General features: G+C 45.3%; 3 long non-coding RNA genes across 4 annotated transcripts; all 3 read left to right on the top strand.

Annotated features, from left to right (window-relative positions):
- The first annotated feature begins 25,511 nt into the window (after positions 1–25,511).
- Positions 25,512–37,595, top strand: LOC142065267 (uncharacterized). 2 transcript variants are annotated; one of them, XR_012663326.1, is made up of 3 exons: positions 25,512–26,960; positions 36,414–36,522; positions 37,118–37,595. It is a non-coding gene; the product is annotated as an uncharacterized LOC142065267 (long non-coding RNA). The 2 variants fall into 2 exon arrangements; XR_012663325.1 differs by lacking the exon at positions 25,512–26,960 and adding an exon at positions 26,979–27,397.
- Positions 27,514–30,374, top strand: LOC142065266 (uncharacterized). Its single transcript, XR_012663324.1, has 2 exons — positions 27,514–27,648; positions 29,072–30,374. It is a non-coding gene; the product is annotated as an uncharacterized LOC142065266 (long non-coding RNA).
- Positions 37,596–57,608: 20,013 nt separating the features above from the next.
- On the top strand, positions 57,609–61,311 carry LOC142065175 (uncharacterized). The gene is made up of 3 exons (XR_012663308.1): positions 57,609–57,712; positions 59,220–59,458; positions 59,547–61,311. It is a non-coding gene; the product is annotated as an uncharacterized LOC142065175 (long non-coding RNA).
- Positions 61,312–64,242: the final 2,931 nt, after the last annotated feature.

The following is a 64,242-nucleotide window of genomic DNA, read 5'->3' as shown; positions in this document are numbered from 1 at the left end:
TTACTGGAGCAGATGGATAGTATGAAATTTGACGTGCAGTCTGGCAGGCCAGAAGTCTGTGGTGCAGTGAGATTCGCTTTCCCGGACCGTGGCTGGAAGAGATGCTTTCTGTGCAGTAGGCAGCTGTGTTGCAGGTTGAAAGGACGCTGCTCCTTCACATAACCCCACACCATAAAAGCAGTTGATTTAGTTAATAAAGGGGGCCAGAAAAAGCTCAGTTGAATCTCAGCTTTTATGAGTTTGCAGATGTGTGTAGACACAGCTAGGAGGTGGTGCCGCCGGTGGTCTGGACACAAAGGTTCATGTGCTGTATAAATGAAGAGGACGCTTAAAGAGAGTGTAATAAACTGCAAGGGTTGTTTTAATGGCATAGGGACAAAATGAGTCCTTTGATAGGCAGCTGGTGTCAAGCCACTCTGCCAAGGAAGTTCTGGAGTTGATGGGGAAGGCTGGAGCAGAAAGAGAGGGCAAAAGGAGCTCGATGGAGTGCATAGCCTGGTGAGAGCAGCCTGTCTCCCTTTTCTCATGCATGTACTCCTTCAGGCCCAGACCTGTAGGTAATGGGTTTGCTCACAAGTCCCAGATTGCCGCTCCATCCCCACTTCCAGCAAGAGAAACAAAATCCAAAACCCAGAAGAAACCCACAGAGAAAAACTGCAAGCGAGCTGATGCTTATTGCCTGCTGCGTGGCCTTGTGCAGTGCTGCTTCCCCTGCCAAGCTCGGCAGTGAGATTGAGAGGTCCGACTTAAACGATGGGGAAAGAGAAAGAAGAGGGTATACATTTTAAGGTGGTCTCTGACTAGCCTAATGGTACCAATATCTAATTTACAGGCCACAGGGATAAATGAATTCTTTGGGGGCCTACGCAGCCGGCAGTGCCATTCCACTGGGAACTATTTTGGCTGCATGATGCTTATTTCATGGCCTCCTTTAGTGCACTCCTGGGTTGCTGGAAAGCTCTTTGCCTCCATTGACACCTTGCGTCTCAGTCACCTGTACATTTTGTATTTTACTGTCTGGGGATTTTACTAGCAGCCTTTTTTCTGGGCAGTTAGTGAGAGTGAAGGCAAGGGAGAGGGGCCTCCAGCCAGCCCTCCGCAGAGTGCTTTGGGAGAGGAAGGAGCTGCCTGCCTGTTATCCAGTGCCTGCTTAGCGGGAAGCTGTGAGCCAAGGGCTAGCTACCCTGCAGGTATCCAGCCGAAGTGAGAGCTTCTCCTTTTGTGCTTTGCTGCCATTGCATTAAAAATCCCTTTCTGGAAGTGGAGTAGCACTGGAGTTGCAGCAGCCTGCTCCAAGGTGGCTTGCCCTTGCTGGCAGCCGGACTGCAGGATGGGCTGCATTTCCTTCCTCGAAAGGCTCTTGGTTTTCTCTAAATGATGGGGCAAAAGTCCAGTGGCTGTGAGGTACCGAGAGGATAAGCTGGGAAAAACTTGGAAGCATCCGAAACGCTCTGGAAATAGAGATGGAAATCTCAAAAGATCAGACGTCTTTCGGCAATTTCCAAAGCTATGTGGTTTTAGCCAGACCTGAAAACCCTTCCTAGAAGTTTATTTGAGGGTATTTTGATATGTTACTTTCACTTTTGGGCCTAGCTAAATCCAGGAAACTCAGAAGAGTGTAATTTTTAAATAAAGAGTAAACACACCCCAAGTATTACTGAACTGATCAGGAAAGTTTCTGTTTGGTTCTCTTACAGGAATAATTCAGGCCAGCTCATGGTTTATCCTAATTCAGTCTTGTTTTGCCCCAGATAGTTATTCTTTTTGAGAAAACAAGAGATCAGACCATGGTCGTTCCAAAACGCTGTGACCCATCACGCAAGGGTACGCACCAAATTGTGCCAGAAGGCAGATGGAGATAGTGCTGTGGTAAGAGGTGGCCAACGTCTGATGGCTGGAAAGAGCAGTCTTGCAGCAAGCCTGTCCATAGCCTCCAAAAACATAGGTAGATATGGTTTCCCCAGGGGTTGTGTGATGGAGGTATCAGGGTCTGCCACGTCTAGAGGCTTTTTTTCTCTCTAGTAAAGAACGTTCAGCCATCTCAGAGTGTCCTGGAACAATATCTGAAAACCTTCAGTATTTCTCAGCTCAGTTGTATGTTTTTTTCTAGGACGGATACTGTGAAAAGTCAGGAAGGGCCAGGTGTCCTTGATTTACGCAGCCAAAGTGAAGAGATGTAGATTAAGTGCCTCATAAGAGCCAAAAAGGTGTGTTTAAAGATAAATTACGGTCTCTGTCATAGCTGTTAAGTCAGGATCAAATTTTCACATATACAGGTGCAGCTGCAGAGCTCTCCGTCCGCATTTAGCCCAGATTTAGTCATGAGTCTTGCATAAGTATCTAATAGCACGGACTGTGCTGTTTGGTGGGCTTCTGGCAGATCAGGGCTCTACAGGCAGAAAAAAGCCTGGTTCAAAATACAGTATCACCAAGGATTTGGCTCCAAACATTTCCTGTGTAATCTATGTATGAAGTGAATTTCCAGAGCTCTGCCACCGTTTTGTTTCCTCCACAATTGTGAATCGAGCAGCTTGTGCTTGGTGACAGCTGTCACTGTGCCAGTGGGGCTGCTGGATATAGTCACAACATACAAAATAGTTGGAATTTTGCATTTATTTTTTAATAGCAATACATTGGGGGGAAGCTGCTAAATGTAGTTTCTTGCGAACTGGAAATGTGTTGGAGTAAAACTTGTCATTTCTCGTAGGAAAAAATAACCGTCTAAAAACGTCCAAAATCTTCAATTTAAGGAATTACAGTTTTATTGGCAAAGATCCATGTTTAGCATCAAAATACATGAAGTTTCTAGAGTTTCTGTCTTAAGGTGTGAAATCTGCTTTTTCTCGAGATGGTGGTAAATTGGCAACAAGGATATTTCTACATACTTTCCCCTAGAAAAAAATAAAACAGATATGAGCACAATGGAAAAGCAACCAGTTCCCAGTGGTCTGCTGGTATTGAAGAGGGCACAGGCAAAGCTCCTGTGTTTTGAACACGTTAGAAAAGAGAAGGCTTTCCAACCTGTTGTAGTGCAAGTCCTTATATTACTTTATTTTTAGGATTTTTTTTTTTACAATAACATAATTTGTTTTATAACTGTGAAAGTCTCTGCTTTTCCTTACGTTTGGAAGGCTGATTATTCTTTCTCATGTTCTTATTATTTATTATTTATCCATTTCTGGTACTATCTGAGATGTGCTGAAGGTGTCCCCCAGCCTGCCCTGGAGCCATATGGAATCACTGTAGTATCTCCTAACAACTGGGATGGCGCATGGCAGTAGATGGCCAATGATTATTTTAAATTATATTTATAGCAATTTAGATTTTTTTTTTAGTAACCTGGTTTGGCCTAGAATTAGGGATGGGGATAAGGAATCTTTTTTAAAAGATTGCATTTTTTCTTTAAATATCTTGGAGGGATCTGAATAAACCTACTCACTCTTTTGTTTCTAATAGGAAAAGCACCAGTTGGGTTGTAATTGTTCCTTCAAGGGAGGATTGGCTAGTGTAAGGGTTCAGTTTAACTGGTAAAAATGCTCTGTGTCACAACATCATTAACGAAAAGTGCACTGGAATTCTGAGAAAATGATAGTTTTCCACCTGAAAAATAAAACCAGGTTTGTGATGAACTTGGTTCGTCCAAGTCTCACACCAGGCTTTTCTGTATGAAATTTGCGTGGAGTTTTCCTTTAGCCCTTGAGCCAGTGAGGCTCGGGGTTGCCAGGATTGCTTCGAAGCAGGGCTGAGGGCCACTCAGGCACTCTGGCCAAAGATCTGCTCTGGGTGTGGAGGACACGAGTCCGCCAGAAATGATGGAGCGACTAATGAATGGCTGCTTCTGCTCTGAAAGAGACGCTGAGGTGAAATCCCGTAAGCGTGACCTGTGTGAGACAAGCACGACTGGGGGCTCAGAAACATCAGCTTTTTGTTCTTTTTATTCCCTTTCTTCTCTTCGCAAAGGTGCCTTGCTGCTCTACTGCTTCAAAAGCCTCCCCAGCCTTTCTGATAAAGAATGCTGTGGTGCATCTGTTTTCAAACAGCTTGCACTGGTTTTCTGGTTTGTTTTTTCTTCCCCCTATGTATAAGAAATGTTGGGTAGCAGAATGTGGAATTCATTAGAAGTTCATAAAGCAGGGACCTCAGAAGGATGTGGGTATAAATGCTTTTCAGGCATCTGAGGTGAACTTTAAATGGAGCTTTGGCCCTCATTTGCTTTCTGCTTTTCAAAAACCATTTATGAGAAAGTGGAACTGTCAAAGCCGTGCATGAACTTTGCCTTCTTGCAAATAACTTGTCTCAAAGTAAGTTGTCAAAATGCACAAGAAACTTGTCTCAAAGTAAATCCAGTAGCTCTACAAAGCTGGAAACGTATGTGCATTAGAGCGTGTGTACGTGTGTGAGTGCGTGTGTGTGTGCACGTGTTGTGCATGGGTGGGTGGAGTGAGTAAGTCTACCATTTTGGAGATTTAAAAAACACAATGCAAGTGTTTTCGAAAAAGGCAATGTAAAATATTTATTTCTTGGCAAAAGTACATCAGACCACATCTCCCATCCTTCTTTTAATTGCTTCATGTTTGTTTTTGTTGTCTAAGTCTTTGCTGGCCTGTTTCCTCTGCAGTGCTTGTTGCTACTTAGCAGCCGTAACCTCACACAACCCCTCTCGCAGCGAGGGAGCGCATGGCACAGGGGAGCTCACAGAAGCACAGGCTCTGCGGCTCATCAGGGAAAGCACTGGTGTTCACATCGATGGGAGGAAGGGAAAAAGTAGTATTAGATGAAAAGGCAGGACAATGCAATAGGAGCGATTTTCGATTTTTAGCCTTGTTTAGGAAACTCTGTCCTCATGAGAACCAAAAGTGCCCGCATCCTAAGGCAAGACCCTGATTCATAGCTTTGGGAGGGTGGCTTGGTCCAGAGATAGCAAGCTTTGAGAAAGACTCTCTCTGCCTTGGCCAGATCTTGTGAACGTGTGCTAGTGATATGTTTAAAAGAAATGAGGTGCAGGCAGCTTTGTGAGATGGCACCCAGGTTCTTGTCAGTGCTGGTTAAGGCCCCCTTGGGCTTTGCCCGGTGTTTGTAGCAGTGCAGAGCCGGTGGCCAGGAGGCGGTGCTGCCCCGTGCTGTGACGAGCCATCGCTCTGAGCTTTTATTCCTGTCTGCAGCCAGGCGAAATTTCATCAGTCGGATGTTCAAAGGTCACAGGGTCCTCCCTGTGCTCCAGAGTACTTCAGCAGTCGCCCGACTGCCCACCTGTACGGCTTCAAGTCCTCTCCATCTGAAACACTTCTCTTAACCTGTGTTGTCTTCATTCATCTCAAAGCCGTTCCTTGTACTATGGAGATGATAAATAGAAGGAGACTGACAGTAGGATCATGTGCATAACATTAGATAGGCTTTTATTTAATGTTGCTGTTATTTTAATGAGATGCTTTTAGGATCTGTGTTGTACTGGATTAAGGATATTGGTGGAACAACTGAACTGTTATTCTTTAACCCCAGCTGCCCCAGATCCTTTCCCTCCACCCTCTTCATTAAAAAAAAAAAAAAAATTTAGATTGGGAGAATATATTTAACTTGAAAAAAAAAAACCCCAAAGCTTGCTGATAGAGTAAGTTAATCTTCTTTACTACGCTTCGGTTTTATTTCTCAGGATATCCAAAGGTTTATCACTGCTGCTGAGAGAAGGGGACAGTACACCTTTTTGAAACTTCAACCACTGTAACCGTTTTCCAGATGTGTGTGTGTGCGTGTGCGTGTGTGTGCGTGTGTTAAACTCAGCACTGTGTGTGCGTGTGTTCTGCTGAATATTGTGTGCATCTATGAAATGCTTCAGACAACTGCCTGGAAGTCAAAACCAACCACCTCTTTCCAGTCATATGTTTGCCGTGACTTTCCATAACCACACTTGAACTAGTGGTCTTGGATTAAATATTCAAAGAGCAGGGCATCTTTATAGCAATGGTATGTCTGTCAAATTAAGAAAAATGTACACAAAAATAAATAAATGAAATTTAAAAGTAATGTGCTGTCAGTCTACCTGTATTTATCCAGTGGAAGTACTACCAGTTGTTGGGGACACGCTTTGTGCTGCTTTTGCTATTCATATGGAAGGTTTTTAAGGATCACCTGACTCGTAACAGCTTATCGAACATTACTGACAACTCAGGAATGCTCAAGCTGCTCTACAGAAACAATTGTCAGTCTTTCTGCCGCTGGTTTTTCTTTCTGTGCTTCGGCTAGCGTGGCTGGTGAGAGCAGACGCATCCGCATCCCGTCCAGCCCACATCAAAGGCACGAGCTCCAGCTCCCGCCACGGCTCTGGCAGGGCGCTGGTGGGACGAGAGGAGCCAGCTTCCTGCCTCCCCCCAAAAAAGCAGCTTTCCAGTGGGGATGGGGGGGTTCAAGGGGCTGCAAGTGGACACAGCCTCCGTGGCCAGCATTGCCTGGGGGTGTGGGTCTTGGGGCTGCGCTGACACCAGCATGCGCTGTTGGGGTTGGAAGCCCCTCGCTCAGCACCTTGCACCGATGTGGCCGAAGTGAGTGGTGAGTTTTGTGCAGTGGGAAAATGGACAGGGTGCTTTGCTCGGTCTTTCACCAGGTCCTGGATCCAAACCATGATTCCACTGCCAGCCCCATCACTATTATCTGCAATTAAGCCTTGCATTTCTTTAAAGGTTAACTATTAGGCTGTGCATTTGTCATGATGTAAAGCCAACTTTCACCCTTAATTTATTAGGCTAAGTCAAATAGCGTTTTGCTTGAGTAAAGTGTGCTGGTCTGGGTCATACTGAAACATGAATCCCTACTTCCCTCTTTCTCATGTAAATAAAATTGTGCTTCCATTTCTGTTAGGACTGCTGAAAATATATCAGCTCCCTCTGCTGATCCTGCAGTCCCAGTTAAGGCAAAAGCACTAGTTGCAGAGCTGATGCGCTAAGGGACGAACTAAACAAAAATAGCCCAGTCAATATCTAACTTTTAAGGGCACAGGAAAGGAATCAATGTTTATCACATAGAAGAAAGCGCAGTGGCCTGGGCTGAACGCTTTCAGATTGCAGGGGGAACGTTACCCGGCGTCGGTGATGGGAATGCCGGTGATACGGAGATTGCCATAAAAATGTCTGAAGAGTTGCAAGAGACGCATAACCATTTCTGGGAATCCTAAGCAAAACAGCTGCCCAAGTTTTATCTGCGCTGTGGGGTGTGTGTGTGTATGTGTGTTCTGTTTAAAAGGAACAAATTAAGAGCCATAGTTCTATTTTATCAAATCAAATTACCCTTGTACGTTCAGAATATTTATGCATCAGTACTTTTTTTTTTATTAGATCTTTATCTCACTGTAATCAATTCCAAATACAAAACTATTTTTATCGTTGAAATGCAGCAGTAATTTATAAGATGTAGACGGAACGCACACGAGATGCCAAAAGCAATTTTATGGAGCCTCTTTTGTTGTCATCTACAATGCATCAGTTCTTGCCTTCAGCCTCCCATCAATTTTAAAAGCCCCAAGATAAAAAAAAAAAAACCAAACCAAAAAAGGAGTACTGAAGCAGCTGCCAACCCCCAAAATAATCTGGAGATATGTGTGCACCTTTGGGATGGAGTTTGATTGAACACGGCACAATAATGTAAGCTATGCTGAGCTTTGTAATACAATTATTTTAATTGGCGAAATGGCAGATCTTGTTCCCTCCGCCTCCCTTGCCTTCTATGTAGTATCTCATGTATGTGCAGAAAATGAAATTGCAAAATTATGCCCTGCATTATCACAACTAACGTCACACTGAAATGAGGAAAAGAAGAGTGAAAGTTGAGGTCCTCACAGCCAAACAGGATCTGCAGCCCTGTGCAAGACAATATTTAAACATGTCCAGCCTGAAGCATATCTTTTATATGGTCCTTCTTGAGATTACTCTCGCAAAGCAGAGTCGCTCCCACTGGACGTGACTTGTAGGGCCAACGTTGGGTTGGCAATGGGTTATTAGAAGTTGCAGGCACCTGTCTTAACCCACTCTGAGCACCACCAAAGGTGAATCTTTCTCTAAGAGAAATGGAGATTTAGCTGGAATGAAGTCCCAAATAACTTTTATTGGCAGCAGTCTCAAGGAATTGAGTTAAAAAAAGAACAGCCATTTTACAGAAACTGAAGCAATTGTGAGGCAGGGGCTCCTGCCTTTTGGTTTTGCACCCATGCAAGACAAGGGAAGTGGCCTTAAGGTTTCTGTACTAATAATGGTGATAAATCTGCTACTAGAGGCTTTCTGAAATCCTCAAAGCTAGAAGGAGGTGGCTGCTGAAATGCCCTTGCCCGGTGGTTGTGCATGTGTGAATGTACACACTATTTTGTGGATTATTTTCTCTTCTCACGGCACAAGAGCGATCCTCCAGCATAGCAAGTAGCGCTCACAGAGAAATGTCCCTGCCCTCGTGGAAAGTACCTCAACCTCTGAACGTGTCCTTGTTTTCCATATATGTGGTGCTTGCTGAAACTGGAAAGAGATGATAAAGAGAAAGCAAATGCTGAGGCATAAACAATTTGCAGACATGAGAGATTATAAAATTGGAGAGATGTGTTTCACAACTCTTCTTGCTAAAGATAGCCTTGAATATCTCTAGAATCCAGCTTTGATTTGTGACTGTTACGGGGACACGCTTTGGCCTGACAAACGGCTTTTTCCTAATACTTCTCCATGGTGACAGATGTCCAGGACTATGGACCAAGGATTTGAAGAAACTGCAGGAATTATCTTTAAGCACACAGTACCGGTTCAAATATAGTTCTTGCTCTGCAGATTGGCTCCACTGCTGTTTGATTACCTTGTGGCCATGAAATTTAGCAATTAGGTTTTATAAAATAGGGCATGGAAATAAGAGTATTGGAGGTGACACACACTCTTCCTCGGCATGAGCTACTCTGCCATCTTCTCTGTAGCATGAAAAATGTCATTGCAGTTAGCACAAGCATGGCTCCCTTCCTCGGTCTTCTCTTTTCTCCTCTCATTTGGGTTCCCTTCTGGGTGTGCAGTAATATTTGCTTCCAAAACACAAATATGCCAAAGGAAGCACTCTGAAATCCCCCTCCCAGTTTTCATGCCAGGCAGCTGCTGGGGAGCGCTTGCTCCTTCCAGCAAGACCCCGGTGCCCCTCAGGAGCACCTGCAATGGCAGCATCCACGTATATGTTCGTGGTTATGGTTTTTCAAACTGTACCTTTGATCTTGCCAATGCGGACATCATTTCTGCTCTCTCAAATTACCCTGATATTTCCTGCTACAAAGCCGTGCGCTACCACTCCAGCACACTTTTGGTTACAATTCTGGCTCCCCGGTGCTGAAAGTGCACGGTATGATGCTGAAAGCAATATATCGCAAAGTTTCTTAAGAATACATTGCATCTAGAGGTGATTTTGTTTACTAATATTAATAGAGATCTTAAATTCGCTTTCATTTTCTTGCCAAATCCTGCTACTGTTATGAGAGGAATAGCCAAATAGGAAGTATTTTCAGTCTTAAAAAGCATCCCATTTTAGTACCCAGTGACTGGTTTTAACATATTCATGTTAATAGGTCTCTTTCAATATGCTTCTATTAACTATAGGCATTGAAAATAATTGTAAGGATATTACAGAATGTTATCAAATTATTTATGGCAAACTTTCCTAATACACCTTTCTGGTTTGCCTACCACTTTCACATTAGAGTGCTTTTGGGAAATAATAATAATCAAAAAAATCCCTCTTGAAGGGATCATTACTAAAGCATTCTGCATGCAGATTACTTCAGGCTTGAGCATTGCAACTCTCAGCTAGGTTAGGAGATCAAGGCCAAGATTTGTTGATTGAGATCAGATGGCTGGTGGCGAGAAGGGATCTAGATGTCTTAACTGGACGGATTAAATTCAAGTCTTTTGGCTTCTATTTGGCTGTTTTATAAAGTCCACTGCTGGGCCAGCTAGCGGGGCTGTGTTCCCCTCGTCACTTACGTGTGAAGTTAGCAGGGCGGTTAGCAGGTTCAGTATTAGCAGACCAGACATTCTGGGTGAGAAAGGAAAAGACAGCGTAACTGAAAGCTAAAATTAGTCCCCAAAGTGCCTGTCCACGCACCTCCAGCTGGGCTGCTGACCTGCTGCCCGGCCGCTGCTGGCTGGAGAAGAGGGGTGGGTGCTCTCTAGCCTGGCCAGCACCCGGTTTTTTTGGTGGCTGAGAGCGTGCAGATGCTGTTGGGCAGAACCGGCGTTCTCCAGAGCTCCAGCCCCATCTCCCTGCCCTGCCCAGGGAGAGGCAGGTCTCTGCGGCACCCAAAACACAGCTGGTGTCCCCTGGCTGCACCACGGCCGGCACTTTGCTGCAGGGTGATGTACCATCAGACACGCAAGGAGGAGGGTTTTGTTATCGGCAGTTCACGCTGGAAGCCTCACCCATTAGATGTACACCCACGGGAGGAGATGGAGCTCGCTTTCTTTCAGAGCCCCATCCTTTAATTTTACAACACTGATTGAAACCAAGAGTGGAAATAAAAAGTCAGCGCTACTCTCTGTTTTCCTTCCCCTCCCTTCCATTATCTTCTTTCTTTTCCATCCATCCTCATTTCACATGCCTCTCAGATTGCGTCCCCCTGGTTTTCCAGTTATTTATTGACCCAGACCTAATTCCTTATTTCCAGAAATGTGTCATGAATCCTGCCTTTGAGTCATTTGCTTTTTGCTTTCCAGGCTCACCTCTTTGACCACATTTTCCTATAAGAGATAAGGATATAGGGTTTGTGGAGTAATCGCAGCAGGATGCCTGGGTTTCATTCATAGATCTGTTGCCACTGGCTCATTATGGAAAATTAGGAGAGTTATTTCACCTTTCAGTGCCTCACCTCAGTGTCACCATCTGTAAAACAAGGCTAATAATTGTTATCTCTCCCTTGCAGGAGAACTGGAGAGCTTCACTAATGACCATCTGCTAAATGTTCTCAGAGCCTCACATGAACATTTCTACTGAAGTGCAAATTATTATTAGAAACCAGGGATTGTTACTGGATTGATATCAAATCATTGTCGACAGCTTCTCTGCAGGGAAAACTTAGGCGCAGCCAACAAGAACAAGCTGCATGTTTTGAAGTTGTGCAGTTGATTATATTGGCTTTCATCTTCTGGTAAGGGGATCCTCTGCCATCTGAACTCTCTGATCTCTGGGAACACAATTCATCCAATCAGTCTGGAGGAAAATAAACCTCCTCAGACAAAAAAATAAAGTATCCACCTGAGATCATATGAAGATGGAAGATGTCAATTAATTCCCAGCCCCCAGTCCTTAACTCTTGTAAACCCAGTGTTTTTCTGGCCCACCAGGCAATGCTTAAGAGAACGATATAATGCATCCATCACACAGTCTCAATATTGCAAAGAGCCTCACAAGCCTGCCTGGTCTAAATTATAATTGAAAACATGCAAATATTTTACAAGGAAATTAGTGCCACTGAAGGCTTCTATGCACTGTCTGAGGGATGCGTGTTGCTCTCGTGGTAGCATACGGAGACTTGAGCCAGGACAGATCCCAGCTGTGGCTCCTTCCCAGCATGAGCCAGCCCGAGGTGAAGGCCTTCTCCGTACCGCTCCTGAACCTGAGCTGGTGTGTTTGTTCCCTAGGTCAGCCTCAAGATGCCCACCCGGCTGATGGATTTGGTTGCAGACTGAGTCTTGAGCGCAGGTTGAGCACCATATAGATAGACAGAAACTGCCGCTGGGTCATCGTGGGTGTGTGTCCGACGTGCCCAAGACCCAAATGAGCTCCACTGATGACTTTACAGGGAACCACTGCTTTAGCGAGCATGGCCTCCCATCCTTTTAGTTTATGGGCTTATCTGCTGTCTTTTCCCTGAGCTGGAAACTGAGAGGGAGGATCGCTGGAAGCTACAACCCATTACTGGGTATTCAACAGCAACACTGTCAACAGGGACAAACAAGCAGAGATGGGGCTGGAGATGGGGATAATTACAAGGACCAAGTTGTGAGGACCACACAGCTCAGGTCTCCCTAACTAAAACTGATAACATATAACCGGTGAGGCTTCGCAACGGCCCCGGGTCTTCCCCTTCTGATACCATTACGTGCCATTATGGTCACTGTCTTAGTTTGCTGGGTTTAAGTAAAACAAATGTGTTTTAACGATGCTGTTACTATCCAACAACATCAGCGGGCCTGTTCTCACAAAACCCTTTCTGAAGCAATGCTGTGAGGGCTTCAGGGGAGAAAATGGGCGTCAGCTTTTGGGAGCTGCAAGGGGACTATAAATATCCCTGGTGCGATCATCTGCAGTGCACTGGGGACTCTGGAGACAGGACTCGGTTTCTAATGCAGTGCAGAGCATATTAAAAATGGAAAAAATTGCCCAGTAATTTTTTAATTAAAAAAGGATAATAACATCTTGTGTTAAAATTTTAAAAAGCAATCCTCTACATTTAAAAATATACCTGTAAAATAATATGTGCCTTTTGGCTATTTCCTATAATATGTAACTTTGGTCACATGGCTCTCATTAAGACACCAGAAAATGTCGTAAACTAGCATTTATAAGCTCAACATAGGAAATTTCTGTATTTTTATTTTGAATTTATAATCCCAGTCCAAGATTTGCTGAAAGATATGAAACTTTATTTGAGGTTTTGGAAATGGAATTATTTCTGAGCAAAACAGTCTTCTTTTGGTAAAAACTCCCATCTGTTCAAGTTTTGACATTTTCTTCAGGCAAATATGATTTTTTCGCCTACAAATATTAAAAAAAAAAAATCTGGCTAAGCGAACAGTCACTAATACTTAAAAAAATGCAATGTTATGAAATATTAACAGTTTAAGATAAAAGTATTAAAAGGCATGGCAGCATAAACGCGCGCTCTCAGCCCAGCTCTGCAGCGCTGAGGAGTGCTGCCGTGGATCCCTGCGTGTGTTGGGCACTGAAGGCAAGGAGGTTTTGCTCTGAAAATGGACAAGAACATTAAAAGCAGGGAAGATATTAACGACGTCTTCTTAACACCAAGGCTTGTATAAGACTACCCCAGGTAGTTAATAATTCATACTGCCTGAGCATGTGATCCAATGGAAACTTTCCTGTTTCCTCCACGCTCGCATCTCTGGACAAAGGTCAAGTTCTAAAATTTGAATTAAAGTGGACTTACGCAATGATGAGACGAGGGCTGACACCCTTCATTCCTGAATAATCTAAGGATTTGGAAGCATACAAGCAGGTTCGATACCAGCCTGCAAGTCTGGTTTCAGCAGCTCGGTCCCAAGCGCGGCTCTTTTACAAGCAGGCTGCAGGTGGCAATACATTTATGCTCGTGTCTCGGAGCATGAGAGCGCTCCCTGAAACGCTGTGCCGGGACCAGAGCGGAGGATGTTGCTCTCAAAGAAGAAATACATCAGGAGGGAAATATGATAAGCATAATTGCAGGGAAGGGGTTAGGAAGAGATCAAATAGGTTTCCTTTCAGTGGGAAAGGCTCATTTCTAACGGCAGCCGCTGTGATTTTTCTGCTTTGCCCTCTCAGCCCGTGCCCAGCCACTGGCCTTCATGCGGTGCTGGACGGGTTATGCAGGCAGCCAAAGTCGTCTGGAAGCACAGCAGCGTCCCTCGAGATGGGTGATGCTCTGGGACACATCAGGGAATATCTTAGAAGTAAAAAAGAATAAAATGAGGCATCTTTAATTCTCCTCCCCTGGGCTCATTGTCATGCTGTTCTCCTGGGAGCTAGAAAACAGACCTGCAGCTCTCCTTCCTTCCTTAAGGAAGATTAACCAGAGTAAAACTCAGATTTATTAGGTTATGATTTATAGCGTCCCTAAGTGCATTATAATGCCCTTACAGTGTCCATCTAGCAATCCCACTTCTCTCAGTGCTTAGCAGCGTTTTACTCATAGCTAAAGGTGTTTGTAAGAGTTTCTTTTTTTTGCACTGGGGCTTTGCTAATCAGCCCTGGTACCGCGCATTTAATCCTGAGAGATGGAGGGTCACTGGGGGAGGTGGCCTGGCAGGACAGCCTGGGCACACGGGAGGGCAGGGAAGGCTGCGGGAAAGGCTCCGATACTGCACAGAAACCCAGGTCACAGCAGGGACTCGCTTGTCTAAGCCATATGGGGTCTATCTCAAGAGGCAAAGCAACAGGTTGTGTAAGGCTCAGGCTCCCCTGGTTCTTCAGCATCAGTCCTGCTGCCGGAGAAGTGAGTGGTGCTCTCTGCCTTTGTGTAATGGCTCCGAATCTTTAATCTCTATTAAGTGCCTCCTCTGGAAAATGCTATGCTGTGGGAATAGAACTATTATTAAATGGTCACAGAGAATAATTGCTATAAAATAATATTGTGGAGTACTCACCGTGCTCTTGCTCACTTACTCCAATACAGGTTCATCAGCCCTGAATGATGCCACTACTAATTCACAGAATGGAGCACACGCAAGAGCCAACCCAAAAAAACACTTTCCAACAGGAAAGAATACCCTGTTTTACTGAAAAAGCAATGGTATTTTGATCAAACCATCCTTGATGAAACAGCCTGATGACACAACTTTATCTGAACCAAGTTGCTACGCCAGAGCTGTGCCTGTGGGGCGTCATTGCACGTATAAATATTCATGACTGCATCCCCTGCACGTGGCTGATGCAGAGAGCAGCTTCCTTGGGGCAGCCGGCACCTGGCCAAGGAGAGGCTACGGCCTCTCCCTGCTTTCCCCACCTCATCTTGCTCTTTTGTTTTGGCTTCCATCCCCCTGAATGATGCTCTCCCTCTGGTCCCCACCTCTGTCTAGCTCCCTCCTCTGTCATCGCCTCGTGAAGCCACCAAGCCATCGCTGGTATTTGTGGGTGCGTTGATGGGGACATGTCCAACTTAACCTTTTGCCCTCCTCCAGCTAAAAGCAAAGCTGCCCTGAGCCCTTCTGAGCACAGAAGCCTGTTTGTTAGCCCAGAGGTTTTAATCAGGGTCTGGGAGCCTGGGTGGTGCATGGGTGGGACACACCAACAGCCTCCGACCATCATTTGGGGGTTCCCAAACTGCAGAACAGGTCAATGGAGAGATGACTGGGGAAACCAGTTACAGACGGTCTGTAATTTTCTTGCAAGGTATTTCTGTTGCTCATCCTGGTACCAGGAGGATGGAGGGGGACAGACCAAGGGGTGAAGCTGGACCCACTCCCTGTGTGGGTGCTGCCTCTCAGCTCCCATCCCCATCCCAGCCAGCAGCTCTGCCTGCTCTAAGCCCAAAAGCAGGGCAAAAGGGCAAATTCAGCAATACCTTTGGCTTATCAGTGACAGAACAAATTGATACCAGACTTTTAAGAGGGTGGGGAAACGTCTCTCCATAAAAAGAATCTAAATTTACCATCGTGTTAACAATTCTGTAAGACTTTTTGGCAACTCCTAATGGAAATTTCAGGAGCAGATGGAAATATTTGGAAACGTATAGAACACATGAGCCTGCAACATCCATTTTTATTTTCTCATTGGGAGTGTGGAGTGGTTTCATGTTGCCTTTAAATTTTTTTTTTCCCTTTCTCTCTTCTGGATACTAAGAAAAGCAAGAGGGGAAGCGGGCGATGGATATAGGCAGGAGGGGTTTTTTTGGTGTTGCTCACTTGATTCCCCTGTGTGGTCTGTGATGGGATTCAAGAGAAAACGGCACTGGTGCAACGTTACTTGGTCCCAGGCTATTTGGGAGCTTGGCAGGAATGGGAGGGCACCTGCTAGCCTGGCTCTGTGAGGTCCAATGAGCCAATTAACCTTTTCCAATGGAAATTGAGGTAGATAACCTGTATCTACCTCCCAGGCAACATGTGAGTTTAATTAATGAGTGTAAAAAGGCCTCAGGTGTTCTTTGATCGAAGATAATGTCAAAATATGCAGGATGGTTTCTAATACCCCTGATGGGCAATGCCCAAGGTCACAGCCTCCCTGGGAGAGGAAAATCCATGGAGGACATTGAAAAGGTGGATCAGATGTTTCCAGTTCCCATTGCCCACAGAGCAAGAAAAGCTTTTGCTTTTTAGGTCCTATAACCCATCCCAGAGCATGAAATTCAGTGCAATAGGACAGGAATCAATAACAGTAATAGACACTCTTATATACAAAAGCTGGGAAAAAATAATAGATCTCAGTTACCAAGTTTCTGGACCACTGCTGATCCATAATGATCAGGAATGAAGGAATATGCCGTATTTTTCCATCTCCCCGGTGGCTTAGCAGAATGAGGGCCAATGCACTGGCTTCACTGCTGGTCTGCTCTGGTAGATCAGCCGCTATGGTTTTTTTATGTGGGGAATTCATTTGGAAACTGAGGCATTTTCCAAGGTGTTTACATTGTCCCACTTCCACCGGATCTCAGCAGCTCTTGGAATATCCATACCTAAAGCCTTTAATTACAGGAGAGACTTCTGGGGCTGGTGGTCGCAGCATTTATTGTGCTTGGAAGAGGAGTGATCTATTACAGCAACAGCAAATTAACCCAGCGCCAGCAGCAGTTCCGACAGTTATCACATCCATGGCTAGATGCACTTCACGATAGAGCAGACTTTGGAAAATGAGTGCACGTTCCCCTTGAAGCCCAGGGAAATGAACCTGGGTGATGACAGAGAGACTTCTCTCCCAGCCACCTCAGCAGCTAACGGAGAAAAATGAGTCGCGCATCCCTCACCACCTCCATACGTTGACAGTAGCATAGGCAGCTTCTTCCATTTCATGGTACTGATCAGAATACGGGATGGTTTAGAAATCGCTGCCTTTTCTGATGGGCACTGGTGTCGTCCCTGGAGGGCAAATAGTCTGCAGTGACAGGGAGCAGCTTTGTAGCATCGTGCAGGTAATTCAGCATCCTGCCGTGGTGGGGGGCAGCTGTCACCACTCCCTTTGCCCCTCTCCTCCCCCTCGAATGCGGATAAACGATCCAGGGACAGCACTCAGCCCTTTCCCTCTCTGCTTTCCCTGCACAAACTCTTTTTCCATAGTGGGATTAATGCAAGGGAATTGGGTTAAATTTTCTTCTGTGTTGGCCGTGATACAGGACCACATCTGCCCAGGCCTGCAGAAGTCATTCAGGTCCTAAATCCTCTTAGTTGTGTCTCTTCCCAGTGATTTCTGTGGCAAAGAGATGTTGGCTGGAGGGCTTTGCAGAGTCGTGCCCATGCCCGGTGCTGTGGAGCTGCCACCATCCTTGCTGCGGGAAGGTGTAGCTGGTTCGGTCCTGGCACCCTCGCCTTTGCCCAGAAGCAGCGAGTGCTGAGGCACAGCATCTTCAGGTTGTAACTTCTCCCTGGAAACGCTCCCCTTGGTACCTTGTAAAACACGAAGAAGGCATTTGGAGTGATTAACTGTGGGCTCTTCCTTCCTAAATGCAACGTGATCCCATGTATGACATGGAAGGTGTTATGATAATTCCTTTTTTATTGACTAGTAGTGAATAATCATATTATAATCCCTCTGTCCCTGACAAATATGCATAAGACATCTGCAACTGCTTCGAGGCAGGTTTAAGCCACATGCTCACACAACTTTACCAGATGCCATGTACCTCTATTCATCCCAAATCAGAAGAAAAACCAAACTAACAAACCAATTTCAAACTCTGTTTTATTCAAAGCAATCATCAGATATAAAACCCCATCAATTAAATAAAAAACCTTCTATGAGTTGAGAATATGTCCATGAAACCATTTGATTACAAACATATTTAAAAAATCTCTTTTTGTTGGGAACCACTTTTTATCTCTAAAATGCTTGAAGTGAAACCATCTGAAGATCAATCTGAAATCAACCCATATTTATTTTATTCACAAGTGCAAGCCTCTCAGGTAGAACATTAATAATAAAAAGCAGTCGGGTTTTTAAAAGTTAATGATTTTTAGTCAGCTAAGGAAGGAGTGTTATTCATAACGCAGACAATGTCTTTGCCTATCCTTGTGATTCATGCCCTGACAATGACTCCTCTCTTCCAGCTCTCCTTCCTCTGAGCTCCTTCACCTTTCCCTCTATACTCTCTTGTACAGTGTGTTATCAGCCAAGACTACGCACATTCACACACGTGAATATGAAGTGAGAGCTGTGTACGGCTAAAGCATGACTGGGTGATCTCCCCTTTCCTTGGTCATCACCATCGAGAAGAGGCTGGCGCAGAAAGACTTCTTTAAATTAAGAGGGATCCCCATGAGCTGAGCTGGAGGCGCCACAGGGGAGGGAGCGGTACCAAAACAGGGGCTCAAACCCTCTCAAGCACTAGAAGGAAATTTCAGACCCCTGTGGCCCATGCGAGCTGGACCAGCTCTCGATCACTCATGTTTTTGTGTTGACTTTTATTAAAATCCATTCTCAGACCTGCATCAAGTCTCCCCAATGCAACTGTAGTTCGGCCTTTTCCTATCCATTTTGGTCTTCTCTTACCAGCATAAATATTGCAGACCTACATTCCCTCTTTTGTGCCCTATTGAAGATATTCCAGTACAAAAGCCAAAATGGCAATTTTTAAGTCTCTCCATCTGTTGGGATTTTTTTCTTTGTCAAGAGGTGCTGCTGCTTCCCGCAGTGTGGGGCCAGCTCAGGAGCTGCTCCCCAGCCCGCCCCAAGGCGGAGGGGGCAAGTCGTGTCCGAAAAAATCAAATGAAAAAAACAAAACACAAATCCCCTCTTTCCATAGAAGTGTCTGGATTTCAGCTCCTGGGCAGAGGCTTGTGCTGGGAGAGGTCTGGAAAACTCCGACCTGCCAGGGGGACGGACGCAGCCCGTTAAACACCCTCCAGGTAGTACGGTAAGACGAGCCTCCCCAGGCTGGGGAAAATGATGCTGGGTGCTGAGTGTTTGACAAAAAACTGGCTAGAGTTACACCAAATTGTTTCCTTGTCATCAGTCAAAATTACCCTTTCCTTCCTCCTCCTTCTCTCCCTCCTGAAATACAAGAAGATGAAAGGAAGAAGGGAAGGGGACAGGAGGAGGAAATAAGGACAGCTTAAAAAGTGCAGCTGTTTCTCCTTGGAGAAGCTCTGATGACTTCGCTGTCTCCCCAAGAGCACAATGGCTACGAATGCCTGTTAATCCTGCGCGAGGTTATTCGGGAAGTGCTGGGAGCTAAAACGCTGCAGCGGACTTTGCGTCTGGCCTTTACAGCACTGAACTCTGGAAACACTGCGGGGAAGAAAAGACTGGTTGCCGTCATCACGGATGATGCACCTGCTGTCAGATGGGGCCAGCTGGGATCGGCTGGTGCCACGGTGGGTCCAGCTGTGGACAGCATGGGGTAGGGGAGGGACCGGTCCACACGGGATGATGCTCCTGTGGGAGCTCCTGGGATGCTGCACAGCATGACAGAGAGACAGACCCTTCCAGGAGACCTTTCTGCAGCGCTGCAGGAGATCCCAGAGCAATTCAGACAAAACTAATCATGGCTTTTGATTTTGGCATAACAGCCCATTGGCATTCCTACCAAAATCCAGCGGGTTTAGTTTCTCCAGATTTCCATCTTTTGTTTAAAAGACAGCACCAAAAAGCACCAAGAGCAGCAAGATCTTGCACTTAGGGCATCCACACTGGCTTTGGCAGGTGCTCTTTCAGACACCCCATGCCTCATTTGTGGTCCCTCCCTGCCCAGGGCTCTCCGTGCCCGCTCGCAGTGCTGCCTCTCCGCAGCAACAATTGCTCTCCCCAGCGTTGTTCAGTGACGAGCCCCACGACTACCATGTCCTTCCTTTTAAAGCTGTTTTAGTTTATTTCATTTTTCTTTTTTCTGGAGGCTGGAGAGTTTATGAAGGCACATTGTAGGTGCAGTTTGAAGGCTCTCTGTCTCCCCGGCATGTGCCGGACTGTTGGGAGGAGCACCCCAGAGCACGCCAAGCGGGTTTTGCATTGCCCAGAATAATTCAAACTGGCATGAAGGAATTCTTTAAGACAACACAGGCAATCAGGTCTAAGCAGGCACATGAGTGCTTATAGTGGGGATTCAGCCAGCGAAAAAAAATCGATCTAGTCAGAATTTTAGCTGTGACTTATTAAAAATGACATAAGTTAAAACACTGCCTGGCAAGGGCAGGAACTGAGACCAACGGCTCGACTGGGAATGATCCCCCAGCAGGCTATAAAAATAAAGGTGCTCTGGGTTTTGCAGCACAACATCCCTGGCAGAGGGATGAAAGCCTGAACCGTGGAGGAGGGGGATTGCAGCAGGAGAGGCTCCCTTCTATCACTCGGTCTAGGAAAATAAGCGGAGCTGCTAAAAAAAATCCCCAAGCATACACCAGGCAGTAAAATATTTGCCACATCGCTGAGCCTATCGCGCTGAGTGACTGGGACCGCGGCTTTTCTCACCCCGATGCAATTCCAGGATTCCCTGGAGCTGCCCTTTCCCACCGGGCCTGGTCCTGCCATGCCGAGGTGTCCCAAAGGGAGCATTCCTACAAAATCTTGGAGCTGTCCAGAAAATGGCATAAAAATGAATGGCTGTGTTAGCCATCCCTACAGAGGGAAGGTCACGGCTGCCAGCAGGTTGTGAGCAGAAATGACTGTCCTGGCTGAAAACAAAACTCATTTCCCCAGCTGCTGGGCAGAGGTGGTTTTCAGAGGATTTTTCTGAGATGCTCCTGGGCTCTGGGCACGGCCGTCTGCCCCAGCAGACAGGCATGTGCTGGTTGCTCACGGCTGCGGGGAGGGCAGCGATCGGCTCCACCGGCAGAACTCACCCGGTGACTCACCAGGACCTCAAAGCCAGATTTTCTCAGCTGCTACACATTAGCACTTTGACTTCAAGGCAGCTCTGCCGCTTCACCCCAGTCACTGACCTGGCCCCAGCAGCCCTTCTTTTTGTTTGCAGAAAATCTGTGAGCAGATAAAAATTTCCCTAAATTTCTTGGCTTGTTTGATAAACCCCCTTTTTTGATTGATTTATTTGTGTTTACTTTGGTGATGGGCAGGATCCATTCCAGTTGCACGCAGGCTGTCTGCCTGTGACCGATCCCAGGCAAGTGGGGATTTTTCTTTCCCTTGCTCTGGTGGATGCCTGAGTGCTTCCTTCACAAACACCAACTGGTGTAAAATGAAAAATTCAGCTTCGCTTTCCTCCCTCATGTGACGGACTCTGGAGAGGGATGGTTGTGGCTAACGCTAATTCATGTAAAGATCTGCATGAATAACGGTGGAAAATATTTGGCATTGCTCAGCCCTAGATATAACACGATTAAATAGGTCTCACAATTATGCTTAGTCTAAAATTATAGGCCCTTAAATACCTTGCATACCACTCACAGCTGGTATATCTAAATTTAGGGGTTTCATCCACTGCAAACAGTGTAGCGGGATCACGCACTATTGTTCAAGGGAACATGCTGGGGACACTCAGGTCAACCTGCAGCAGCAGCCGATGCCGTTTGCGTTTCTCAATTCCTTTGCAAACTTTTGCAGCTGCCTGCAGACGCCGCTGCCTCGCGGGCATTGCACACCCGTGCGGTGCAGCGCGGGGACGGAACTGCGTCCCTGGCATGCTCGTGCTCTTTGCGGGCCCGGGCAGCACCCACCTGCCCGCCTCACCTCCCCTAGGCATGGCTCTGCCCCTGCCCAGCGGCCTCGGGGAAGGAAAGAGCTCTTTCAACTTATTTCCCGGTTGGGCTTTATTTTTCTTTCCACCACCTCTTGACCTGGACGTGGAAATAAGGGCTGGCGTCCACAGAGCTGAGAAAGTTCTCAGCATCTTCTTTCCTTCCTGCAGACATCAAAAGGGGATTGTGAGCTCGATCACATTTTACATCACGGCTGGTTTTGATCCTTTAAGCATGGGAGACATAAATCTTCTTCCTCTTTCTTTCTCTGTTTGGGTGTCGATTCTTTCCTGTGTTCCGAAGTTTCTCAGGAGAAAATGCAAGCAGGTTTATAATCTGTCTACAGACTTTTACTGTGGTGATTCTTATCTTGAATGTTAGTTGGATAATGTACTGTCATTGGGAAGGAGTCTTTTCCAAAGGGAAAGGTCCTTTCTGCCGGGTGCAGGAGGGAGAGCAGGAGCTTGAGCTGGCCAGTGAACAGACCTGGTTTATTAAACCCAAGGCTGCGCCGCTGCGGTGGGGAGAGGCCTCCAGTGGTTCACTGATACTGGCAATGGTGGTGCCAACTTTTCAGCGTGGCCAGGCATGGAGAGAAGCAGAATCAGGCTCCCAAAACCATCCCCTCCATGTACATCCCTGGGATGAATCAGAGCAGCCCTGCTGAAGCTGGGGTTGCAGGCCAAATCACTGGTATTTCTAATTTTAGTCCAAGGGAGGGAAGCCATGAGCGCGGGTACCCTGTTCCAACAGAGCCTTACAGCTGCTTGGTTTGGTGATGGTGCTTCTTCCAACACCTACTGAGTGATGGGGCAGAAACAATACCTTGGTGTCTTCTTAGGTGAGAGGCATTTGGGCCAAGGGCTGTTTTACTCCATGTTTAACGTGCCTGAAATCTTAAGCCTTTACATTGGCTGGGGGCTTCTTTCCCAAAGGGGTCTGTCCACTCAGGCCCCTGCCTGACCCAGGAGAGATTCCATCACATCTCAGAGAGAGGTAGGAAAGTGAGAAAATGGTGAAGTCCAAAGGGCAATAGTGAGCAGGGCCAGATCTGCAAATGACAGAGCATTTCCTAGCACTGAGCTGTTGTTCAAGCAAGGAAGCATTGCCTGCGTCGCTGCCAACAACTTTGCCTTCCACGTGCTCATCCCCAACATCCCCACAGCAACTGCAGTAACTCTTGCCTGGAAAAGTTATGTTAGGAAGAGGTTGATGTATTTGTGCTGCCTTTTTAACCTGCCAAAGCAGCAGCTATGAAAAACTAAATATATTACACAGAGGATTTTCTTTTTTCCCAGGAGCATGTCTGTGAACTTACTTTGCAGACAGGATGGGGCATGGAGTACCGACTACCTGGAGCCGATCATCATCGTCTTAGTGCTGCCATGCTGCCCAGGGCCAGGGTGCACGTTCAGCTCGGTGTCCAGCCGCAGATGTCCAGGCAGGGAGCACAAAAGCGGCATGCAGCGATTCCCTCAGCGCTGCCTACGAGCACCGCTCACCGTCACGGGTCAGCCTTGCACCCGCTTCTGCCAGGCCGGCGTGGGGGTGAGCAGGAGCACGCACAGCCGGGCATCACCCACCGGAGGCTGCTCCCTGGGCTATTTTTAATGAAGCGCAATCACTGAAATGCAGAAATTTCAGTGATTTACTGCCAGGAGCATGAAAAAGAAAACAAAAAAAAGTGGGAATGGGGGTGGGGGGAGGGAAGGTCATTCCAGTTTCTTCCTGCTTACACCCCTTGCAGCTTTCGGATACAGGATATTGCTGAATGGCAACCTCCATGCTGCATTTATTTTTAAGCCACTGATAGCTTTCTAAGTGACCTCGCTGTACATGAGCAACATCAGCCAAGAAGCTGTTTTTTTCCGGCCCTTCGACGTCAGATTGCTTCCTTTGACACCTCTGAGAGCCAAAAAATGGGAAGCATTCTCTTCCCAAGGTGACTTTATTTTTTTCCCCTGTGATACTGCCGCTGGGTCTCTCTCAGGCTCGGGGGCCAGCACAGCATGAATGGCACTGCCCTGGGGACACGGCCCTGAGGTGAAAGCTGAAGGTCACTGCTTTAGGGCAAAGGTGCCCAAATCATCCACTCCCTGGGAAAAAAATTGCCTTGGCTGGAGCCAGAGTTAGGGCAACTTCACCTCAATTTAAAGGACTCCGGCATGCACTTGTAACATTTTTTATTTTTTTTTTTTTTTTCCTTTTCAGGGCAGCTGGGGCTTTCCAGGATATCCCAGCTCACATCGCCGTAACCTGTTTACTGTAATCTTAGATTTAGCACAAATTTTTCAAGCTCATTTGCAAATCAGTGAAAAATAAGCGCTGCTCTAGCACAAGAGGCGCTGAGACACCAGGAAAACACTTCATCCCCTCTTTTTGAAAGCACAGGTAGTTTTAAGCACCCTCACATGAAAATAGTGATAAAGGCTTCTGGAGTCTGTTTTGGACTCTGCAACAGAGCTGGGAGGGCGACTAAGCAAGCTGCTTTCTTGGTGCCTCAATTTGCTCACTTGAAAGCCGTGGCTTTGCACTGAATTAATGACTGCTGAGCCCTGTGGCACCAGTGTGATGTGGACTTTTCTATCCACTCCTCAACTGCAAACTGCAAGAGAGGGTTTCAACAACAAAAAAAATACCCCCGAACCAGAATGTGTTCAGCTAGAGGTGCAAATGCAGGTCCCAGCTGCATCTTATTTTCTCAGAGTTAGGGATACACTTGAAAATCCTCTGAAAATCAATAGGAAGAGCTTAGCTAGAGAAGACCCTCATGGGGGAAAACGAACCTGGACAGTGCTGCTCTGCACAGCCCTCTGAGGTTGTTATGAGGCTGGAAAAAGGGGAAAACACCAGGCTGGGACGTGGCTGGCTCCCATCCCTGGCTCTGCTTTGTCTCTGCCCGGCCTCCAGCACTTCAAAGCAACCAGGCACAAAAATCTGGCTGAGAGGTATCCTTCAAAGCCATTTCTTCCTGCGTCACTCCTCAAGGAGAGGGCACCAGGCTCAGATAGGGATTTCTGAGCTCAAAAATGTCAGAAGGAAGTGATGGACTCGGAGGAAATTCTTGCGACGGTCTAGGAGGAAATGGGAGATGTGAAAATACACGATGTATTTTCCTCCCACAAGCTGTGCGCTCTGTTTTTATTATCATAAACCTGGGCCCAGAGGATGTCAGCTTGTTTATTTATTTGTTTAAATGAGGTTTTGCTCCTTGTTCAAACATTCCCATGTTGGCAGCTGCTGCGCTCCCAGCTCATGTCCCGGTTCCCGTCTCCCCTCCCCTAATGCGGGGACGTGTCAGCCCGGGCAGCGTCCTCGGCCACCGGTGAGGCGGGAGATGCTGAAGGCAGGGTGGGAGGTGGGTCGCCCCCCAGGGGTCCCCTGGGCATCACAGGCTGCAGCAAGAGCCCCTTGGGCTGGTGGCACCACCATGCATGGCACCGCTGTGGCGCCTGTGCTGCCTCCCTGGGCTCACAGCTTCCCTCCCTTGGAGTAAAATTAGAAATACTGATTTTTTTGGCCTGACCCCCGAGTCAGTGTCCCCCTGCAGAGCAGTATGTGCTGGAAACGGCACCAGTGTCCCATTTGCTATCATTTGGAGGCATCATCAGGAATAATTGCTATGGAAAATCATCCCACAGCATTGGGAGCCTCTGTGCACAGCTAAAGCCGCTCACGCGAGCTCCTGAGGGCTTTCCATGGGCCGGCCGGGCAACCGTGCCCCATGGAGGGCCTCGTGGTGATGGTGACCCCTTCCACCCCGAGCTCCTCGGACCCTTAGTCCCTGATGAGGCTGAAGGATGCCCGGAGCCCCGCACGGACCCAAATAACCCGGGCGAGACAGCAGCGTGCGTCGTGCTCGATACAGGCCTTGCTTTCACCACCACGGAGGCGAGGGGCCTTGCAATGTCGGCCAGCCCAGGTGCCCGGCTGCAGCACTTCTTCCCTGGCCCAGGCGGCATTGCCCTGCGCGGCGGGGGCTACCCCGCGCTGAGCCCTGCCTCTCCCAGCGGGGTCATGCCGGCAGGAAGCCGCCTCTCGCCCCGGCGTGGTGGGGAGCTGCGGGAGATGCACCTGGGAGGAGAAGCACTTTGCTGGAGGAAGAAAACAGGATCTAACATATAAACAACATCCTCAACGGCTCAGCAAGTGAGTCGCTCTTTCCAGAGCCTGTTTTTGAGCCATTGTTGTGGCCCCCCCGCCCCAGTGACAAAGTGCCATTAAACCAAGATAGTAGGAGCCATCAGAGCCTGGGGGATGGTGCTGCCCTGCTCCTTCTTGCAATGCAACAGCCCTGGATGGACGCAGCAAAGGCAGGTATTGCAGGTGGAGGGTAAGAATATTTCCCGGCTCTCTTCCAGGCTACTTCTAGTTTCAAAGGAGCTGAAATACGTGGGTAGGATGTGATTTCCACCCCTCAGACCCTGAATATTTAGTCCAAAGGTTATTAGGGGCTGTAAGGTAATGGTGAGCAGTGGGGACAGAGTAGCTCTTGGTACAAAGCAAAGGCTTTCCAGGGAGTTACCCATGCTCCTTCCAGGGAGGTGCCTCCACAGGACTTCCCAACTCCCCACGATGAAGATGTTTTTTCTGGCTAACAAACCTTTATTTTGCGTCCACGTGGTAGAACCTCCGCATGTTTCTGGAATGGACAATCCTATGTTCTGGCCTCCATGGTCATGGCATTAAGCAGAGCACCCTGCATGGACCCTGAATTTTGACTATTTTTTGACTGAAAATTACTTTAATTTCATTTTAAATTAAAAAAAAAAAGCCAAACAAACAACTTGCTGGTTTGCTTTTCATGACTTATTCCTCTTTCCCTCCTATATAGCACAGATAACTGAGTACAGCATTGCTGGCAGCCAGTGAGGCCAAATTGCTGCAGTATCCCAAAGGGATCCCTCGGGACAGCAGGGAGGGCTGAGCAGCTCGGCTATTCCTGCGCTATGTCTCCCACATCCAAGCCCTTTTGGGCTTTGGGGTGCCTCCCAGCCACCCCAGGATATTATTTGCGTCCAACTGTCATGATATGGCCTGTCCTCAGATTTATTTTCTGGTTTGTTTGGACGAGAACAAAGTGTTTTCTTAACCTTGGGAACCGTTGTGGTTGGCTGGGCAGAGTCCCACCAGCCCCATGAGTGATTGGGCTGTCCTGGCACGTGGAGGAGGTGGATGTCCTGTACCTGGTAACTATCCATAGGTGTTATCCTAGTGTTATTTGCAGCATTTCTTCTGCCAGGTTATGAGAGACCCTGAAAACTCCCTCCAGCCCACCCTTGGCCTTTTGCCAAGATCCCCATGCAGGAATCCCTCCCCATCACCCTGCAGCCCTGTGGACCATCCTTGGGCTCCTGCATAAGCGCTAAACCCATCTCCTGCCTTGACTGCATCTCCATCACAGCTACTTCCCTCCAGGTGACTCCAGACAAAGGTTAATGTGAACCCATCCCCACAGGCTTGGACCTGCCCATCTCCCTCCATCCCCCAGCTGAAATGCTGCTTGCTTTCTGCCTGGAAATACCAACCAATGCTGGTTTCTTCCATTTCTCCTTTTCCCCTTTTCCTCCATTTTCCTTCCTTTCCCCAAGCCTTGCATGGCAGCCCCGCCACCTCCAAGGACACCCCATCCCACCTTTCCCTGGCCCCGGTGTCCCCGCTGGGAAGCAAAAAGGCCCCACCTGCACCCACCCAACCTGCTCATGGGATGCATCTCGGTCCCACCACCTCATGGGGTGCACGGTGGGGCTGGGGCATGGGACCTCCCAAGGGTTAAGCTGCTCCCCAGCACAGGAAACCTGCAGCCAAAGCCAGATTCCCAGGGAGGAAACATGCCGTTTATTGTGGAAGAAAAGGTAAGCGAAGTGTTAACGCGATTGCCCGAGCAGAGGTCATCGGCATATCCTGCTGCAAACTTCCTGAGTAACCTCACACGAGAAAACAACAACCCTGGGTACGGGACATGGTGGGTTTGTTTTTAACTCTGATTACCTTGGACCTACTTTCTTGCTGGCACTCACGGCCGCCCACATACCCGCCCTCCAGAGCGGCCGTGGACCTGCTCGAGCACTCTCTCCTCCCTGCTGCTGCAGCAGCTGGCTCTTGGGTTTGTTGTTGTTGTTGTTTAATGTTTCTCTTGTGTGACTGGTTGTATTTTTATGCCCTGGATTGGAGAGGGGGGGAGGAGAGGATGGAAGCAAAATGCACCTCTGGAGGTTTCAGGCTCTTTGCGAGATGCTGCTGCTCCCTTGGAGAAGGTCTGCAGCAGGTGGGAGCGGGAGGAGCGGAGCAGCCCCACGCCAGAGCTCTGCGAAGCCGTGGAAGGGAAATCCACTCATACTTTCTGCATTGCCTTTTTTTGCTTCTGGCTCTCAGGACATGGAGCAAAGAGGGCTGGGGGTGACTGCGGGGGTAACCGGGGGAGCAGAGTGATGCTTAGGGAAACCGCGAGAGGGACCAAACCGGTGCATAGCCTTCCCCAGCCTGCGAAAGGGAGCGTCTCTGCTGTTTTTTTTCCAACCCCTGATTCTTGTAAAAATAAGGTTTTTACAGTAGTTGGGGTTCCTGCAAAGAAAAAACCCCAACTTTTAAGGTAGAAAACACCTGAAATGTTATGCCAAAAATGATGCTTATACAGCAATGACTCAGAAGTTTAAAAACTGGTGTGATGCAACCAGTTTTATTTACATACTCACACAGGAGCAGTGGCAGGTCATGACCAGCACATGAAATTATTTCATTCAGTTCAGCATTGGTGTGTGGTTCCTTAGCAAATATTTGGTAGAAAGAAGAGACTCCTACAGGAGGTCGGTCATGAATTTTTGCTAACCTCGTGGACAAGATTGGGATGAGCTCCAGGTCTGAAGCAAGATGCTCAGCCTGGTAATCTTCATTGGAAGTCACAGCACATGCAAATGTTTCCACTTCCAGGTCCTGAGGAAATGCCAGGTCTCAGACATTAGCAAGTGGTGCAAACCACCGAGTGAGGGTTTCTGCGAAGCTGCCGGCCTGGTGGGTCTCACACGCTGGGTGTGCTGCTTCAGCTGCCACATCCCTGGACGTGGCCTGGAGCTCAGAGCTTGCTTTCTTGCCAACCAGTAGGAGGATGGGTTGGACATTTAAAAACGTCTGTATTTTTGAAAACACGGACCCAACTCTCAAACAGGATCAACTCAGATCTCACCTTGGGGCATCTGCTCATTGCTGTGGAAGAAATGTCCTGGGTGACCTTGGGCTGATGGTTGGGACACTGTCCTACGCAGAACCAGCAACACAGCAGGTGGAGAAACTGCTGGGTGTCCACCTGCCTGTCCTCCCGTCCTCCACACCCATGTCCTCCTGTCCCCTTGCATTTGCCTTTCTTTATATGCCTTTACCTAAGATGTAAAGTCCAAAGGCCCCAGGGCCCAGGTACCCTTGAGGAGGATTAAAGAGACTTTCAGGCTTCCTATCAGCTACTGACACACCACTGGTGGCCAAGTTCAATGGACTGGACTGAATTTTAATTCCTTCTTTTTCCTGTTTCACAGCTGTGGACCTGTTTCGCAGCCACGACCGTCAGGCTTCCTGTGCTCAGCATTTGTTTTGCTTTGAAGGGTTTGACAAGATGAGAATATACATCCATGGACGTACGTGATTTGGAGCCGCAGGACAGCAGTGCCGCCGTACGCCCTCGGAGTAGTGCATGGCTCCAGGGGAACGCAATCGATGCCATGATTAGCTATGCTAAATTGAAATCTTATGATCTTCAGGGTGGTTACATAAAATGCCAATTAGTATGTGGTCTACATTGTTTCATATAAATGTTTTTCATTATATTTTGCTGTCAGCAAATGCTGGTGTGAAACCAGTTTTCATCCCTCATATGGCCACCATGAGGAGGTTGGGAAACGCACTAGCATGACTTGAGTCTTCCTTTAGACAGATACGTTACCTTGTTTACCCAGCATTGGTGCAGAGTCTTTCCTTTGGGCAGTGAGATGGACAATTGGGTGTTGGAAGGGAGAAGCCCAGAGGTCTGGGACCTCCTGCGGTTCGTACAGGACCCACCAAGGCTGTCCTGACAAGTGCACCCAGCACTTCTGATCCACCACAACTGCTGTTCATTGCCTCTTCGAGTCTCATTTTTTATATCATTGCTGTGTTGATAAAGTGCTGAGTCACAGGATCCAAGAAATACTGTGCAAAATAGCCGCAAGGGACTCCTATTTGTTAAGATGTCTGGGATGCTTCCTATTAAATAATAACAAAATGCTGTAATAATAACTTGGCAGCTCTCTGCCTTGTCAGTCTGATGCTCAGTGTGGGTTTGCTTTCCTAAAATTCCTTTAAGTATCTTGACAAATTGCACAATAGGAAGGAAGGCCGCTTCACTCTTGACTTTTGCCTGAATAAGTTCTCATAATGAGCAACTATCTTGAAGGGATGGAAAGGATGAGAAATACGTCTTTGAATCACGTTAACTGGCAATAGTATGGGTTATTACACACTATATTTCCTGATAAAGCAGGGACAGGTTATGGATTTTGCAGAGCTGTGGTCTTGGCAGGTTGCACCAGACGTGTAGGTATGGGTTAGTAGTGGCTTGTTTCACCTCTTGGGGAAGCATTACAAAACCACCTATTTTTAAAAATAAGAAGAAAAAAGCAGGAGACGTAACTGCCGGCATGTTTTCCATCTACTTTGCATCCCTATTTCATGATCTCAGTTGAAAGTCTTTAGTAATGACAAGTTTCAATTCATATACAGTGTCAATGCCTTAAGTGAGTTTGCATGGGTGTATCTGTGGGCATTATTTTGTTTTCGTTGTTCATTAGAGGAATTTATCTGCTGCCTGCTAGACTTATCAGCTTTCCTGGCCTAGGTGGCACCAGTTGTCTCTGCTAGAGATCCCTGCATGGCAGAGCACGCTTTTCACAAAACTTCAGTGCTGGGAAATCTTTCCAGAGTGTTACATTTTTTTTCCCCTGAATTCAGGGTGATGGAAGTTGAACCAGATGAAAGATCAAATACATTGTGCTGACTCCAATACGTGGGGTTTTTTTGATGAGAAACACCATGCAGAGGGTTTGTTAAAATGTTTTGCGCGGCTTACTACTATACTTTGTAAATCTTCTGAACAACCTGATCCTCAGTTGCAGAATTTCAATCTCCCAGCATTTCAGACAGTCTGTATTTGCCACATTTTCTGCTTTACTGCTTTTCCTGCAGTTGCTCCTTAAATAGTCAGGGATTTTCGTGTTCCCTTTGAGGTCGCCTGCGTATCTGTCAGTGGCCACACTGAGGCCATCATCCCACCCCTGTTAATCAGGAACAATTGAGGAGAGCTGTGGATGGGCACACAGCCCCGTGGGACCGGGCAACAGCGGAGGGATGGAGCACCACCTGTATGAGGAATCGCAGAGCAGGTGCTCTCGCAGATGCTTTTGCTTGAGACGTGCCCGAGCCATGGTCGCTGTGGCTGGCAGAGCATTTCAGGAGCCATCCTTACGGGGTCACTGTATGTCACACTCCTCCCTCGGCAGCCACCTCTCAGGGACAGGATGCTGGTGACGAAGCTCATCTGCTCTGGTGGGGCAGCTCTTATGGTCTTATTAGTTTCCGGAGTGTAAGGCATCCTGTTTTTTTCTCTGCAAGAAAATAATGCAATAAATCTTTAATAAAACAGAGAAATCTCCAGGAAACCTACTGCAGGAATATGTGTAAAGCCAGAGGCGATAGCTGAGTTACAACACCCATAAACAAAGACCTCAAGAGACCCTGATTTCACACCATACATCTGAAATGCCCTATGAAACCAACATCATTGCAATGTGTTCCTCCCCTGCTATTAAAAACCCTGTCCCATTTACGTTTCTGTGTTGATGAGCTGCTTTCTCCACCGGTGGCAGAACTCTGTGTTGTGCTGTCAGGGTAGCAGCAGGCAGCACGCGTCGCGGCGTGCGCGTCGCTCCAGATTATGGCTGCCATTCTCTGTTATTAAAATTTGAGCAATGATGGCTTGAGACATCCTCAGCAAGCCTAATGCACTGTTCGATGCTGCTTTCTTCATTCAGAGTTCTCCTGCGTGAATTCGATCGTAGATTGGGACGTATACGAAAATAGCGGGACACCTCACCGGGAGCCCAGCATTTCCTACTGAAAATGTTGAAAGCATTAACCTAAATTTTTTATTATAGTCTTAAAAATGAGACTTTTTTTAGAATATAAGAAATAAACCATATAAGACTAAATAATAATAAAGAATATAAGAAATAAAGAAATGAAGGGAGCCAGGTTTCTTTTGCGCAGGAAGATCCCCGGCTGAGATTCTGGCTTTGTAAGCTGCAGAGGTGCAGGAGCAGGATGGTAAGGTGCAAGCAGTGAAAAACCACAGCTAAGGTTGAAAAGCAATTCATGAACTCAAAACCAGAGAGAAGGTGATGGAGCATTACACATTTCTTGTATAATAACGACACTGTGGCACATGATGCACTGATGAACAGAGCAAACTTAATTCTCCATGTGTCCACCCAATTATTTCCCAGAGAGATAAGATTCCTGTCATTGAGCAAAGTCTAGCCAAAGGCATCTCAAAAAACTGCAGTTCTGGTCACTCTCTTCAAGAAAAATTAGTTTAAACTAGAACAGATTTAGAGAAGGTTTATTAGATGACTGGAACGTGGAACTTCTCCTCTTACAGAAAAATAGGAGAGGTTGGTTTTGCTCAGCTCTGTACAACGAAGGCTCAAAATACATACAAGAACATCAGGAAGAACCCGTAAGTAGCGAGAGGAGCTGTAAACTACGGGGTAGGCAACACCGATCCTGGGTGCAGTGGGGAAGGTTTCTAACCATCAGAGCAAGAGGGACCAGAACAGCCTTCTCGTTGTGAAGAGACAAAACAACCAAACGATGGAGTCTAATCCCTTCAGAAATGGGTCTTGTGCAATGGCAAGGAGCGTACGAATGCAGCGCCATGTGCATGCTTGGCTTCACAGCTAGCGTGCAAGTGTTTCTAAAAACAGAGTTATTTACTCTGTCCTGAACTAGCAATGAAGTCTGGGCTGCAATATGGTGAAGGGGAATTTACCACTGATTTAACGTGATTAGGATTTTTTTTCCCCAAGAGTTTGCGTCTGTCTTTTTGTATTATCTGGAGGGTCGGCGTGGAGTCCTGAGTCAGGAAAACAGCTAACTTAAATTCATCCCTATTTGCAGCAGAAGTCTTTGGTTTGACTTCAGAGTGATTCATGCATGTGCTTAACATTAAGGCTCTGCTTACAGGCTGTCCTGAATAATATGCTATAGTGTATTTTGAGAACTCATTTTTACTTTTTATTACAATAATAACTTCTACAGTGACATGAATTCCAACACGAAGCACCAAGATATAACATACCCTTCCAAATGGTTTTCCCCTTTACACTGTTATTAGAATACATATTAGGAGAGCAGCGTATTATAAGACGAAGCACTTTCCAGAAGGCATATTTTTCTCAACCTCACTGCAGCACAGCAGTTACTTTATAGTCAAAGATTAATTATATTACAGAGTCTGCTTCTGCAAATTGTAGTCAAATGGATCATTAAAAGAGAATGATAGCAGGGACCACTGCTAGGGTATTGCTTCTGAAGGGCTCAGCTCTTGGAGGTGCTGAGCTCCTGGAGCTTAGGATGGCCTTTCTTTCCCTATTTCCTTTTCAAATTTCATGCTGGCGTTCCATAAAATGATGTGTTTGAAAAACTGTTCTGCTGCAATTCTGGCAGTTTATTGCATTACTCCAAGAGCAGAGCTACTATGGGTACTAAGCCTAGGATTATAATGAATGGCCAGTCATATGGGGTAGGGAGATGTCTAATAATTCCCCTTGTGCTTACTGGTAATTACCACCTAAGCCCTAAATAGCAACTTCAGGCACAATTCAAACCGTGTCCATAAGCCTTGATGGGGAGATAGGAAAAACCCCAGGCATATTAGCCACTGCAATAAAAATAAGGAACGTGGAAGACAACCCCGACTCCACCAAATGTAGGTCTGTCTCTCCGCCGGGAGGTTGTTTGTAGGATGGGGCGAGTGGTGGCTCACGTGGGAGCGTGCAGGAGCAGGGAGGGACTGGGGTCGCTCCTCTTGCATCACTCGGGCTCTGCACTCTGACATTCATGTTGCAGGCAACTCCTGTTGAGCCATGCCAGCTTTTAGATCAAATTTGCTTTAGCCATAATGTAAAAGGTAGATTTCTTTAAGAGTAATCTAAGAGGAAAAGTCAAACATTTACTCTCAGGCTGATCTTTTATCTCAGAGCTACCAGTGCTCTGAGAACCTGAGACACGTCTCTGCAGGAAGGAGATGAGAAACTCTGGCTTACTCACACTCCTCTCTCAGCTCCTTGTCTTCGGGAGAGGGGAATGATGACAAGGTTTGCACTTAAAATTAAGCTGCAGAAGGCAAAACAAAACTCAAACTCAGCTAATTTTATCTGTGGTTTAAAAAAGAAACAACAACTGAAAAAAAAAAAGCCAGTAAAAAAAAACAATGGGAGAAATGAGCAATATCTGCCAAATAAAATCATTCACTCGCTCCTCATATTAGTCAGGAGAGAAATAAACTTTTAGAAGGCCACACAGTAAAACAGATCCTCAAGTATAGTTAGAAAACAATGAGTCAAGATTCCTGCTTGAGCTCCTTGAAATGCTCGTATTTTCTTGGGAAACAGTGTGTTGCTGCAAAATGGCACCTATGCCCTCAAGGCCTGGAAATAGATATGGTTATTTAGACCATTCAGTTAATGCAAACTACAGAAGAGATGGAGTAATTGAGCCAATTTGCTGCGTGGGTGTGCAGTTGTTTGTGGCGTTATCTCCGTACCGCTGCAGTGTTTGGAAAGCCACCATGACTCACCTCCGCACATGGTGGCTGAGGACAAGCAGGAGGGTACCTAGGAGCGAGCCTGAGGAGCCGGCAGTGGTTACTGGAGGCACAACTAGTGCCCTTCCTGCCAAACTTTGCTTATTTTTCCAAAAGTGGGGAAGCTTCTGGGCTGGAAAAAGCAACGAGTGGTGCTCTGGGGAGCATCGCTCGGCCCCCAGCACTGCTGCATGTTGGAGAGGAGCAGCAGTTTGTGTGCACCAGCATGCATCAGGCCAGTGAGGAGGGGATACAGCTGTAACCCAGGAACACTCATGCAAATAATTTTGCATTGCAAAGCAAACTTCTGGGTAATTTTTCATTTCACACGGAGGCAGCATTCCTCCAGTGCACCCCCCTGATTCCTCCAGCACCCCCGACGTGTGTTACAGACCCTGATAGCATCAGGACCACATTACCGCTGTTTCCATTCCCCGTGTCAAATGTCAGACCACCGCCACGGCGGGGCATGGCCGGGCATTTTCCAGATGGTTGTTCTTCACCGTGGGAGGACCCCGAAAGTGCTGCCACATTGCTTTGTGGTGCATGTTACCCCAGTCTAAATTTCGCTTATTTCCATCTCAAAGACCCCATTCTTGAGAGAGCAGAGATCTTCGTGGCCTTCTGCTTGTTGCTTTATACATTTTGGCATGTGCCTGCTCATTTTACAATAGAGCAGCTGTTTGTGCCTCTGCAGACATATTTTGTAGGTGCAACTTAAGCAAAACTTTTGATGTGTTGGGCTTAGAGGTCACCCGAGGAATGTCAGTGTTTGTCATCAGGAACATGGGCCAAGTCCTACTCACCTTCTCTGAAAAAAACCCCTTTGAAGCCAGGAGAAGGACTCATGAGCACAAGGGGAAGAATTTGGGCTGTAGAACATAAAGGTACATTTCACATCGTGACCTTTTATTCTTTTTTATTTTTAATTTATTGTCTTATGGAAGTTTCTCCTCTCTCCTTTCCTCCCCTGAACTTGACACCAACGCTGGTCAGACAAAAAGTCAGACACTCAATAAGCATTGGAAAACTTGTCTGATAGAGTTCAAAGGGCTGGGAAATCTAATTTATTTGCTAAATGTTGAATATAACCTGAGTTTATGCGACTGCATCCTTCAGGGTATTGAGAAGGTGCTGAAAACACAGTAACAAGCAGCTTTGTTTTCTGGGATAAAATTTAAAAGATACTGAGAAATACAACAAATAATAGAGAAAAAATCCTCAGGGAAGTTGGCAAAACCTTTGTAAAGACGGTAACAGATGCCCCCAAAGAGGAAATTACAACATGTGGCAGCTGTGCTTTTTTGGTTAAGCAACTTTTCGCAAAAGTTCAAAGCATCTGGGGAAAGTAACTGGTAACAGGGTGAGACAGATTTATGGAGCCCACACATGGTAATATTTTTGTATAAAATTAGTAAAAAACCATTAGATCCCTAGATGAAGAGATTAATTCATACAAGTTTGCATTCTTTGAAGAGCAATCATATTTTGACTTCGTAAACTGGAAGAATTGAGTAATTTCTTGGATTAAATGATCACAAGAGTTGTAATCTGTAATAAAAATCCATGCAGGGCTGCCAGGCTTTGTTTCTCGGAGGATTAGGGTAATGAGTTGATTTGACCTTAGCAGAATGCATCCCAGACTGCAACCCCGTTACCTGGATCTAATGGGTGGATTCAGAAAGATGAGGCAGTTAATCAAAGCCTTCAACATATTTTTTTAATATGGGGAAATCTATTGTTTATGCGAGTTGCTGGGTTGATAAATTTAGGAGAAAAGCTTTGCATAAATCTATGGTGTATGGCAAGGGCACTGCCTGGGCTTAGCTAGCCAGCCTCCTGTGTGCTACGTAAATATATATGTGTGTATATACACACACACACGTGTGTATATATAAGCCCCTAGAAAAGTCCTCTGTAGCCATGAAAAAGACAGTCTGCAACAGTTCACACTGAAAATTTATGTTTATTCTCTCTTTTTACAGCACTTTAGTGTTCTTGTGCTTTGTGTTTTGGTGAGACAGCCAGGAGAGACCCTGGCCATCTGCTGCCAGAGTCACCATATATATCATGGGAGAAAGAAGACAGACTCAGGTTTGTAAATGCTTTGTTTAGAGCTAATAAAGCCCTAAGTTAAATTTCTAAAAAAATGGTTAATGCTCCTGGAGCTCAGAGAGGCTACCTGCAGCTCAAAGTTTTTCCCATGCCGGTTCCTTCCCCATCCTACAGTTCCTGCTCCTCTTGTGCTGGCACGTGCTGAGACCCAGATCAGGGAAATGATGCTCCTTAAAATTAAACCAAATGTTATTTTGCTGCTGGGTTATTTTAAAGCCAGATCAACTCCCAGTCTGGTTCACTGTGCAATCACGTGGCCAGCTGTGCTGGCAGGGGAAGGATCCTTGCTCGGGGTGATAGGAGGACAAGCAGACACTGCCGGAGAGAGGAGAGGACCCAGAATCATCCCTGACCACTTCGTAGTGTGAAACCATGGTCTGGGGCTCCTCCAGTGGGTTTGGTTTTTACCGTCTTTCACCTCACCCCAAGTCGGCACCAAGCACATGGTGGTGACTCTGTGACAGCAGCTATTAAAATCAAGTAAAACACACCTGGATCCTTTTTGCAGTTGCCATGGTCCAGCAGGGATGTCTCTGCAGGGAACAGCGAGTTTATCACATGTATTTTGTTTCAGATCTTCTGTGAGGCTTTGGATTTTCATCCCAAAACCTCTGACGTACCCACTCCACGCTCCCAGACCAATTAATCCTTCTGCAGATGAGCAGCACGAGGCTGGGCAAAAAAACCCAGCAGGTACCCCTGGGTATGTGGAGGGACAAGGAAACGCTAAGTGCGCTTTCCCACCACCTCCTCCTCCTGACCTGCCCATCCCTGGTGCGTGCTGGCCATCCCTGGGGGTCACCACACCGCAGTGCCCCGCATGTGCCCCCCAGCCCACGTGGGCGCAGGTGCTCCTGCGCGGAGACGCATTTACAGAAGGCGAAGAGAGGCCGGAGGAAGCCACAGTCACGCGAGCTGCATGTGGTTTAGGGAGCAAGTGCCAACATCTCTCACTCTCACTGTCCCAGTGTTGCTCCGAGGGCAACCTGATCTGCCTTTAATCTACTCTGACCACAGGACAAATGGTTTAAATAAAATCCTGCATGACTGAGTCACTCCATTTCTGGCTTTTATACGACATACTGAGGAGCAATGGTTTACTTTGCCTGAGTAACAAAATTAACATAAGAGAAACATTTTTGTTATGTGGTAACTAAGTAAAAAAAAAAGACATAGAGAAATTTGGGTGGGATGTTTGTGTATGATAAAAGGGAAATCAAGGAAAAGAAAGTATTTACTTTTCCTGGAACAGCAGGTAAAAGTAATAACAGAGAAACAGCTATGGCAGACAGGACAAGGGCTCTGTTTTAGCAACCCAGTTATTTTTTGAGACCTGAAGCCCCGCTGCCCCCAGCCCAGCTGCAGGGAAGCTGTCAGCAACGAGACACCAGCTTCCTTACCTCTGCTGGGCTCGGTGCAGGGAGAGGCACGGGCTGAGCGAGCGCGGCGTCGCAGGGAAAAGGGGGACCAAGAGAAGTGCCCTGGGATTTTGGTGGGAGAGCTGGCTGCAGCTACGATTGCCGTGTAGTGCGCGGGGCACCGCCACGCCTCTGTGTCGCGGGGAGCAGAGGACTTTGTCTCTGCAGGCAAACAGAGGGATGCAGCCTGGTGTGCTGGTGGGTGTCTGCTAGAGCCAGTCCCTGCCCCTGCTCGGGCTGCACTGGGCAATAAAGTCTGTTGTGACAGGCTCTGCTCTGACTATTCACCATCGTCTTCTTCTTGTCCAGGACTTGTTGCCACCAAAATATCCGCTCAGAGCTGTGCAATCAATCTTGGCTGGGGAGCCGAGGTACCTATATCTCATCTTCCTCAGCCTCGGGGGAATATGTGAATACGAGCTCAAATGAACGCTATTAAAGGATGACGTTTAAATTCCGGCAGTGTGGTTTTCACATATCACAAACCTATAGAAAAAGCTCTACCTTTTTCATTCTTTCCTTTTTAATGAGAAGACTTCTAATGATTTTTGGTAGGCTTTATGACATGTAAGGTAATATCCTGGTGTTAGTGAGAATAACAAGAAATTCCCACTGCCTTTTTGGACGTAGGACAATTTTCACATTGAGTTATACATTTGCAAGGAAGGATTTGCCGTGCTGGACCGGAGCATCAATGCCCACAGACACCTGGCTCCTTCCTTCTGCCAATAGTCTACACCTCATAGGGATGACCTTCAAACCACTCCTGATCTTGCAGGTCTGGACATCCTTCCTGCTTCCCTGCAGAAGAGATCAGGGCGTGAGGCTTGAGATCTCATCACCTTTGTCTTAGCACATGTGGTTGCGCAGTATTTTTAGGGTCACTTCTCTGTTGTGTTTCATCAAAATACTGGTATGTTGTGTTCGGGACATGTTCCTAACGCCCGTCGTTGCAGCACAGCAGATCCACTTTGAAGTGGGAATTTTGGTGCTTTTACAGCAAGCAGTGCACGAAGAAGAATGTTCCCCTTTGATGTTTATTAGTTATGAGCATTGCTGGCCCCTTTTGGAGTTGATTTCATGCATGATCCCCTTTAAGAATCGGAAATACATTTTACCAACGTTTCAAATGTTATGAAATGCAGCACTTGGTGGGACAGAAAAAGACAAATGAGAAAAATATGGTACGTTTTCATTCTCTGAAAGAAGTTAAAGCTAGAAAAAAACAACTGTATGTGCAAACTTGAAGTGATTAGCTATTACTCCACAAAGTTTGCAGCTCCCTGTCAGGAAGCAGAGGTTCTGCATGATTTTTCAGCTCTTACACAGCACTGTAGGCCATACTTTGCAGACAGAGGACATGATTATGGATATTCCTTTTACAGTGTTTTGGGGTCATAAGCAAAACAAAGTCAGCAAAGACCATGAGATCCCCATGTACTTCCCTTTATTGTTTTTGGATTATGATTTTGAAGGTGAGTCAGTGTTTATCGATATAAAAATATAAGAAACAATGCACTATCAGAGTCGTATATTTTCCCATGTGTTCATTGTCCCTTCACTTGCTGTAAAATCCATGTGATGAGGAGTTAATGAGCGGACACCTGTTTTCTTGGCAGAACCTGTGTTTTATTTTTAAATTTTAAGCAGTCTCTGAAAGCGGTTGCAAAGGCGAAAAAACAAACTTTGCCCTTGCAGATGGGAAAAGGGAGACATTTGCTAAGCGAAGGGTAGCCCTGGTGTTGCACAGCCTTGACGTATCATTCAGAAAATTCAGACTGGCTACGAGGCAGGACTCTGTCCGGTCTGTACTGAGCGGCTTCTTCTGAGGCTTGTCTGGTTTGTCCCCATTTAGCAGCAACCCAGGCATGTAAATTTGGGATACAGCTCCCCAAAGAGCTGATACAAGGAGGGGACTAACGTTTCAATGTCCCTGTAAGACAGGAAACCTCATACCAGGATGCTAAATGCAGTAGTTAAGTTTTGCCTAAAACACCAATCTGCTTGCAGGGCTTGCTTTCTCCATCTATTATTTATTTCCTCACTCATTAACTGCTCCAGTAGCCTGAGACACTGAAATCTTGCAGCCAATTTCTTATTTGAGGAACTCTTTGTTGTTAATACAAGATCTCTCATCAGCTGTGCTTTGCGCAACTCCCCTTTTCTCTGCTGTTCCTCAGACCTTCTGCAAGCACATACTCTATTTTGCAAGATTATGTTTACACTCAGCAAATATGCAGGGAAATGATCTTTTGCAAGGCAGATTGGCCAGAATCAGGAACAGCAACACCAGTGAATCCAAAAATAGCTGTAGGAGAGAGCAAAAGAGAAAGAGGAGTGGTGAAGTCTCTTGAAATTCCTTCAAAATTGTTCTGTCAAGCTGAGATGGCCCCTGGAAGATGGTCCTACCTCCAAAACCATCTGTTGAGCTTGAGGAGAAGGGAGACTCTACCCTCTGGACCGTACAGAGAGCTGAGTTCATGCCCACAGTCATCCCTTCTTAAGCCTGAAATTTGTCAGCCAGTAGGAAAAATGAACTCTCTGCCTGTGTCTTGCTTTCTCCCTGCCTTCAATGTCTGGCAGACAGACAGATATACCAAGTTAGAAGAGGTAATTTGCAAGAGAATTGCAAAGCTAAAAGGTGATGATAATACTATACTGGAGCAATTTTGTATCACATGTAACCTGGAAATGGTATCAGCTTACTAGAAGTGAGTAATCCGTCAGGAGAGAAAAGGCACAAGGTGCTGATGAGCCTTTGGTAAATGTAAGGTTCTTAATTCAAAATTATCTTCCTGTCCAAGGACTCTGGAGTGATCACACGACTTCTTTGGGGGTGGTTTGGTTTGGTTTTTTGTTTTGGCAGGCAATGAAGCCATGAAGCCTGAACATAGGCAGAGCATAAAGCAAAAATTCCCCATGCTATACACAGATGGATTTAACAGCCCTCCTCTTATTCACGTGTAACTGTTTATATGGAAGGGATCCAACTTTATGACAAATTTCACTAGTTTCTAGCCAAACAGAGATCCTCTCCAGGGACATGAAATTTGGGGGTGAACAAATTTCATCAGATTTGCATAGCAGATCTGGAGTTAGAGGCTTAAATAACAACTTGCAGTACCAAAAAGGCTTCTCTAGAGACCTGCTGAGGGTCTCCAGCTCCAGTTCCTGCTGACTCCAATGGAGCTCTGCAAAGGTCTACATGAACCAAGAGGGTCTTCTGCTGCTGGTGACCATGGACCTCTGGTGAGGAGCAGGCTGGTCTTGGCTCCATGGAAAGACATGAGATATTGGGGTTCTCAATACCTTGCAGGACTGGGGCCTCTGCTGGAGTCTACAGGCTTGATCTGGATGGAAAATGGGAGGCACCTGTGTGGTGGAAACACTCATTGTCCCACAGGAATTCCCATGTATGAGTGACTACAAAGAAATACCCATTTCTTGCTATAATTTTAGCAAGCATGGCAGGTGCACGGTGTTCTCAGAGACATATTTTCCTCTCCTGGAGAGTTTGCCTTATTTTCTTATGCACAAAGTTGTCCTGACTGCAGAAATAACCATGCATTGAGCTGCTTGTGCATGCACTGGCGGAGCAGCACGGGAACAAGTGCATGGCAGGAACACGGAGAGGCTTTTGCAGCTATGAAAGTCTACCAGTAAATGTGACCAGTGAAAGCCTGCTCGCTTTAGAAGAAAATATTTTTGCTTAGCTTTTACTTGCTTTTTCTCCTTGTGTACATGCGTGCGTGTTTGGGGGTTCATTTTCCTGCTGCACTGAATTTCAGATTTCATTTACTCCAGCTGTTCATTTCCCAGCTGACATCACACCTCTATGCCTGTGGCATCAGAGCTAATTGCTACGATGTCACGCAGACACATGACAATTTCAGCTGGGAGCATGCGGGACCATAGGTCTTATGTTAAACAATAATGAGCTTATTTTTGTAGAATTACCCTTAGTTTTAATAAAAAGCAGAAAATACGGGAAATACTGGCAGAATAATCTCAAAACAGAATGTTCTTGAAGTTTCCATTAAGTGTCAGCTGCTCTTTAATTAGTAACCAGAGGGACAAAGAAGAAAGTTGCTAATTATGGGCACACCATAAAAATGTTAACACTGTGTTCCAGTTTTATAATGGCAACACCTTACTGTGGATGCAAAAGTGAGCCTGGATTGGGTAACGAATGGAAAAATCATGGGATTTTTGTTGTACAGCTCACGAAGAGGCATCTGCAGTTATAAAATCAACTATTTCCTTTGGAAAAGGAATGAAAATATTTGACAAAAATACCTTCAAGGTTGGTTTTTTTCCTTTTATTTTATTTTTTTTAAAATATATTCCAGGAATAATCAAGATCTGCAGTTTTTTGGAAAATGAAATAATAAATCAAGATGGCTTTATTGAAAACCATCGGTACTTTAAGCATTTTATGATGGCTGAAATCTTCTTCATTCCAACTTCTTTTGTTTGCTGTTTCTGCCTTGTGAAGCTGCACTGAAAACCAGCCCCGAAGTGAGTGAGATCTACTTGCTGCAGTGAAAAGCATGATGAAAAGAAGCGATCTGCTGAGATCTTTGTTAGGGAATTTGGCTTTAGTCCAGTAGTTCTCTTTTCTGGAGATTATTTTATCTCTTGGTTCTGATGTTTGCACTTTTGTGCAGCTCCGTCCTGTCTGAGATCTTGTCCTGACCGTGGCAGCTGGTCCTGGAAGGTGTTGAGCATTTAGTCGCCTCATCACTGCGATAGCCCTACTATTAAGGCAGATAAGGAGCTCCACTCGTTTGTGCTCCAGGCAATAAGAAGAGAAGCAGAAAAGGTGACTGAGGCATTTAAGACCAACCATTTAAGGGGTTTCTGATTTAAGTCTCAGGCCTGATTTTCAGAAATTCTTGAAAATACTTGAATTGCTTGGAAAATTAAGGTGCACAGCACTCCCCAAAACAGACCAAAATTGTGTCTTGTTGGGCACATAATTCAAATTGTAATTCCCTCTCTCGGTTACTACCCTGAAGGAACTGTTAAACTAACATTTGTGTCATGAAGTATTTTTAACTGCTGATTTTTTTAAAAATTTTTTTTTATTTTAGGGAGAATATATAAAAATAATCGAGATGGAAAAAAAAGTGTTGCTGAAACATATTTTTCCTGTATTGTTAAAGCATATGAGGGGGTTGACTCCTATGCATGGAATCACTCACAGTGATGTGGAGTGTGGCAAGCCCTCCCAAACCCCGGTGCAACTACACAGACTTGGCAGCTATTGCCAGGGGGTCAGTACTTGCTCTCGGTGTGTCCCTCGCCACTCACATGCTGGACTCTGACAGGTGAATAAATTAGCCAGAAATAACTGTTCCCAAATACTTTGCTCTCAGCATTCAGTCCCATCACAGTAGCACAGTGACTGACAGCAAAGCCTCTGCTACGGCACGGCTGAAACAGAGGAGTTAACAGGAGAGCACAGAGAGTGCTGCAAAGGCAAAAACAAACGACAAGCTAATTCAGAATAGAAGGGATTCCCCGGAGGTCAGGTGATGGCTTTGAACACGTTGAGTCGTTAAATGGATGTAGGGTTGATTGATGAATCTGCATCACTCGCTGCAGTGAGGTGAGTGCATTACGTTGTAAGGGTGGGTTGCAGCGGATCAGTTTGAGTACAACAGTTTGAGTCTGCCAAAAAGATGAAGGAAGTTCATAAATTACCCCAGAGTTATGGAAACAGAACCTTTCTGCAGAGGGACCTGGGGAGCAGCAGCGTCCCTGGGTAGCCCATCTGTATCCCATAAAGAAACAGATACCTGTAATTAGTGCCATGAGTTATCACAACTGCGCGCAGCATACATACGTCTCCATCTGAGAGGACAGTGCTTTGCAAGTGGGAGCATTTTGTATGGAAATAACCAAGACAGCTGAAAGTACAGTTTCACTGGAAGGTTTCCAGTCAAGACGTTTGAGGCAAAAGCTTGCTGTTGCCAGTATGGGAGAAATCTAAGATTCAGTGCTGATTGCATTTCCAAGAAACAAAACAGGGAAACTTGGACACTGCTGTGGAGTAGGTGCACTGGAGTTCATACTATGCAACCTCATGACTGACCTTGTTTACGGCTTGTAGGTGCTCTAGTGAGGTGCCAAAGTGCCAGTCAGAAATCATATCTTGAGAAAACAGGATTTTGTTTGTATTCTTGAAAGCCGCAAGGCTGCATGGGGGAATCTGGGATCCATTTTCCCTCCCCATGCTCCCCTGCCTCACTCTTACTGAGACTTAAACAAAAGGGCAAGGAGGCCACTGCAGAGTAAATGAGGCCCTTAATTTACCATAAAAAGAAGACGACTGGCTGTTAAGGTTTTATCGGATTACAATAAAGGCTCTTTGCACTCAGGAGACTGTGGTTTGATTCCCGGCATTGCTGGCAGGGCTGGAAATCATAACCACAGATTATAGCAATAAGCTTCCAAATTTCCATATTTCAGCCAAGGGTGCTGCTCCCCAGCGTGGCCGCTGCCCCATGCCAGCCATGTGCCAGCATGGTCAGGGTCTGCAACGTCCTCCTGGGGTAGGACCTTCAGCCAGGCCCCAGGTCTCTGGAGGCATCGCTGCTCAAGGTGGGGGATCCAGCCTGGCACTGCTGAGACCTTTCAGACTGTGAGATGGGAACAGGAGCAAGCTCACACTGTGTTATCTTTCAAATTATCCAGCAAGAGTTTAAAAATAAGCTACCTTCTCCAGTATGCCTTTATACCATGACTTCTCAGATAAGAAGTCTCCTTCCTTCCTCCTAGATGCCTCCCTGCAGCTGCCATCACAGAGCGAAGTAAGCGAAACAGATTATGGCAAACAAAATTACCCTCCATGAACAAACCTTGTTGTTTTTCTCCAGGCTTAAATTTCATTAGGAAAATAATTTTATTAATATAACCCATCTTCTTTCAGCATAAAGAGTGCTGGCATTTTGTTTGTCAGCTAGCAGAGGAGCATCAGGCAGCCCTGCATTACGAGGACTATGCAAGGAAGGAGTTTAACTGATGCTGTGCATTTGCTATCTGGAAGGCACGTTCGCATTTGACCCTGTAAAAGAGAAATGCCATTGCACCTTTTTTCTTCAACCCTTTGCTGCAGTTGGTGTATAAAGAAATGCACGCTCCTGTTTCTGCACAGGAAACGTGCAACTTGGTTGTGTTCACAGCTTACCATCAATTTTTTCTCTTTCTCTGCTGTCTCAGTCCCATGGGTCACGGGAGGCTGAGGCTGGCTGACACCTCTGGGCACCGCCTAGTCCCGTGGCTCAAGGTAGGGTCAGCCAGAGCGGGATGCTCAGGACAATACCCAGTTGGGTTTTTAGTATCTCCAAGGACAGAGACCCCACAACCTCTCTGAGCAACCTCTCTGCAATCAGCATGTCCAAAATAGACAATTAACCCTTAAAATAATGAGCAACAAGAAGCCAACAGAAGAGAGATCAAGCTTAGCCTCCTTCAGAAGTTGTTCTCCTTGCAACGGCCTTTTTGGTTGGATGCACATGGCATGGACGCAGCCTTTAGAGGGATGTACCTTATCCTGGGTCTGTACCACAAACATCGAAATAATGGTATGGTGAAATATCACATCCATAATGGGATGTAGACCAGTCCATAAACTCTCTTTATTCCTTCATCATTTGGCATCGCTGCCAATCAGTCTGGAGGAATCTCGTGGCAAATGGCAGGGAAGCAAGGGGCGAGGTTCGCATGCTCCAGGCTCCCTCAATTTACCCTCCATAAAAACAGCACCTGGTGTTTTCACCCCAAGCTGGATGTGTGCTAGAAAACATATGTCTGCTGGGTCGTCCTACAGGATTAAGAAAGGTATTGTGGCTGCTTTCTCTCTACTGTATCCTTCAAGGCCAACACAGCCTTTAGTCCTTTTTTACAAACCAGAGACTATGTAAAGCTCCAAAGTAAAATTTTCCACAGGAAGAATCCAGAAAGTGTTTCCTTTAGATAAAAGCAATTATTTTCATTATAGCTTTCTAACTTTTATTTCTATAATATAATATATTTAATATATAAATATATTAGAGAAAATATAACAAAACCAAAAAATTCAAAACAAAAGCCATTTTGAAAAGGAAACTCTAAACATTTTGTTCTGAAATAGTCAAAACAGAATATTTTGACATTGTCAGAATTTTTTCCCTCAGGTTCTCTTCCAAAACAAAATTCCAGAGGAAAAAACCCCAACATTTAATTAGCATTTCTATTGAACTTCCACTTCAGCCCTGCAGAATCCACAGGATATGGGTTTTTTTTGTAGCAACTTTTGCAGTCAGCACTTCTATACACAAACATGCGTCGTGTACAGAACAAATGACCATGTATTTTGATGTGATAGATATTTTTAGGTTGTTGTATATAAATAAACTAGATATCAATTAACCAGATTAGAAACCTTGCTAGAGCCAGACTGTAACTGATAATGAACTTTTAAAAAAAATTTAATATGGCCATTGCTGAAGCAGGACAATAGATTCAGTGGATGATCAGACTGATATTAATGAGCATAATTATCTCTCTGTTCCAAGTATGGTATCTTGGTAACACTAATTTTCTTGTTAACTGATAAAGGTTGTGGAACAGATTTATCCCTGGGTGGGAACGCAAAAGAATTTAGGAAAAAATAATTAAACAATGTTCTTGAATTTCAACATGAAAATACACATTTGCGTATATATTTTTTTTTCCCAACAGGGACTCTTCCTTGAGCCGTAGGTCAGTGTTTAGCCACCCTGAAGATAGCCCTTAAGGAACTTGCAAGATCTGCCAAAGCTTCCAGGGATGGCTCCGTAAGCTGTCTTCTATTATTGCACACATTAGGATTGAAAGCGGAGCTTTGCCAGAGGCAAGCTCACAATATTGCAAAAAATTCCACCCAATGAGTGGCAGGCTATAAGAAAAACAATATTGATGTGTTTTCCTCTATTTGTGGTTTCTTTTGTCCACAGAGGTTTTTTTTTGTCTCTCAATGACGGCAAAGCAAAATTGTCTTGCAAAATGACAACTGGAAAATAACCCTGAGAATATATTGGATTTCCTAACTAGTAATTAACTAACTTGAGCTTAATGGAATGTATTATATATTTCACTCAGTCTACAGAAGATTAGTAAACTCAGAGTAATATTTTCTTTTGTTTTGATTGCAGTGCTTGAGGCAAAGGCAGCTTAATACTTCACAAGTAAGTGTTTTGCATTCTTAAAATATCTGTACGCTCCAACGTGTCACGGCATCCTTGTCGGAGGTGACAGCAACTACATTGCGCGTCACACGCTCAACCCCCTGCCCTCGGGATGCACCAGGGCATGGACAATATCGATGCCTACAGTTAGGTGGCATGTGTCTCCTCCTTTAAAAGAGCAATTCACCTTCTTCTAAGAGAAATGGTCCTGACTCCCTCCACCACCTGCAGAGACACCCCTCCCATCTAACCTCAAGCTTCCCAAAAAGAGGCAAGGGGAAAAGTGCTCCCAGCGATGGTCAGCAAGAGTTGGGGGCCTTTGACAAACTCTTTTACCACATTTAAGTATGAAGCTGTTGTAGTCACCAGAACTCAGGCACTAATTCATGTCACTTTATTCTTCTCCTTGGTTCTTCATTTCTGTAAAATGGGCACATTCTCAGGTACAGCATTTTATTACATGTTGACGTTTACGGCTTTCTAAAGGAAAAAAGTAATCTGGTTTTCAAAGAACCCTCTGTGTCTTTAAGACTGCCTCGCAGAAACAAAAATACAAATTTTGACATATGTTCTGTTGTGCAGTATCGGAAAGAGCAGGTTTTACTGAGATTGTCTAGGACAAGCTCAAACAACAATGGACATCTTTCCTCCCTGTATAAGTCTTTTTCATGACTTTACACTATTAGGTGCTGTGCAGGAGTGGCTAGGGACCGAGGCTCAAACCTGAATTCTAAAAGCTTCGTCAAGGCTCTTTTTTTGTGGTTACAAACAGCTGTGGCTGAGAGTATTCTGCTTTACTCACTATGCAGCAGTCTAAAAGTGTAATCACATTACATCACTGCTGATTAAGTTCACATGCAATAGACACTTGGCATGGCCCCTTTCCAGCCCCGTGCATAAAGAGTGAGTAAAGAAACCCATTAGGGAGGTCAGTGCCTTTAAAACTTTATTAATTGCGGAGTAACTTAAATGCCAGTCATCCATTGCTTCGGCTGGACCACTTGCTTCTCATCAGAGGTTGACAGCCATGGCTAAAGCAGTTTCTTCTCTTGCACTCTCTGACAACGTGTTTCAAGGATCAGAAAAAAACCTCTCTTCTGCATGATTTATACCTAGCTCCATAATTCCCAGGGAACGTCCACCTGCAGCTATGAAGCACAGTACCGACATGGATATGGTGACATAAAATGTCTTTTCTGGGCTTATTTTGGGTATGACCTACTTCTTCTTCCTCCTATTTGTCCATGTGGGCCAACAACCACTATGGGGAAAATTAAATTTCCATTTCCTGTGCATCCTCCCGGATTTACTGAAATTTTACATCCAGTAAAACGAGACTTTGTCATCATTTGCTCTGGGCTCCTCAAAACAGACTTTTGGTTTCTTGGAAAAGATTTAGTTTTCCAGGGAGATGTTTCTTCATGATTTCAGCGAAGCACCAATGTGTTTTAATAAAATTCAATAAAGTGTATATATGTCAGGGAAGATTTAATGTCGATAGTGCTGGTGTGCTTTGGAGATTCAATTATCCTTGGGTGAAAAAGACATGAACGTTACTGGCGCATGAGTGAAAAGGGAACATTTGAAAAAAATACGCTTTATCCAGCCAAAGTAGAAATCAGGTGAATAAATAAGAATATATTTTAGCCACAGGAGAGACTATACATGTGTTCTGCACTGCAGAGGCACCGTCCTGTCTAACAGACAACAGTGTTTTGAGATCTATGAAACAAGTGTTTTCTTGCTCATACATCAGCAAAAGCAGATGTTCAACCTGTCAAAAGCAGTGGAGTTGACATTGTACCTCTCAAGGACTGGCTGTTCAAATCAGCAGGGTTTCTTCTGATGTGAAGTTTGTAACTGGAACGACATGATCAAAGTTGGTATGTCGGTGTGGGAAGGTCCCATCACTGCTCTCTTCCCGGGGCTTTCCAGAGTAGTGGGTAGCACTTGCAAACTCCTACCCAGGCCCTGCTAAAAACAGTGACAAAATGGGATTTAAATAGCAAGCAGACCCTGAGCTGGCTTCTTCTATTCCGGGTGAGCCTCAGCCCAGGGGAATATGTTATTTTGCGTTGCTCATTGGTCAGTTCTTACTTCCTACATTTGACGGTGATCACGGGAATTTGGTCAAAACCCTGGGCTTTGTGTCCAATTCATGCTCTAGGTCAGGGTTTTTGACAGTGCCCTTGATCTCAGCCAGCATATCCATGAACCTGGTGTCAGCTTTGCATTTATAAGAAAACCGGAAAGTGGGAGGACAGTTTGCAAAGCTCTGCTTAGCACTCTTCCTTCAGCAGCTGCTGCCACGGGCAGCTGAGGAGGTGAGGCTAACTGAATCCAGAGTGAAGGAAACCGAGTTTTACAACCTATTCAGAAGAAGCCATTTATTTAATGGAAAGATTTGTCTACATTATTTTGGATGTTATGGTTTATACATCAAGTGCAAAATAACCCTTTCAAAGCTCTGGTATGAGGTTCAGTTTGAGTACTGTGTATTATAAAAAAAAAAGACCACCCTTCCCCTTCCCCCACATTCAAGAAACTATTATCCCCAGGGCAGGGAAATGAATGTAAAAGGGACATTACGAAGCTGTATCCCCTGTCCGCCAGTGGCCCATGCTTACTGAGTGCTACGAAGGAAGCACACTGCGCTTTCCCCGCTATACCTTTGCTTTGGATAGCAAGATGACTTGCTCTGCAGAAATCACATCTTAGCAAACCACAGCCTGCATCTGTGTCTGGTTCAAATTAATTCACAGCCCCCCCCAAAACTGAGGGGATTCACTCGCTCTTGAGGATGGCAGACAAAATCAGGGAGATTTTGTTTTCTTTACCTATCAAGAGAAGGAAGTGTGCAATGAAATTAAAAAGATTTTTTCTAAAGTGCCACTTGAAGGGAGAAATCATTGAAAACTAAGTGATTAAACCGTGGGTCAGAACCATGCCAGCCTGCCTGGTTATCCTCAGTGTGCAGGTAGTCGAGAGATGGAAACGTTTCATACTATGTAAAACAATATTGGTGAGCACTGCATGTTGCCTCTGTATAACTGCATCTGGAAAAGGGAGGTCTTGTCTCCTCAAGCGCTGAGTGATGTCTTACAACCTGTTTCTTTCCAGTCAACCTGGAAAATGTACACTTGGGTTTCAAGGGAGAGGAAATATTAAGTATTTTCTCATCAAACTTGGCATTATCTATTTAGCAGGCAGGCCTCTCTCCCACTGTACAGTATTTTTCCATTGTGTTGAATCAAACTTTATCTTCAACTCTGCTTCCCCATTCTAATAATAACAACGTGGCGTTCAAAGTGTGGCTTCACAAGTGATTCATTTCCTCAATACTGTTGATTGGGACCTTACACTACTTCAAATGTAGGCAGCAATTTGGCTTTTTAACACATTACAGATAACATTTCTTTTGCATTGGGATGAACTTATTATGGGCTTTAGAACCAGGACCTGATTATTTGCTACTCTTCTGCTGATAGGAATGGAGAGATGAAGGAAAGTAATAGATTGGGTAAGAACTCATTAAACGTTGAGGCAGAACAATAGGCTCTTCCAGCCTTTAACTCCTTAGATTCATCTAGATTCTTTCAATCTCAGCATCCTCCAGCCACCGGAGACTAAAACAACAACGAACTGAATGCAGAAAAAAGCCAGGCAATTATTTAACTTGAGTAAAAATTTAATGGAATCTGTAAAGTCAGAGAAAGATAATGATTCAAGAAGTAAATGGTGTTGCTGAGATTCTGTTGTACAAAAAGAGACCAAAATGGCAGAGTGAGCCGGAAACCGCTCCCCTTTTCAGGTTGGTAATGATTTTATAAGGAGCTCTAAACACAGAGGCCAAAAAACTTGGGAGACTCTACCTACCAACTCCAGACCTACCTAAAGATGCTCAGCTCTTCTGAGAGTTGGGGTACTTATGTTTTAGCACCTTGACGTAGGCTTAGGCACGTGCTATGCCTTATATTCACCTGATGCATGTTCTTTTAATGTATCTTGGATTGCTTTACATGCTTGACAGGCCATGTTTCTTTCTATTGGCCGAATACAGCACTGCAAATGCAAAAGCCTGACTGCAATAACCAACTCTTTTTCTTCTGAGGTTTACATTATCATCTTTGTCTCATTATTCCTGGATGGCTGCCCATCATTTCTTATATGGGTCTTTCTTCAAAGGATGAAAGGAGAAGGGTGTGGGAAGGGAAGGGAAAGAAATCTTGCTTTTTCTTAGAAAAAAGAGCAAATAAGTCACTGAACTGTATGGGTTTTATTATTTATGCAGCATACTTTGGGATACTAACGTGTGAGTCAGCTGAGAACAGATAGAAAGGAAAATAAAGATGTCTCTGCTGTCAAGGGAAAAAAAACCACTCACCACCTCATTTATCTCCCCCTACCTCTGATGTGGGTTATGAAGAAGGATGCCCAAAAGAATAGAGCCAAATTAGCAGAATACAGATTGAGGGGATGGTGGCATTAGCTGTGCCTCTTGCTGATACTTATGCCATGGAGCTGCAGATGATGTGGTGCAGGTGGCAGTGGCAGACACGGTCCCAGCTCCAAGGATGTGACACATCCTTGCACAGTGCGAGGTTCTGCACAGCAGAAACACCAATTTTGTCTTTCAAGAGCTTTTTCCTCGTGTAACTCTCAAAATATCTCACCTGCCAAACATTGTAACAGCTATTAAAAATTAATATTTATACTGGTTCAGAGTTTCGGATACCCTTTAATGGGACAGATAGCCTGAGTTCCCCACATGCTCACCTGAATGCCACTGCCACCATTTCCATGTGGCTTAACTCCATTCGCCCAGATGGCTTTGTACCTCAGCCATCATATTTTGACATGTCTGAAATCACCCTGGACAAAATAGCCAGTAAATGCAACAGAACAGCACTGGAACCCAAGGGAACATCTCCAATTAAGCCATAGTGTTGACTACATAATTTCCAAGGCTTTGAGCCTGATCTCTTTTTTTTGTTCCTTTTTTTTTCCCCCTCCTTGCAGTTAATAAGAACCTTTTAAACATTTTTTTCTCTTAACAGCTTAGCTGAGGTCACTTCAGTACAGCACATGGATAGAAGAGGCCAGCACTATGTACTCCTACACCCCATGCAATTACACCCTGTATATACATGCAGTTGGTGCATAGGCTATTTGGTGGTTCTCCTCTCAGGGAAGATGATATGCAGATGCTGGGGATCTGCACCGAACTGTACAGACCTCTGAGCCCTGAACAATCAGTGAACAGTTGTACAATTGTCCCCTTCATAGAGAATGAAATTCACAGCTGAATCTGAGTATTGGGAACCTTCAAGCCTAGGCAGAGACCTTGAGGAGGGCACACTTACAGCGGAGGTGTTCGAGGGATGGCTTTGACATGGGGATGACATCCACCCTTCCTGCAGAGGTGATGATGCTCCAAAAGGCAGCGGCACATCCCTGCTCCCCACAGCCTCAGCTGCAGGTTGCACACACAGACTAGCAGAGAAGGGGGATTTTTTTGTTGTTGCTTCTTGCAGGTGAATTCTTAAGCCATCTGCAGAAAATTTTCTCTTCGTGGCCAGGAACACGTGGCCCAAGGGTTGGTGGGGGTGGATATTTTAACTCCCCGCTCCCTCCCTCCGGCTGAACAAAGCCCTTGATTGAGAGATCGGCTCTGGACTTTGCAAGAAAAGAGAGCTTGGGGCTTTTGTGCGTGTGCGTGTGTGTGTGTATTTTTCTTTTCTTTCCACCATACTAATGAAATTTGCAGACACAGAGAGGAAACTGAGAGTTATTTATAGGAGTGAGAGGAATGTGAGGCCTAATTGTGCTTAGTCTATTGCTAAGTATGTAATCTGTTTGCTATTAAATTTTACAGTCTTTCAGCAATGTACATAGGTTCTATTGTGGTTTTTTTTTCTTTTAAGGGGAACATATACATTTGATGAAGGAAAAATATAACTCTACAGTGCTTGTGAGCTTTAAGAACAAGTGACATGAGGCAGCCTTTTAAAGGAAGCAGAGGCATTTGTAGGGTTAACTAGGTTGGGTAATTTTTGATTTTTTTTTCCTAATCATCTTTTCACACTTGTAAGATTTCTGTGTCTCTGGCCATGATGCACTGAGGGTACCTGGAGCTGATGGCTGTTTCCACAGGAGGTGGTGAGTCCCAGTGCATGCACAGGGTGAGGGTTTAGGAGCTGTGGGTTTTGCCCTCACCTCCTGGCTGGCCTTTGCTACCTTGCTCCGCCCCAGTGCCCAGCAAACCCATCTTGGCAGGTGTTTGCTTCCCTTACCACTGATTTCAGTGGTGAGAGGCTGATGATAACAGGGTGAAATGCTCTGTAGAAATGCAAAAGCAGTGAATCCTTTCATTTTTGCATGCTGTTTTACTGAGAGCCCTCCCCACGTCTCCCGTGAGCCCCCCGCGTCAGGAGCAAGGCTGCTGTAGGCACAAGGCGGTGGGCCCTTTGCTCTTCCCAGACACTGGGGACAAGCTGAGGCACTGGGAGCAGGGCCAGGGGTGCAGGGTCTCCTCCACGGGGCAGCCCCAGCTGCTGTTATGGAGCAGGGACGGCAGCACTGCCAGGCTCAGCCTGGAGCAGGGGCTTAGCGTGGGGATCTGAGCTGCTGAGCTAAGCGTCATTCCTCATGGAAAAAGAGGAAAAGTCAGGCATGCAATCCGATATAACTGCTAATATCTACCAGGCAAAAGTCAAGCACTCAAACAGCCCTGGAGTTAGCTGTTTTTTATTGCTTATCGCTGTCCACCAGTGCTGGAATATTCCATTCGTATAATTTTTGAGAGGCCCTAAAGGATCCTGTCACCTCCCCTGGGTCTAGGTTTCTCACTTTTTCAGAAAAACACTTTTCCTGGGATATTTTGCAAAATGCCACAGTGACTCACTCTTGTCACTCCTCTTTGCTGGGATAACAACACTAAAGGGAAAAACAAATTATATTTACTCCTGGTGTCCAAAATTGTCTTTGCCACTGCGAGCAGAATTTAGAAAGACAGAAATAGAGGAGTGATTATGGAGTGCATTGCAGTTATGAGGCAGCCCTGTGAGATCCTCCTCCGGGGTTACAGCTGAAAACAGAGGTGGACCGGCTCCATCCAGGCTGACTGCCCCTGAATGGGATGCAGAGCTGCTAGAAGACTGTGCAGCTGGGAGGGATGCAGCATGCTGCTCACAGCTGTGCTTTCAAACCAGTCTGCCCCCTCCCAAAGGGATTAAGGGCCCGAGATAACCAGTGGCAGTGAATCAAAGGCAAGAGCAAGAACTGCAAGGCAGTGCTTTGCTCTTTTCTTTGGCTGGTAAACCTGCCAGCCTGCCAGCACATATACAGGTGCAGGACAGTACTCCTGCTATTTTTCTTGCAAGCAAATATAAAAGAAGAAAAGACACTCAAGACGGACAGCGGCAGGTGGCATTTAGGGCCGAATCACTGAGAATTGCCCACTGTACATCTCCATGGAAATTGTCTAGCCCTTCTCCAGCTTGCTCGCACTCCCCTTTCAGACCCTGCTCCTAACTCTCAAATAAATTGACTTTATTCAGTGGGAGAATGAAGACCTGTGCTAGTTACCATGTTTCTGCCAGGCCACCAGGGAACCGCTGATTTAGTGTGTGACATTTGGTGTATTTGTAGGGTAAACGGGAGAAAATGCCAGGCAGGTTATCTGCAGCAAGGCACTCAAGCCCTCCCCCATTGCAAATAAGACATGGGATGCCAGTTGGCCACTGGCCAGTCATTTGGCCACTGACCAACTGGCTGACATTCGTTTCTTCCATACTTTACTCCTGGACCTGGTGGGAGGGGTGTTTTACAGCAGCAATTAGTTTATTCCTGGGGTAAACAGTAGAAATTGGAGGGTAATTGCAGCAAGAAGTTTGCTTCCTGTTCCAGTGTGAATAACCCGCTGGGTGCCAACTGGATGTTAGCCCTCAGATCTGTAAGGCCAATTGGCAGCTGGTCTGCATTTGTCCCTCTTAGGATTTGCAGATGTATGTTGGAAAGTGTGGGAATGGGGATCCCATCAGTCCATCCATCACTGCGGTGAGCTGCGGCGCCAGCAGCTCCAGTGAGGGGCTGCTCGAGGCAGGGCACGGAGCAGCGCTACTGTCGAGGCTCGGTGCAGGCAGGGCAAGGGCTATGTTGGGAGGTGCCTGATGACCCAATCCCACTGCTTTTCTCTCTTTCCCATCCTGAATAATGGACATCTTTCCTCCTCACAGTCCTGCTGGGCCCTCACGTACATTAGTTGGTAATACAACACTGCATGTTGCTGTTTTATCCTGTTTTGTAACCAGACCTCCTGCACCTCGCCTTACAGTTCTGCAGCAGGACCTATTCATTAGCGCAGGCTTTTGACTGGGCTAAAACCTCTTGCTGGCCTCAGCATCCCCCTGTGTTTCCAGAGTAACTCTCTCAAAGTTATTTAGCTAGCTGAGATTTGCTCCATTCAGTGTTGTCGCTACACAAACAAGGAGGACATGTATTTCTGCTGACCTTTCTTCACAAGTCAAACTTGACAAGTTTCCTATCCTTTTTTCTGTTTGCTTTTCTCCTCTAGTTATCATCCTCTTTGGCAGCTATCTCCCCTCATCATGCTGCCAGAAAGGAGCATAATGTACTAGAATACCTTGCTTAGATGATCTATCAAGCAACCCATCCCCTCTTCCACAACACGCTTTATTGTCTCACTTTTTTTCTTATTTCCATTGATCACGTGGATCCTTAGATCAATTTGCTGTCTTTTTTTTTTTTTTTGAGGTTACAATATTTTCTTTCGAGGTCTCCTGTATTATTTCACTGTCTTCAGGCTCCTCTCAGTTTTGCATCCTTACTTGTTGAAATTTCCTAAAGGCTGATGTCTCCAGGCCAAGGTATACTGCGCTATTTTCCAGCTGGGAGGTAACAACAGCATACAATCCAAAGGAGGGACGGCTCCGCTAGCATTTCATCCTCCTTCTCCTTGGATTTGAGTAGCAGTGGTGGCTCAGAGCTAGAGGGCCAGACCACGGTCTCCATTTAGGTGGTGAAAACCCCGCAAATCCATCCAGTGATTTAACTGGAGTAACACCGAGAAAAAAGATCAGCTCAGCATGTCCAAGGACAGCTTATTCAAGTTGCTAATATTACTGACATAAGGAAATATTTATACACATTCGGACATTTTCCGTTTTCACTGAGACCTCTGGTGTGTGGTTGGGAAAGGCGCCCGGAGGGCAGAAGTAGGAGGGGAGGAAAGAGTGGGGTGGGTGAGTGACCATGGTTGCGCCTCATTGCCAAGGGCATTGAGCGCCGCCCTTGCCACACCACCAAAGAGAGGGGTGAAACAGAAAACTGCTGCTTACCAACATTTTTACTGAGCAGATATGTTAGAAGATGATATGTGGGGAAGTAGATCATACTCAAGCAGAATTTGGAATAAATCTCAAAAAGTCCTTTGGCTGCAGCATCCTTGAACTCAAGATAAAGAAATTTTTATCCCTTGGATATGTTCTGTCAACTGAATGTAGCTTTGTGAAATTTATTGTTTTTGCAGAAATCAGGACGACATATTTTAGGATAGTCCAGACATCTCTGGCTGCCTGGATTTCCTCAGTTTAAATTTGCTAGTTCCCCTCCACCTAAAAGAAAAAAAAAAAAAAAGAACTTTCTTAACCTCTTTGCTGGGCACAATTCATAACAAACAAACAAACAAGCAAACAGCCTCCATCTGGAAAAAAAATCTGGCAAAGAAAATGTAGTAAGGGGCGGGGGGGGGCAAGGTTCTCTCACAGATATTAACCTTTACTCTTTGAGATGTGTTCGTCCTTCAGAAACGAGCAGCTGTCTAAATCGTTAGGAGGTTGCTACGGATTAAGGCTAGCCAAAATACGTTCTTTTACTGTCTTAAATTTCCTCAATGTAAAATAAATGTAAGCTAAGCTGCTCTAACTGCGGATGCTGCCACTGCTTACACAGAACCCAGTTTTGATACGAATGGATTACATCCTTTCTTAAATTGATTTAATATTTGCATGTGACCTGAGAGTGTGAACACATGATACGGCACATCTTTAAGGGGAATCAGAGTTATAAGAAAGAGCTTGGAGTCTATGTGCTTCAACTAACAGCCAGGGCAGGCTGGTTTAATGCTGTAGCTATGGGACCACAGGATAACTGCACTTAACTCCCCGCGACTATTGCTCTACCTATTTTTGAGTTTATCATGAAAAAAAGCCTGCTGAATCTTAGCATCTTTGGGCTGGGGATAGGGTTTTCATTCTGTATCATGCAGTCCCAGTTACACAGCATTTCTGAGGCAGAGGCACTGCCCTTTTGCTCTAATCACCAGTAGTAAGGGATGATAATACCGCCTTTTGCCATCCGAGAAACTTGTTTCATTCAGCTAATACTAAGTGCATGTTTATCCAAAAGGAAAAAACTCCAGTCCTGGATTTCCCGTGGGCTCATCAGCTCCATCTTTCCTTCCATCAGAGCTGAAGATGGTCAGTGATTTGCAAGATCATCCCAAAAGGCAGAAACAAGGTGAGAAGTGGTGATTTGAGTGTGCGCTAATGAAGTTCCAGCTTGTGCCTTATAGTTGCAGGCATCTCTTCCCGCGCCTTCTCTAGCAGTTTATTTATTCTGATAGAAAACATTCCTCGACTCTAAATAATTTTCTGGCCCTTGGTGACATTTTTCTGTCATTGATGGAATTTGATGTGCATTCCTTGTTATCATCAGCCATAGATGCTCTCAGCTTAGCCTCTTTAACTGTCATATAATAGAGTTGAATGAAAAAGGGCAATATTCATCCCAATAAAGAAGTCTCTATGTATCCCTTGAACACCTACAACGCTTCCAGGGAATGCATGTGGCTTTTAAATGGTTGCATTGCACTGAAAGGAAACACGCTTGAGGAAAAAGGCTAGAAGGAACCACTGCATGTGGAGAAGCTGGCAACCCTCTACTTGGCCTTGCTGATAAATCTGGTTCCTTCCAGCACAGCTAAGAATTAGCCTGTGGATAGGAGCCCTCTGTTCTTCAGCATCCTACATGGACCAAGCTGCAAGCAAGCAGGGATGCCCATGTTGTCCCTCCAGACCTGACCCCCTGTGCCAGCCAGGCTGTTACTGCAGAGCAGCTCCAGGCTGCAAATAGCAACAGGGAAGAAGAAAGAGCAAATGGCTGCAAGCATCCACCTCGGTTTTGAGTACCTCCCGCTGCCTCCTCCAACCACTCCCAACCCCCAATGCCTTCTGATCCTGTACCTACAGGACGAGCGGAGCTGCAGCCAGCACAGCCCAAAACTCTGGCTAAAACAGCGCTGGTCCAGCAGCAAAAGCAATTTCCATTTTCCCAGCACAGGCTGTTTTGCAATCTCATAATTTCTTTGGACCTTGCTTAGAGAATAAGGCACGGCAGTGAATCAGCAAGTTAAAAAAGTTAACAACTGCAGCAGATAATTACAGCAACATCTTTACCTTGTAGAAACAACATCTTAAATTAGATTTCAGTTGCACATGTCAAAAAGAGGACAAGACTAGAGATCAGAAATTCAGCCTGTGTCAGTCCGGGCAATCTGCTTTGTATCATGTGCTGAACTGGCTCAGTTAAAAGGAACAGCTGGCAAGAGGCGTTTGGTTTTTATTTTTTCTCTTTTTTTTTTAAGTTTTTTTTTTTGTAATCAATTGTAAATCAAATTCTTTCAGTTGTCTTCTACTGCTAACAAAGGCTCCCTATTGCCAGGTTAGTGTGTTTGTGTCATTATTTTAAGTATTGTTTGGATGTGTGTATGACACCGAATGGTGTAATCGGCCGACTGAAAGACGGGGGCAGGTGACAGTCGTTTGCAGCTACATACGTGCAGTGCAGGCTTTGAACTTCCAGTTGCAGGCTTTTATAGCATCCTTGCTATTAATTACCCTTCAGGAATTAATAATTCAATAGTCCTTCCTTCTGCTACAGCATTTTGACAGCAGTGAGCGTAGCTGTTTCATTGTAGATAACAATGATAAAATACACATAATTTAATATTCTTGTTCTCTCCCAGCAAGTGAGGCAGAGGTATCCTAGCCAGTTCCCCTCCTAGCCAGCATCTGCCTTAAAGCACAGCTCCTGCAACAGCCTGGACAACATCCACGACGCTTTGGGTGTCCGTGCCTGAGTTCAGATGTCAGCTCACGAGGTGTGTCCCCGTCGCTGCAGGGCCATCGCGCAAGGCCAAGCCAGTTCCCTCTCATTTCCCTCGGCTGGAAAATCCACTGATGTCAGTGGGACTACCGAAAGTCTGTAAGTCAAGTATGAATTAGGATAAATGCAAGACTGGGTTGTGCATTTGCTTTCTGCTCACTTTCTTGTATTCTTTTTATTACTGCAGAGGCTCATGGGATTGTATGGTTTTGCCACGTTCACACCAGAAGTCAGAAGTCCCACCCACACGTGAAGGGAAATGCGATATAGGAAGTTATTATATTTACCATACAAGAAAAAAAAATCTCTTGTAAATCTGTCAGATGATGGACATCAGGGTACAGTAATGCAAACACAGCACTGGGATTGAGGAATGACTGGCTAGTCACACTACAGAGCTTTTAGCTCCCCATACAGAACTGCCAGTGGGGTGAATAAATCCCAGGGAGTACCAAGACGACCTCACCCAGGATATAAAAGTAGCCCCATTCTATCCATGGCAACTGAAAATGCTGTGTTATGGCATGTGCATTAGCCTTACCCTGAGAAATGCACGGTCTGTTCCAAGAAGATCCATTAAAACAGCAACAACAAAAAATGACACAGCCAACTCGAAACAGAGGTCAGGAGAGTACAGCTGAGACGATGCCTTGCTGTCCCTGAACTCACTCGCTGCATAGCTCAAGGAGAGCTTCACTGCAAACTCTCCCGGTTGCTTTGGGTCCTGCCTTGTCTCCTTTGGCTGGTTGATGAGAAATGTTAAGTTTCCACACGTTACTCTGTTCACAGTGGATGTCAGCTGTTATTATTCATAATATATTGGCAACATAGAAAGAAAAAAAGATTTTCTTTGGTTAGAGAGAAAGTAACAAAATTAATAGCGTCTCTTTGTTAAAAATGAGATACCTAAACTATAATCACCAAGTTTACTTTTCTTGAGTCAGAAACCATGAATCATCCTGTAAAATCAGATCAAATTCAAGATTAGTTTCTCATGGTATTGCTGAGGAATTTCAGATATTTCCATTGGGAAAAGAGCTATTTCTTTAACCATCCCAAGGTTAGTGTGTTCGGTCCGATTTTTTCTTGTATAATGAAGGTTGCCCAAAGGTAAGGAATGTCAAGATCTAGAAGTGGAGTGCAAAAATTAAATAAAAGAAAATAGGGAGATTAGGGCAAGATTAAGAGACCAAAGTTAAGCGGAGACACAAATCAGACTATTTGAGCTACGCAGAAAGTTCATAAAAGCTTATGACTGTCTTGTTGAATACTACACAAAAATATTTCAAATCACTGGCTAGAGAAGCCTTCTCCGGCCATCTGTGCCAGTTGTAAATAAAGCAATACAGAAAGTTATCTGAACACAGGTTTCACAAGTTTTTTCTATTGCGTGGCAGTCTGGCAACTGCCCAATATCTAAGACACACATTAAGGCATCAATAAACCTGCGAGATCACTGTGAATAAAATCGTGCTCTTTGCTACTAGATTTTACAGATGCCAGAACCCAAATCATTCCAAATTACTTTACAAACCAAGGGTGATATGGTCTGGGGAAAGTGGGCTTAAAAATGGGTTGTATATTGCCTTGCTTTTATACCTGCTTTTACTGAAAGCTCATATAAGAAAGCTGGGTCTAGGAGGACTTACCCCGTGGCTACGGGTCTGAGATGGGATTCCCCTGTCCCGGCTCCTGTCTGCCATATGGCCCCAGGCTCAACTGTATGACTCTGAAAAAGTTATTTTTACTCTCTGTTGACCCACTGGGTTGCCCTGCTGCTCAGCCATGGATGATGGTCCTTGCTCAGCCTCAAAGTTTATCCATTCTGATTTTAACACCTTTGGGCAGGAACCACCTCTTACTTCATACTCACGTGTTGCCCAGCAGAGCAGTGCCCTGTCTGTATTTTATTCTTCTTGGGACTGTTGACTCACCAGTTCTGAACTGGTGGCACCATCTTAAAATCAGACACAGCGAGACAAGATACAGCTTGAAGAAAGCAGGATTTTTTTTTCTGAATAAACTCTGAGAAATGCTGGGTTTATTGCTGTCTTTGAATTTATGAGTAGTTTTGTTCCTTTCCTTCTGTTAAGGAGCTAATATCTGGTAGATGGACCGATAATACAATGGGTTTTTAAGTAATGCATTTTTCCGCTTAGTCCAGCTTTGGAGGACTCCCTCAGCCGCAGAAATGTCTGTTTCTTCTCCAGCTAATATCAACCTATTAATAATGCTGGGCAGTGACTACCTTCTGTAGGCTGCTGCTGGGGCTGAGGCTACAAAATGCTGGCTCTTGACCTGAGTGTACTGGGGCAGATGAAGCATCAGCAAAGACAAGCATCCCCAGGTCCTCCAGCATGCACACCGTCAACAGCCTCATGGGGGGGAGAAATCTGTGTGCAGCACCCGTCCCACTTGGCAGCAGCCATTTCGGAGTGGCACTTGGCCCGAGGTCATCATCCACTTTCTGCCACTGTAGCAGGGAATGGCAAGAGCACCCAGATGGTGATTCACCCACCCAGCTCTGGACGCGGTGAACCACCCTTTGAAAGCAGTCATCTCCCACCACCAGTAGCTTGAGAGGAATTACAGAAAATCAGCTTTAAACAGATGCCTAACTTAAGATCAGTAACCTTGGGTGAAATTAATCCCATCCTATGGGATCTTCTATCTCAGGTCAGTTAACCGTGTCCCATTACTACTTTCTTTTGGAATATCCTTCTAGTCATGACATATATTCAGGCAAAATCTTGCCTGCTACTTGGTGGGAATTTTCTGAAGTGTATTTTTTTTTCTTAAATAAAGCCTTGAGCCAATCACACTGAATCAGTGGTGCTGAGCAATAGCAGAAAGTGAAGCTACAACTACATGGGTAGAAATTTTGATGCAGAGGGTGAATAATATTTCGAAGTGAAAAGTATCATGCTATTTTCACCTCCTGTTTTTCAAAGGAGTAGGAGGAGAGCGAGAGAAGGTGCACACTGAAAATCCTGAGTAAGATTTTTAATAATGTAGATTTCTCCCCCACTTTTATCCCCCCCTTTTCCTTCACATAGTGAGAAACTTCCCAAGGTTGCCAATGGCACTAAAACAGCCAGTCCACTTTCAGAATTTCAGTCACCTCTTAAACACTTAGAGGCTGAATTGAGTGAAAACCCGTTTTCAGAAGAGTTTCCAAGGAAGTAGAAAGTTTCCACACCCTGAATCTTGCACTCAAAGAAGTGGAAACTAGATTGTTGCTGCCAACAGTCTGAACCGTTGTATCGCAGGCTGCTGAACACTATATGCTATAATAAAAAATGTGAACATGCTTGGTGCTGTATTAAAACACACAAATACAATTTGAGAAGTTTAGCTGAACTATATATGACTTGTTTTTTATTTTTTGCTTGCATTTTCTAGGCATAATGTTGCTTTTTAGCCACCTGATAACAAATAAATTCTGATGAAATTGCACAGCTTGTGTTTTGCAAATGTTCAAGCTTTGCAATTACAAGGACTCCTCCATAAAAAGACAGGGGGTAACGTGCCTTGTGTCAAAGGCACCTGGATAAGAAAATCTGTAGACCCAACTGTTCGTGAATGACTAATCAGGAAGGATACGTGCCATCGGATCTTTTACTGATCTTGTCTATTCTTGCTTTAAAATTAAAGCCTGGCTTTCACACAGTGCTGCAAGGAAAAGTAAATGTTCAACAGGACAATGAATTGAGACCCTACCCTGGACATGACAGGTATTTGAAGACTCCTACTTTGTGAAGCTTAAATTTGGGGGTGCTGAACATTTCCGCTCTCCAGTGAGGAGGGCAGGACTTGTGTCCAACTTTTTTTTCATTCCTTTATATGGTAGCGCCCAACTGGGGCATCAGTAGTAAACCATTTGGAGGGTTAACTTCACAACTGACAGAGCTGCTTAGCGCGGGCAGGTTTTATTATAGGTCGGCTCTTTCACCAGCTTGCAGCTCATGCGGGGCTGAGTACTGAACGTTGGCAAAGGGCATTTATGCTGCTGGAGGTTCACAACAAAAGGACACCGCACAGCTCAGATGGAAAAGACCTATCAGAGATGGATTCATCTTTCTGCCAATTCCATACAACTTGACCCTATCAGAAGGAATTTTATAATAATCAGGTTAGGGTTTAAATAGCCTTTCCTTTCTGTTCACCCTTTCTACTTTGTGTAAGAAGATTTATTGCTTACAATATTCCATTTAATGACCACTTTAATGCAAGGATAAATGTAATAATGTAAAAGGCAATATTTTATTTTAAAATTCATTCTCATTCAGTGCTTGAAGTCCATGGAAGAACTCTTCTTGGACTTAGAAGCTTTGGGTGGACAATGTCGGGTTCATATAGTTTGGTCCTGCTTGCTTATATTGCATCTCTATAGTAACATACAGCTGATGATCCATTCAATCACCTGATGTCAATGGCTCTATCAGATTTCCAAATCAGAGGAGGGTATAAATAATAGCAAAGCTGTGTAGGGCTTGGTAATGAAGTTACTTAGGAGAGCTGGTTGAGAAAATGGAGAAAGTGTTCAATGATGTTTTGGGATTCCTCTGTCCTAAACACTGATATTTGCTGCCAAAGTCAGGCTTAGTCTTGTTATCATTTTGGCATAGCACAGTAAAGCTGAATTAAATTATTGTAATTAAATTGTTGTTATGTAAAAGCCGATTGCTTTTCATATTATACAATACAAAGCAGTTATTGTATAAAGCAACCAATCAAACAAAACAAAAATCCTTTCCAGAAAATCCTTCTCGTTTAAAGTGTGATCAAATACTAAAAGCCTTTGTAATGAGCAAGTAAAGTTTGTGAACAAGATTTATTTCTCTACAAACTAACTTATTTTCTATTCCAGTCCAAAAAAAAAA

Source organism: Phalacrocorax aristotelis, chromosome 16 (genome assembly GCF_949628215.1).
Source record: "Phalacrocorax aristotelis chromosome 16, bGulAri2.1, whole genome shotgun sequence".
In the NCBI taxonomy this organism is placed as follows: domain Eukaryota; kingdom Metazoa; phylum Chordata; class Aves; order Suliformes; family Phalacrocoracidae; genus Phalacrocorax; species Phalacrocorax aristotelis.
The sequence above is the reverse complement of the archived record's forward strand: the minus strand, read 5'-3'. Positions and strand labels throughout refer to the sequence as shown.